Source organism: Panicum virgatum, chromosome 3K, assembly GCF_016808335.1.
Source record: "Panicum virgatum strain AP13 chromosome 3K, P.virgatum_v5, whole genome shotgun sequence".
Taxonomy (NCBI): domain Eukaryota; kingdom Viridiplantae; phylum Streptophyta; class Magnoliopsida; order Poales; family Poaceae; genus Panicum; species Panicum virgatum.
In genome coordinates, this window is record NC_053138.1 from 60,278,019 (window position 1) to 60,346,812 (window position 68,794).

General features: G+C 46.9%; 9 protein-coding genes and 2 pseudogenes across 12 annotated transcripts in view; 6 read left to right on the forward strand and 5 right to left on the reverse strand.

The window, feature by feature from the left end:
• Positions 1-15,906: 15,906 nt before the first annotated feature.
• LOC120700025 (ureidoglycolate hydrolase) lies at positions 15,907-20,825 on the reverse strand. Its single transcript, XM_039984178.1, has 12 exons — positions 20,540-20,825; positions 20,368-20,453; positions 19,898-19,972; positions 19,619-19,747; positions 18,888-18,974; positions 18,588-18,790; positions 18,417-18,519; positions 18,247-18,338; positions 17,696-17,758; positions 17,364-17,604; positions 16,644-16,684; positions 15,907-16,412 (listed from the first exon to the last, which is right to left on the reverse strand). Exons 1-12 carry the CDS (start codon positions 20,735-20,737, stop codon positions 16,315-16,317), a joined length of 1,416 nt encoding a protein of 471 aa, XP_039840112.1. The 5' UTR covers positions 20,738-20,825; the 3' UTR covers positions 15,907-16,314.
• Positions 20,826-22,802: 1,977 nt separating this feature from the next.
• On the forward strand, positions 22,803-28,536 carry LOC120700026 (annotated as a pseudogene). Its single transcript, XR_005685762.1, has 7 exons — positions 22,803-22,946; positions 23,417-23,904; positions 26,302-26,542; positions 26,754-26,902; positions 26,985-27,269; positions 27,373-27,561; positions 28,078-28,536. The product of XR_005685762.1 is annotated as a flowering locus K homology domain-like (transcript).
• A 2,072-nt stretch (positions 28,537-30,608) lies between these two features.
• On the reverse strand, positions 30,609-33,625 carry LOC120700027 (protein WRKY1-like). Of its 3 annotated transcripts, none has more exons than XM_039984179.1 (4): positions 33,465-33,625; positions 32,207-33,136; positions 31,988-32,116; positions 30,609-31,424 (listed from the first exon to the last, which is right to left on the reverse strand). In XM_039984179.1, exons 2-4 carry the CDS (start codon positions 33,007-33,009, stop codon positions 31,280-31,282), a joined length of 1,077 nt encoding a protein of 358 aa, XP_039840113.1. In that variant the 5' UTR covers positions 33,010-33,136; positions 33,465-33,625; the 3' UTR covers positions 30,609-31,279. The 3 variants fall into 3 exon arrangements, with proteins under 3 accessions (XP_039840113.1, XP_039840114.1, XP_039840115.1); XM_039984180.1 differs by lacking the exon at positions 33,465-33,625 and adding an exon at positions 33,304-33,458; XM_039984181.1 differs by having other exon boundaries at positions 30,663-31,424; positions 31,988-32,113; positions 33,465-33,612.
• Positions 33,626-35,958: 2,333 nt separating this feature from the next.
• Positions 35,959-39,117, forward strand: LOC120700029 (protein prenyltransferase alpha subunit repeat-containing protein 1-B-like). The gene is made up of 10 exons (XM_039984182.1): positions 35,959-36,169; positions 36,309-36,587; positions 36,683-36,793; positions 37,055-37,145; positions 37,322-37,390; positions 37,582-37,659; positions 37,950-38,036; positions 38,253-38,303; positions 38,407-38,622; positions 38,741-39,117. The coding sequence occupies exons 1-10, from the start codon at positions 36,048-36,050 to the stop codon at positions 38,885-38,887; spliced, it is 1,251 nt and encodes a 416-aa protein (XP_039840116.1). The 5' UTR covers positions 35,959-36,047; the 3' UTR covers positions 38,888-39,117.
• Positions 39,118-42,941: 3,824 nt separating this feature from the next.
• On the forward strand, positions 42,942-46,190 carry LOC120701120 (transcription factor bHLH127-like). The gene is made up of 4 exons (XM_039985276.1): positions 42,942-43,084; positions 43,257-43,578; positions 45,384-45,452; positions 45,702-46,190. Exons 1-4 carry the CDS (start codon positions 42,942-42,944, stop codon positions 46,188-46,190), a joined length of 1,023 nt encoding a protein of 340 aa, XP_039841210.1.
• Positions 46,191-57,216: 11,026 nt separating this feature from the next.
• On the reverse strand, positions 57,217-58,329 carry LOC120700030. The gene has a single exon (XM_039984183.1). It carries the CDS (start codon positions 58,149-58,151, stop codon positions 57,534-57,536), a length of 618 nt encoding a protein of 205 aa, XP_039840117.1. The 5' UTR covers positions 58,152-58,329; the 3' UTR covers positions 57,217-57,533.
• Positions 58,330-58,501: 172 nt separating this feature from the next.
• LOC120700031 lies at positions 58,502-59,581 on the reverse strand. The gene has a single exon (XM_039984185.1). The coding sequence runs from the start codon at positions 59,371-59,373 to the stop codon at positions 58,816-58,818; it is 558 nt and encodes a 185-aa protein (XP_039840119.1). The 5' UTR covers positions 59,374-59,581; the 3' UTR covers positions 58,502-58,815.
• Positions 59,582-60,130: 549 nt separating this feature from the next.
• Positions 60,131-61,270, reverse strand: LOC120701590 (antifreeze protein Maxi-like). The gene has a single exon (XM_039985577.1). The coding sequence runs from the start codon at positions 61,075-61,077 to the stop codon at positions 60,466-60,468; it is 612 nt and encodes a 203-aa protein (XP_039841511.1). The 5' UTR covers positions 61,078-61,270; the 3' UTR covers positions 60,131-60,465.
• Positions 61,271-63,062: 1,792 nt separating this feature from the next.
• LOC120701592 lies at positions 63,063-63,981 on the forward strand. Its single transcript, XM_039985578.1, has one exon. It carries the CDS (start codon positions 63,249-63,251, stop codon positions 63,792-63,794), a length of 546 nt encoding a protein of 181 aa, XP_039841512.1. The 5' UTR covers positions 63,063-63,248; the 3' UTR covers positions 63,795-63,981.
• A 995-nt stretch (positions 63,982-64,976) lies between these two features.
• On the forward strand, positions 64,977-65,479 carry LOC120701121 (annotated as a pseudogene).
• A 2,598-nt stretch (positions 65,480-68,077) lies between these two features.
• Positions 68,078-68,794, forward strand: part of LOC120700032 (serine/threonine-protein phosphatase 6 regulatory ankyrin repeat subunit B-like) — a 6,915-nt gene continuing 6,198 nt past the window's right edge. The window contains exons 1-2 of the mRNA XM_039984186.1: positions 68,078-68,373; positions 68,535-68,714. Of these exons, the coding sequence (XP_039840120.1) occupies positions 68,193-68,373; positions 68,535-68,714 (361 nt within the window). The 5' untranslated portion in view covers positions 68,078-68,192. The remainder of the gene's footprint in view (positions 68,374-68,534; positions 68,715-68,794) is intronic.

Below are 68,794 nucleotides of genomic sequence, written 5' to 3' on the forward strand. Positions count from 1 at the left end.
GCTAATTTTCCATTTCTTGAGCACCTCATTCTTCATCAAGCCGGTGCATTTCATGTTTGCTACTCTTGAAGCTTCAAGCTCCTAGCCGGCTAGACGTTGCCTGTCGGGCACCCAAGCTTGTGGTGTGCTCAGGATGTTTGTACAACCTCGACATTGAGTAGGTGACCTTTGTGACCTTGGGGTAGCTACGGTGAGGCTACATAGCTTAAGAAGTAGGTGTTCTTCTTGGGTACCTCAACAGAGATGTAGGTTCCTTGGGAACTGAACTTCGGTAAACAAATCGTTGAGTACTTATATTTGTTTCTTGTGATTTGTTGAAGTTATTGGTTCAAACTAGTTTTCTAGGGTTTGCTCTCGATCTACTTGTTGGAAAGACTTTGGCTACAGGTACTTGGAGAGAAGTAGTAGAAAAGGCCTCATAAACCTTAGAAATTTGCTTGACCTACTTTTGGTTGAGGTTTGATAGTCGTAGTTCATTACAACAGTTTTGTTCAGAGTCTTCAGATATTTCTTTGGAATCGCCGAAAGTTCCGGACAAATATCCGGACATTCCGAAGGTTACTGATAAAATTGTTTCAAGTGTTATAAATTTTTCAGTTTTGACTATTCACCCACTCTAGTCGACATCAGGGACCTTTCATATGACTGTGGGTACCACCCCCAGAGCTTGCACCTGGGGTGCTTTGCCTCGGGTGGCCGAGGGGCCTTGGCTGTGCCACCGCCTTGGGGGTCCGTGGACCTGCCGCCACCCACCTTGAAGTGTTGTGCCCCTGGTGCTGGGGTGGCCGCGGCACCGCACTCGGGTGGCTGGGGACCCGTGGTTGCGCCGCCGCTCGCCCAGGGCGGGCCTTCGTCTTTCACCGTCCTCATGGGGGTTGGTTGCCGACCGCGGACCTTCGGCTTGCTAGGCGGGGTGCAGGCCAGTTTGCTCTCCTGCGATGTGGAGGTGTTTGTCGGCCTTCGGCTCCGAGATGGGAACAGGGTGGAGGCGAAAACCTATGGTCTGCTTGCGGTCCAATTACAGCGAGGCACGCCGTTTACCTTTTTGAAGGCATTATTCTTTCCCCCTGTTCCCTCCTCTCTGATGATCGAGCTTTCTGGGTGAAAACCTAGACCACGGTGATCGGACGACTATAGCGCCTGTGGCGTCGTTTCGGCGTCGTCTTGGAAGCTTTTGTTGGTGGTGGTCTTATGCGCCTGCCTTCACTTAGTTTCATCTGCATCATTTGGGTTGCATTGGTCGTCGGTTCGCGGGCGCTTTGCTGCCCCTCTCTTCGCTAGCGGATACTACTTTTCCGCCATTCTGCTCTGGCGGATGCTTTTCCGCCATTCTGCTCTGGCGGATGCTTTTCCGCCACCGTTGTGTTGGTTTGGGGATTGCTTCGGGCGGATACTTTGCCGTCGTGGTTGGTTGGTCGGGTGGATGCTTTGCTACCTTTATTGTATTGTAGACCTTCGCATCCTTGACGTTGTAGTATCCTTTAGCAGGTTCTTTGTATGGTTTTGGCTAGATTTGTGGGTTCGGGTGAGTCTCCTCTGTTGTTCTTGCTTCTCTTGTTTGTTGTTGAGGTCGTCCGCCACTTGCTTGGTGGTGCTCTGTATCCGTTTAATAGCCTCTGGCTATTAAGATTTATAATGGTCACATTTTTTTTCTCTTAATAAAATACGTGCTCACATACGTTCGCGAGAAAAATTACTAAACTACTAACCCAAACATTCGTGAAAAAAAAGTACTAAACTACTAACCCACTAGACTAGTGCTATGGGCTATGGCTTTTACTAGCTCATAGTACTCCACTAATGAATGGACGATCAACTTCTTTGACTTCTGTTTCTAAATCTGATTCTTACGTACTTCAACACAGGACGAATCACAAGACTGAACTTGCCATTTTAAATTCGCTCCTCCGAGAGGAGAGTCCACATCCAGGTGCTCCTCCTAGCCCCTTTAGGGCAGTCCCAACCCAGACTTTACTAAAGAGTCTAAACCTTCTATTTATTGTGTTTTGTTGATGTGACAGTATATTTATGGAAGAGAGAGGGAGAGAAATCAAGACTCCAAGTCTTATTTAGACTCCAAGTCTTCACGCAAATCAAGAATGAATGTGAGAGAGACAAGCGGGCCATATAAACTAAAGTAACACACTTTGCATTGGGAAGTATAGTTTCTTGTGATGGAGTCTTTGAGACTTAGACTCTATGAGTGGAGTCTGCATTAGGACTGCCCTTAGTAATGCGGCATGAAACGAGTGAGACAATCACCACGGAGGCTCACCCTTCCCTCTTGACTCTCCAGCAACTCCAACCGTCCATGCCTTCACACTCTAATTTTTCATGAGCAAGCTTTCACGACGGTGTTGGCAGTGCACGACATCATTTATTATATTTTTTTTAACGATTACATAGTACAACTCAGATACTCACAATGCACGCACACTCACCCGGCATGAAATGAGTGAGACAATGACCGCGGAGGCTCACCCTTCCCTCTTGACCCTCCAGCAACTCCAACAGTCCATGCCTTCACACCCTAATTTTTCATGAGCAAGCTTTCATGACGGTGTTGGCAGTGCGCGACATCTTTTATTATATTTTTTTAACGGTTACACAGTACAACTCAGACACTTACAACGCACGTACCTAAACTCTACCCCTATGAGCACCTTCGAAGACTGAACTGACAAATCCTCGAGATTGATGAAGTCACCACAAGCATCTCGCTGTTGATGGTAATGTCACATACCACCGAAAGCGCAACACCATTAAATTCTAGAATATTCGCTCTCAGAGGGAATTGAACTTAGGACCTAAGGTGATACCAAGGCTTCTGTAACCATTAGACCAGAGACCCTTTTGCCATTCTTTACTATACTAGTAGGTGAATTTTGATCCCCCAGCCCATGTGACATTAATCTTAATTATGAGTGACAGATGGCTATGCGTAGTGCAAGGTTTTTAAGTCGTCGTATAGGCGTCGCCTCGTCGTCCAGGCAGAAATTAAATCGTGGCGTTGCAATCGCCAGGAATTTCATGGGTACGGCGTCCGGAGGCGTCGCCTAGGCGGATTTGGTGTCCGTTTTGCACTTGGCGGGCACCCCGCGAGCGATTTTGAGGGCACGCGGGGGAAAAGAGGGGCAGCGCGGGAGAGTTGCGCGCGTGGGGGAAAGAGCAGCAGCTGTGCGTGCCTACACCTCCTATCACAACATATCTGAGGAGCAAGATTCAGTACGAAAGGGAAAGAGAGAGGGCGGCGGGCCGACGGCACCTGGATTTGGGGCCGTGGAGCTGCGCACGCACGGGAATCGAAGGAGAGCTGCGGGCGGGGGGAACCTGAAACTGGAGTCCTCGACAGCGGCGCGCGCCTCATCCAGCTACGTCCGTCCCTTTCTCCAGTCAAGTGGCTCCTGCCCTATTCCCGCTCAGATACACGTACAGAGACTTACCTCCATGAATACATGTACGCAACCCCTACAAGCATCTAGAGATGGAATTGGCAAATCTCGAGATTGATGAGTCCCGTATACTTCTATAAACATATAACACATGTCTTATCACTATGAGTGCTTGTTATATCTTTACTAGCAAATATGCTCATGCGTTGCCACGGTCGAATGCCCAGTATGCGTCACGACTGATATGTTTTTTCTATAATGAATTTTCTTCAATAGTGTTCTCATTGTATTCGAGCCATTTAGGTTACATTATATTCGGCCCGATTAGATTACAATATAGTATAATTTATTGTTCGATTCTTATTATATATGCCTCGAGTCCACCAGTTGGTGATGCATGTTGGACCAAACAAAAATTTCTAGTGAAAATGTTACGTGCTTTAGAAATATAAAGCTATTAAGCGTATCGTTGTCGATAGCTATGTTGCCTACCATAGCCAGAATATTTAGCCATAAATACAAGCACCCATAATGCGTTGAAGACTTGAATCCAAGTGGGTAAATTAACTACAAGTAGGACCCAACCGATTGGACTACACTAAATAAAACTAAAAGTAACTAAATATTTAAATATTTATTTTTTACATGAATATGTTGTCAAAATTTTTATTGGCAATATATGATTTTTTCATGAGTTTTTTTAGTTAAGTGCATGATAAAATATCCTAGACTTTTAGGAAAAAGATTTAGATGTGCTATTCAATATATACCGCTAGTAGTAGTAACATACTTTATCTTCTTTGTCCTTCAATTATCCATTGATATAGCCCCGTATATGCATGCTCTCATATATTATCAGCTCAAAACAAACAGTCCCTTAGCAGCATACATAGACCATTTTCTTCATCACACCAATTTGATCATAGATCCTGTGAGTGGCAGTCTCAAGCTTCTTAAACTTTTCTGAGGAATAAGTTAATAACCCACACGGCAATAGTGTTAATTCCATATCAAATTTGGATCAGCGAGCCCCCGTGCTTCGACACGGCCATCAGCCACCAAGATGAATGAGAGAAGCATTTGACGGGAAGAGAAAGGTGCGGATGGAGGACTTACATACAGGAAATGAATGGACAGGAGTTCGTATATATGTGGAGCTTGGATGAATATTTGCTCTTAGACCATCTCCAACAGGCTAGGTACAATCCTAGCTAAATTTAGAATTTTATTTACAAGCTTTGTAAAAAAAATAAAAGACTTCCTATAGGGTGGGGAAACCAACAACTCTTCAAATCTTGACTCTATTTTACAAGTGACAGCTTTTGAAAACAAAAGTTGACTCGAGTTCTTGGAGATAGGTCCCTGGATCTAGCAGAAAGCATCCTAGAAGTTTTGCAATCAAACCAACTGGGTCTCTAGTTGCTGTTCACGGTGGGGGAGGGTATGTCCGGCCGAAATCCGGCGAGGCCAAGGTAGGGGAGGAGCAAGAAGAGGCCGAGAACTACCTTTTGGTGGGTTTTGTAGGGCTGGGGATGGTCGGGGTAGGGGCGCAACGGTGGCTGGAGCTCCTGTGACGGCACCGCCAAATTAAAACTCTAAATTAAGCGTAATGACCGTCATTTGAACACATCGGGCGCATTAGCTTAATGGTTTAATTTGGCGATCATTTCTCAACCCACGGCCCGATCGAAACAACACCGGTAGTCCCACGCGAAGGTGGGCGCAGATGGTACAAGCACGACATAATACTTGAAAATATAGGAACGAAAACAATATGAAACACTTATTTTACAAGCCGAGTTCCAAATATACATAAAGGGTACAAAAACGAAATAACTTTTACAAAACATTACAAGGGTAGCCAATGTTCAAAGGAACAGTTTCTACACCTAACTTTACTACACCCTATCCTGCCTGCACCCAACCGGTCAAATCGGTTCCTTCAACCGGTCAGACCGGTTGCCATGACCTGATCCACACCACCGGTCCGACCAGTCACACTGACCGGTCAGACCGGTCCTCGCAAAACAGAGGGGTTGCACATACATCCCTCAAGGGTGCAACCCGACTACTTCCAAGCCTAGGGGTCTCGCTCCACCACTTCCCACCCCTCTGCATCTCGGCGGATGAACTTGACACAGCAGGGGCAGAAGTCAACATTCGGATGGCCTGAAATGATTGTGGCAACAAACCCAGATTATACTAATACTTAGCAAGACTTACCCGACCAGTGGGTATAACTTAGCCCACCTACCTAGACATGCAAGGCTTTTGGCTAGTGGCTTATTTTGCAGAAAACAGCGACTAAAGTAATTCCTTAAATTCCATATTTTAGCTCCAGGTTCTATATAAATTTACTCTAATCTAATATTTGCACGAATAAACTATATCAAACATGGTGGTGCAATCAATCATAATTCAATGTTTTTATCATCATAGATATATAAATATACTCATTATCCCATCATAATACTACGATGCGACGCAGTGATCAAGGTGCTCATATCCGGGAGCGACTGACGGCGAATCGATCCGATTTAACCTTGCAAGGTGGACCTAACCAACACGGCACGTATTTGCCCCGTCGGACTATACATGCCAACAATTCCCCTTCCCGCCTCGAACTACAGGAACCAGCCCAACGACATATGGTCAGCCGAGCTCAACGTGAGACCACCAAAAGTAAACAATGCATCCCCATTTCTCCGCAACTACTCGACTACCCCAGGAGTTGTGTGCGGGTTCCTGTACTTTCGAATCAAGGCAGTACTCGGCTTACCGGTTTCGACTACCTCCTACTCCCGGTATGCGGTTAGTACAAATTCAAACATGATCAGCAGGGCCAACAACGGTACGGTCCTTAACCGACTCGGACGGGACTAAGACACCCAGGAACCCTGTCCTGCTGCCATACCTACATATCCTCATCATTCCCGTCCGGTCTCAATTCTCCATTTCATTACATATCAAATTCAACAACTCATATACTGAAATATTAATATATCTTGTATCTCGCGAGTAACCGGAAATTACTCGACTTTTAACCATCCTATATCTCGTGAGTGACAAGAATTCACTCGACTCCTACCGAGAACTCTTAAGCATAGCATTCCTATCGTCCTAACATACTAGTATAAACTCAAGAAAACCTAGGGATCATGCAACTAGGGTTTCAACCAATTTCTATACGTAATGCACAAGTAATAGATATATATAGGTGTCATAATTTAATTTAATAGGGTGTGCACCGGGGCTTGCCTTGTGTCTGCTGCTCAACACTAGGGTTAGTTGGGCCTTGGGCCAACTCCTCCCGAACCTCCTGCTGCTGGGCCTGCTGTAGCGGCTCCTGTGGCTCCGCAACCACCTCATACACAACCTCCTCCGCCGCGGCTGCTACCCGTGTGCATATGCATATGATATGAGAGAATGCATGCATGACTTGCAAAAATTACAAGTAATCAACAGCCAAATTAATTTCTAACCAATTGTGCCAACTAACCCTAATTGAACCCTCTCAGCCTTGCTAGCACCGGTCAGACCGGTATACCAAACCGGTCAGACCGGTCTCGCTTGTGTGCGACTCGAGACCAAAATCTGGAGTATCCGGACATATACTCGGAGTATCCGGACTCCCAAGTCCGGAGTTTTCGGGCCTAAACCCGGAATGTCTAAACCACCACAAAAACCCGGAGTATCCGAACCAATGGCCGGACTGTCCGGCCCCTACCGGTTAGACCGGTCCCTCCGACCGGTCAGACCGGTCCTACCCAGACCACAAACTAGAATCTAAGTCGTGGCTACACTAGCCCTCAAATTTCAAATCCCTTCTAGGTCCTAATTCAGAAATGCATATAGGTGATCTTGACCCAAGGAAATCGACTAAAACCTCCTAAAAAGGTCGATTCACCCAACCCTAGGTGAATCACTTTGAATGAGTTATCTAGCCCACCAAATCTAAACCCCTTCCAGGCTTTAGTTCCTGGGTTCAATTAGAGGTGTTTGACCAAAGAGATTCACTTATAATCACCTAGAAAAGGAGATCGAACCAACCCTAGCTTGTTTATCTTGAAAGGGGCCTCTCCCCCACGAGAACTGGAGATTCCACGTCACCCCGGGGAGGAGGACATGGAGAGGATGATCCTTGACTCCAATTTGAAGCTCCCCAAGCCTTGGAATGGGTTTGGGGTGAGGGATTTGGGAGTGAGGGTTTGGGGGTACGGGAGCTCGGCAGAGGGAGGGAGCTGGCGTGGTGAGGAGTGAACTGAGTTGGTGAGAGTGAGAGAGAGAGTGTGTGTGTGATTTCAATATTGTGGGCCCAAAACGGTTGACCCAGATCCGACCGGTCAGACCGGTCTGACCCAGCTAACTAGAACAAATTTCGGTTTAGTGATTTGTCGCGTGATTTCTAGAACTAATGACCGTGATTAATTTAATTATAGGTGATTAACACCTGTGGTGTTACAATCCTACCCCCTAAAAGAAATCTCGTCCCGAGATTTAACGGAGGTTTTAAATTGCAAAGAAACATGGGAATACATGGAAGGTTAGGTACCTTGGTGAGTTTGGAGCAAATCCGGACATTTTGACTGAACAAACTCCTCCGTTTCCCAAGTAGCTTCCCGCTCGGAGTGATTACTCCATTGCACCTTATAGAATTTGCTAGTTTGATTTCGAGTAACTCGGGTCTTGAAATCGACAATTTTCACCGGGTGCTCAGGATACATAAGATCGGGCTCTAATTGTAGCTCCTCTATATCCACGATCTTGGTGGGAACACGGAGGCACTTTCTGAGCTGAGAGACATGCAATATATTATGAACCGTGGATAAGTGGGCAGGGAGTTCCAGACAGTATGCCACTGGCCCACACCGCTCAATGATAGGAAAAGGCCCGACATAGCGAGGGGCGAGCTTTCCCTTCACACCGAACCGTTGGATCCCTTTCATTGGATATACCCGCAAATAGACATGATCTCTCGCTTGGAACGAGACTGATTGATGTTTCTTGTCCGCGTAGCTTTTCTGCAGGGATTGAGCTATTTTTAAATTCTCCTGTATAAACCGGATTTGTTCTTCTGCCTCACTGACCATATCAGGGCCGAACACATTCCTTTCCCCGGCTTCTGACCAATTCACTGGAGTTCTACACCTCCATCCATATAGTGCCTCAAACGGGGTCATTCTGATGCTTTTTTGATAACTGTTATTATAAGAAAATTCCGCTAACGGCAGGCATTCATCCCATTTCCTGTCGTAAGAGAGCACACAAACTCTAAGCATATCCTCCAGAATTTGATTGATTCGCTCAGTTTGGCCATCGGTCTGTGGGTGATAGGTTGAGATGCGAATAAGCTGTGTACCCAGAGATGCCTGCAAGTGTTCCCAGAAACGCGCAATGAACTGTGAGCCTCTGTCTGATATGATTGTCTTGGGTACACCATGAAGACTCACAATCCGAGCCATATATATCTCAGCATATTGGTGAGATGAATAACGGGTCTTCACTGGAAGAAAATGAGCGGATTTAGTGAGGCGGTCAACGATAACCCAAATAGAGTCATATCCCTTTGACGTGAGAGGCAAACCAACAATGAAGTCCATACTAATATTCTCCCATTTCCACGAAGGAATATCCAAAGGCTGCAGTATGCCAGCAGTTCTGAGATGACTTGCTTTGACCCATTGACAGATATCGCACTCAGACACATATTTGGCGACCTCACGTTTCATCCTTGTCCTCCAAAATCGCTGCCTGAGATCTTGATACATTTTATTGCTGCCCAGGTGAATTGAGTACCTAGAGAGATGAGCCTCATTGAGAATCTGCTTTCAAAGCTCTAGATCTTTAGGTACCACTAGTCGGTTCTTAAACCATAAAACACCCTCGTCATCTAGATGGAAACATGCCACTCCAGGGTCATTTTCTCCAAGCCTTTGCCTAATCTTTCCCATGCCAACATTATTTTTCTGAGCCGTGATAATATGATCTCGAAGTATTGGAGTGAGGGTAAGATTAGCAAGAGTACCCTCAGACACCATTGTCAAGTTCATCTTCTTCATTTCTTGGCACAACGTGTCATGTACTGCTGTGGCTGAGATGCAACTGCAACTGGTTTTACGACTCAATGCATCGGCTACAACATTAGCCTTGCCCGGGTGATAATGAATCTCTAGATCATAGTCCTTAATCAATTCCAACCACCGTCTCCGGCGCAAGTTCAGCTTATTCTGAGTAAAGATATACTTGAGACTCTTGTAGTCTGAGTATATATACACTGGATTGCCCAGAAGACAATGGCGTAAGATCTTTAATGCATGCACCACTGCTGCCAGTTCCAAATCATGGGTGGCATAATTTTTCTCATGCCGGCGAAGTGCTCGGGAGGCATAAGCAATCACCCGCTGGTCTTGCACAAGGACACAGCCGAGGCCCGTACCTGATGCATCGCAATAATCATCGAAGGGTTGAGTGATATCTGGCTGAGCCAGAACAGGGGCCGACGTTAAAAGCTTTCTCAACGTCTGGAAAGCCTGGTCACATTTGTCATCCCAAACAAATTTCACCAGTTTCTTAAGTAATTATGTCATGGGCCTAGCAATTTTGGAGAAATCCGGTACAAACCGGCGATAATATCCTGCTAGCCCAAGAAAACTTCGAATTTCCGGAACTGTCTCAGGGGTCTTCCAATCTAGCAAATCTCGGATTTTGCTGGGGTCGACAGAAATACCGTCCTCCGAGATGACATGGCCTTGGAATTGCACCTGTTTGAGCCAAAATTCGCACTTGCTAAATTTGGCATATAACTTATGCTCCCTGAGATGCTGAAGGACAATGCGAAGATGCTCTGCATGCTCTTCTTCGTTCTTGGAAAATATAAGAATATCATCGATGAAAACCACGACAAACTTATCCAGCTCGGGCATAAATACTGAGTTCATGAGATACATAAAATGAGCAGGGGCATTTGTTAGCCCAAAAGACATGACCAGGTACTCATAAAGCCCCTATCTAGTGGAGAAAGTCGTCTTGGAAATATCCTCAGCTCTAATTTTTATCTGATGATAACCAGAGCGGAGGTCAATTTTTGAAAATATCTTGGCCCCGAATAGTTGGTCAAACAGGATGTCAATCCGGGGGAGTGGGTATTTATTCTTGATTGTGACAGTATTCAAAAGTCTGTAGTCCACACACAACCTGAGGCTTTGATCTTTCTTTTTAACAAAGAGTGCTGGACAGCCCCAGGGCGAAGTACTAGGACGGATATAGCCTTTGTCGAGCAGCTCTTGCAATTGCTTCTTTAATTCTGCCAACTCATTGGGTGGCATCCGGTAAGGCCTTCTAGAAATGGGTGCCGTGCCCGGTTGCAACTCAATGGCAAACTCCACATCACGATCAGGAGGCATTCCAGGCAAATCATCCGGAAAGACATCCGGATACTCACACATCATAGGTATGTCCGCTAGCTTTTTATCCTCAATCTGATTCACCGTAGGTGTCAAAGACATATGATCTTTCAAATGTAAGGTCATATACCCATGAATAGAAGATTTGATGTGCACAGATTATGAGGTCGTGTCCAGACTAACTCCCTGACCCTCCATCCAGTTCATGCCCAATATCATATCTATCCTTTGGGTTGGTAACATTATCAGGGCCGTAGGAAAAAAATTTCCTTGCAACTGTAGGGGTACTTGCTTGACAAATTAATTGGTGATTGACTTTCCCCCAGGTGAGTGAATATGGTACGGCTTGGGCATATTCTCTATCTTCAGCCCCAGTCTAATAGCACACTCCTTGCTAATAAAAGTATGAGATGCTCCATAATCAAACAGGACAGTAACATGATAATCATTTACTGAAAACGTACCCGACATCACCGGAGCGCCCTCAGGAATACCCTCGAGGGTGGTGTAGTGCACTTGCCCCGGCTTGAAGTGGGCCACACTCTGCTTCTGACTTTGCTGGCTCGATTGCTGGCCTTGCTTGGGTGGCATTGGGTAGTTCTATGCAAAGTGACCAGGCTGCCCACAGTTCTAACACGGAAACAAATTGGGGCGCACCCCCGGCTGCTGCACCCAGACTTTCTGCTCATTCTGCTGAGGGGCAGGAGGCCTGACTATCCCCTGTGGCTGAGTGTACTGAGGGGGCCTGTACCCCCACTGCTGCGGTGGCTGGTGCTGAAAGGGAGCACGCTGTGGGCCCGACTGCACCAAACAAAACCTCTAGGGAGTGCTGCTCGAAGATCCCGCCGCCGGCGCCTTTCTTTTCTTCTCTGCCTTGTGAGCCAAGTGGGCATCCTCCTGAATGATAGCACCATTGACTAGTTCACTGAATGTGTCAAACTTGACCATAGCCAGGCGATCTTGGAGCTTACTGCTAAGCCCCTGCCTGAAGCAAGCCTGCTTCTTCTCATCTGTGTCCACGTGGTAGCCCGCATACTGCGATAATTTGTTGAAGGCCTGTGCATACTGTAGGACACTGTTGTTACCCTGTTTCAGGGCCAAGAACTCTGTGAGCTTCCTGCGAATGATCTCTGCAGGAATATGATGTGCCCTGAAAGCTTCCTTGAACTGTGCCCAGGTGAACTGAGTGCCCTCGGGAAACATGGCCACGTGATTGTCCCACCAAGTGCGTGCGGGACCCCTGAGCTGCTGGGCTGCAAATCCTGCTTTATCCCCATCATTGTACGGGTGCAGGGTGAATTTGGACTTGATGGTCCGAAGCCAACTGTCCGCTTCTAGTGGTTCATCCGTCTTATGGAAGAGCGGTGGCTATGTGCCCAAAAACTCCGGGTATCCAGGAGCAGCAGGTGGCTGGTGGTGATATTCAGGCCGCTGCACTCTGCCCTGCTCCACAATCTCCCGTAGGTGTGCCGTCTGCTCGTCACGTCCAGTGAGCATGGCCGCAATAGCCTGAGCCAAATCAGGAGGGTTCGGGGGTGCTGCCATTCTGCATTCAACTATGATTGTATTAGTTATATTTTTTTGATTATATAAAAATAATCATGACCGCAACTAATATCCGAATCATGGAAGAAATCTCAGTAAACAAATCATTTGAACACAACTGAGAGGTCTCTGTCAGCGCTCAACCGGTTAGACCAGTGCAATGGACCGGTCAGACTGGTCTGCATGGCCTGCATGGCACTGTGATCACTTGACGTAGTTTGACCGGTCAGACCGGTATCCCAAACTGGTCAAATCGGTCACTACCCAGAACAAACTTTAGAGCTAAGTTGTGCACCAACCCCCTTAACCAAAACCCCAAATGCAAATTTGAAAACAATAGATGCCATGATGCATGATACGATGCATGATTCCAATAATCACCTCACATATGCAACTAGAGAAAATATAAATAGCATGATGCATGGACGTCCTGCGTTAATCTCTCAACCAAAACTGAACCTCTAACTACGACCCTAACATAATCTATATGGGGCTTACTACGAATAATCCTTCCCATACTAGTAAACTAGTTTCATTCTAAGTCAGAAATTTATTTTTAATTTGTAATATTTTAAAATTAGCCATGCTCGTACCACCCCCGATGCGTTTCGGCTCTGATAACAACTGTGACGGAACCGCCAAATTAAAACTCCAAATTAAGCGTAATGGCCATCATTTGAACACATCGGGTGCATTAGCTTAATTGTTTGATTTGGCGATCCTTTCTCAACCCACGGCCCGATCGAAACAACACCGGTAGTCCCACGCGAAGGTGGGCGCAGATGGTACAAGCACGACATAAAACTTGAAAAATATAGGAACGAAAACAATATGAAACACTTATTTTACAAGCCGAGTTCCAAATATACATAAAGGGTACAAAAACGAAATAACTTTTACAAAACATTACAAGGGTAGCCAATGTTCAAAGGAACAGTTTCTACACCTAACTTTACTCCACCCTATCCTGCCTGTACCCAACCGGTCAGACCGGTTACCACGACCTGTTCCACACCACCGGTCAGACCAGTCACACTGACCGGTCAGACCGGTGCTCGCAAAATAGAGGGGTTGCACATACAGCCCTCAAGGGTGCAACCCGACAACTTCCTAGCCTAGGGGTCTCGCTCCACCACTTCCCACCCCTCTGCATCTCAGCGGATGAACTTGACACAGCAGGGGCAGAAGTCAACATCCGGATGCCCTGAAATGATTGTGGCAACAAACCCTGAGTATACTAATACTCAGCAAGATTTACCCGACCAGTGGGTATAACTTAGCCCACCTACCTAGACATGCAAGGCCTTTGGCTAGTGGCTTATTTTGCAGAAAACAGCGACTAAAGTAATTCCTTAAATGCCGGGGCCCGAAATTGAGCGCGACTAGGCCGGGGAGCAAACGCGCGGGGCGGGAAAGTGATCTAGGGCAGCGGCGCGGGCTCTCATGGCCGGAGTGGAGCTCGCGATGGCTCATGGCGGGGCGGCGGCGACGGTGAGCAGGACCGGGCGGAAACAAGCGCAAGGGAGGGAAACGGGCCAGCGAGTTTCTCTACCTCGACGCGAAGCTCCGAGATGGTTCGAAGACGGAGGGGGCGCGGCAGAATGGCCACGCGGCGGCGGCTCCGAGCTCCAATTGGCGCGGCGGCGGAGGATAGGGTTTTGCGCACGGTAGGAGGCGGCTCTGTGGCGAGCGGCGGCGGAGCAGAGCCGGCGAGCGCGGGCGCGCGCTGGAGCGAGAAGGGGAGGGAAAGAAAAAAAAAGGTCGGAGAGCTCCCTTGCTACCTTGCGAAACTCTGGGGCGGTGAACTTGTCGAGGAGAAGGCACGGGGTCGACGGCGAAATGGCGACGACTCGCGAGAAGGAAGACACCACGACGGAGAGGACGACGAGCTGAGCACTAGGGTGGTGTCGGATTTCACCGGAGATGCACGGATGCGGAGGATGGTGGGATTCTGGGGAAAATATTATTTTAGAGATTCCCAAATAAGGAGCCTCCCTATGGGTAGTCTATATTTTTGTGTGGAGTTGCCATGAGATGTTGGTTTAATATATAGGGAGAAAAGTCTCACCATCCCACATCAACTAGCAATGTGGTACTAAATCTCCCTCCCATGCTAATGGGTTTTACGTGCCTTTAGTCCATTAGGGAACACACGAATGAGCCCTTGAGGTCCATTAGAGATTTATGTACTTTTGATAGACTTAGCCCATTTAAAATTCGGAATTAATTATTTTCGAAATTAAAATAATTCTAGAAAAATCTAGAATTCATATTTAAAGTCCGAAAAATATTCCAAATGGCCCAAAAATTCTAGGAAAAATCCTAGAAACATATTGGGACCTAACGAACTCAAATAAAATATTTGGAGCTCATGAGAAGATTTGTAAGAGCCTCTAAAAATTAGAGTTTGCTCTAGGGAAAATGGGAAAAGAATCCAGTAAAATCCGGAAAATTCCCGAGAAGAACTTTTGATGATAGAACACATTTTGAAAGGTTTTCACACTCAACAACACTATGCATGTGACATGAATGCATCACCAGAAGAACAACATCATTTAATTTGAAAAACAACCAATATTTATTTTCTTTTACACTAAATTCTCTGTGAAGAAAAATAAATGTTGAGAAAATTTTAAAATTGTGAGAAAATTGTTGTTTTATTTTTAATTTTAATTACATCCTGAAATTCAAAAATTTCGTGACATTTTATATGCGTCTAGGTGGTTGGTGGGGGTCGAGAGGGGCTCGAAGGGGGAGCTCGGCATGCGGGGGCGGGCTGGCAGCAATGGTGGCCACCTAGACAAGACGGCAGGAGGGGCGCGGCGGCGGGAACACGCCAAAATGGGTGCGTGGAAGGGCGATGGGCGAGTGGAAAGAAGAGATGGCAAACGGGGAAGTATCGGTAAAGAAAGCTAGCGGGGGGATAGGATGGCGAGCGAGAAAGCGAAGCAAGAGAGATAGCATTCTGGTGGATGACGATTTTGCCGGCTCTTTTCCCGCCTCCCACCGCAGTCGGCCCACCCCCGCTCCTCTCCTATGTATCCCGACGCGTAGAGTGGAGGCGCGCGCGCGATTCTCGACTGGTCGAGCCTCGAGGGATTCGTCGGGAACATGGAGCGGCTGCGGACGAGGCCTGGCGAGCGGCACCGGGACCGACTCTGACAGCTGCTTCGACCTCGGCATTCCCTGCTCCTCCCCTGCCTGACGCCAAAAACTTTCAAGAATCAAGGTCATGTCACCATCAAAGATTCCAAGGCAGTACAGTGAATGCAAAAACGGCTTTGACAATGGCCTTCAGGCAGCCATGGCGGCAGAGAAGTAGCTCAGCGACAGGCGTTGGGCAGCGGAAACGGCGTTACACCAAACACTCAGTGACTGGCTCTTGGGTCCCCTCTGCGGGGAAGCAATTTATAATGTGATTTTGAGAGAAACAGACTTGCACAAAATACAACCGATTGTTGGTTTATATTGATCTCAAAAATCTTCAAAAACCATAAGATGACATCATGCCATCCGCTGAATCCGATTTCTGAAACTGAATGCGCCAACGACCCATGCAACTAATGTTAATAAGACTCTTTTTTGAAGTATAAAGCACTGTGAATATTTGAGAATGTTGGACTGCAAAAAGCTGAAAGAGGACCCGGCTGCTTATTGTTTCAGAATTTTCGGAGTACGCTACCAGCAGACGGTACATTCATTCAGATCCAGTGATCCTTACATATCTATGCACATTTTCAGTGAATTGTTCACCTATCAAGCATCTAGGGGAGGTGCCACACTAGGATGAAGCTCACCAGATTGCAGGCCTGGTGTATCCAGCTGACAGCTCTATCCCTAAATCCTATAAATGATGGTGTACATGCAGGCCTGGTGCGGGGAAGATGACGTCACTGTTGTGCAGCTTATTATTGGCAAGAACACAGGTGTTTGTTGTTTGGCGGTGCTACTTGATTTCTCCGCATGCTCACTTGTCACTCCAGGGATAGCTTAGCCATTGTCAAGGCTAGGACCTTCACCCCATTCGTCATGTCCTCTGGCGATGCATACTCCTCGGGCTTGTGGCTGTAACCTGCAACAGGAAAGATGCTGCTTTCAGTAGCCATTCATTTTGCAACAGCTTATTCATTTGCAAGCAGGTTGTGTGGTAAAACTGAATGTTACTCCTACGTCACTAGCTATAATGACTTAAACAAACACATTTCTTGGATATTAGTCTATTTAACATAACACATGTACTTCTGTATATCTATGAAAAATCAAGTTATTATTTTGACTCATTAAAAAGTGATGGAGTACAAACCTTTGTAACAGGGGATGAAGATCATACCCATTGGTGATACTCTGCAGATCAAAGGCATAATTAGACGTGTTAGTTGATAATAAATATGCTAGTATGGTGATGCAAGCCAGAAAGATATGTAACCTAGATTGCAAAAAAAGTTGTCAAACAATTGTATGGACATTCTCAAACAAAAAGGAACAATTGCAAGAAAGATGGGTTTTGGCTTTCCTGAGCTAATGCAAACTGTTACCACTGAGGATATAAATTGAAATTTCAGTTCCAGAATGAAATAGCCTAAATGGGACGATAGATGGTTCAAAGAAATATGTCATGTATTTACTTTATGAATGAAAGTTATGGAATTTTTTTATCCGGTAGTCTGAATCTTTTGTAATTATTCAGTTCCGTCGTGCCTATTAGTTTGTTCTGTATAAACAGATACTCTAATTTTATCTCCTATGCATCCACATCTTCCAACAATTCGTGAGCGGATTTCTGCTGGAAACATGGAGGCCCTGCCTCAGTTGGACAGTTGAGGGATCAATAGAATCAGAAAATGGAGCCACGACACATTCTGTGGTAGTTTGTTTTCTAAAAACTTATCTTGCCTTTTTATTTGCAGGTCAGAAATTTTAGTATTTTATTTTCCTATTTATTTTATGCTAACATGGGGACTTAAAGCAATGAACAAGAAAAATTCAGAAATGGAAAACATCACAGTTGGGGCTAGTAATTCACCTGGCCATGAAGAGAGAATCGTGGTAAGCTCTGCTAATCATCTTTTTGTACTCCAGGTTCAACTGTTTTGCAGCAAATTCCATTGCCTCAACAACTGATTGGTCAGATAGAGCAGGCGGATCCTGGTTGACGATCTTGAATTCTGAAAGCACCACTCCACGGTTCTTTGATATCTCTGTTGCAGAACGGCGAATCTTCTCAATGACATCATTCCTTCTTTTCTCATCAATATCTCTTACATCTGTAACAAGGATACCACGACTTTGATAGTTGGAAAATCATCATATTTTCCTGAACAGTCATATTTTGTTTGAAAGGGAATAGGCTCCTACCAATTTCTAGGTGCGATTTACTTGGGATGCTATTGATTGCTCCTGGATGTAGCTGCAGAATACCTGGAGAAGAATAATTTAGTCAAATTAATACAAGGTTAAGCATTTCGTGACAGTTTGTTTCAAATGTTCAACCTTTTCTTTTCGAAAGAAATCCTGTTGGTATGTTGGTTAACCATTACAATCATTAATATACTTCAAAAATTAAAATAGAACTCAAATTGTCTAATTAAGCTTCTAGCCTACAATGGGATAAAACATTAGAAAATTACGCTTGCAGAAACGTCATAATTTCAAGGCCAGAATATCTAAGTCGCATGCCTATTTCTTTAGCTAAATATGATATATTTTGTTTGATATGCAGAGAAGATATAATCCGAGAAGGATGGGCGCACATAAAGTGCAGTGAGAAAACCACAAACTTCATGCAGAAAACAATGTGCTGAGCAATACATATTTAGTCCAAATGTACTACAGGATATCATCATGCCACAAGCATGAAGGAATGATAGATTTTATGTCGAAAGTTATATATGATTTATAAAACGTACCAACAGTGCCAACAGTATCAATTGATCCTGATTCCAGGACATGTTTCTCAACTGCTAATGCCAGCTCAGCTGCTGCCAGTCCAGCATCATTTCTGCAAAAGACCCTTTTTACATATATATATGGGGAGATCCTTCCATACTAATGTAATCAAATGAACGCAAATGCAAACCTTGCAGGCATGAGCACTGCCCCTGCATGACCCCCATTCCCTTCAAATTCCACCGTAGTGCTTGCAGGAGCAGCAATAGCAGTAACAATGCCAATGGGGATACCTGTTATAAGAATAGATATGAGTAAGAGCAATTTTAAATCTCACAAATACTAATTACTTGGAATATACCTTCCTTCTCCAAGATGGGACCCTGTTCAATGTGCAATTCTATAAAAGCAGAGTAACTGTCTTTCTTTAAGAACACACTTTGCAGGTCTTTTGGGTCCATCTTATACCCAGCAGATTCTGCAGCATCTAAAAATGACACATTCTGATTGTCAACTACTTTTCTGAGGGATTGTGCTAGTTCTTCAATACCTGCCATTAAGCGGCTGCACAGTTTAAAGGAGTGAAAAGATAAGAACCAACAAATTAGAGGCATGCATTGATTGACACAAGCAAATTTAATCTTGTTAGATAACAGTCCACCTTCCCAAGCAGCTAATTCCAAATCGTGTAGGCTCCTCTGATGTAAACATAATGACCTCCAAAGATCTTTTTGGCTGGAAACCAGATCTGTAGGACACATGCAGGCCAAACGGGTAAGGTTCATTTCAAGATGAAAACAAAGCTAATCCAATGTTTACATAGCCCAGAGTCATGACCTCAAAATATTGACAACCTAGACAGAAAAATGCAAGGGTTATGCCAATGTGAGTACTCTGCTTTTTGGACAAAATGGCAGAAGCTTTGTCAGTTCTATTGATAAGGTAAAAAAAATGTGAAGCATCAATTTCTTGAAATCCAAAGAAGCGTAATACCACCGATGTTCAATAACAATGTAGCACAAAGGTTCTGGATTATGTTAAGAACCTAATATCTTAAGTCTACAGCACATTTCTAGTGCATGTGAGAATGCGATGCGGTAAATATCAGATGCATGCTTGAAAATACTTGGTTACATCCCACGACAAACAGAGGTGGATCTTCAGTGGTCTATCAGACAGTTGCAGCACAGAACTAATCAATATGCAGCTCAGGTGTTTGATCAAATTAACAACTCAACAATAGTTGATCAAGCACATTACAACAACAGAATAATTTCACTCATGCAAGCGCTAAAAACATCCTTGTATAAGAACCATCCATGTTACAGATGGGAAACAGTAAACAAATTGGAAGCCAAAGAACCATCTTTGTTTTAAAGAAACATCTGCTACCTTTTTAGAAGACTAATTGCCTCAAGAGCACCAAGAACACCAAGAACACCGTCATATTTTCCTGAGAATGGAATGGCATCAACATGAGAACCAGTTCCAACTGCTCCTAGTCCAGCTTCGGAACCTTCCCTGTAGAAGTTCACCATGTTAAAATCGAAATGTGAATTCCAGTACATATCAAGTTTCAATGAAAACAAGAGATTTTCCAATCGTAGGTACTATATTACAGCAGGATCCTCACATGCTTTCAACTGAATACGAGAGCCGTCACCAACTTACCAGCTCCCAAATATGTTACCAACAGCATCTTCCCTAACTGCAAGGCCAAGCTGATTCATTATCCCTTTGATATACCTAAACATAAAAAGAAAAAACAGAGGACGACAATCAGGCATCAGCAAAGGTGGCCGTGGATGCTTATTATTGCCGCACAATGGTAACTTTAAATATCACATTTGAAACGGGATGGGATGGCCACTTTGTTAAATTTGCCATCCGAATCCGCAATGCAAACTAATGTAAGTCACTAAGTCGACCGATCAGTGTTATAATGATCGATTTTCTAAGCGTGGAACATTCCAGGACTAATTTCCCCCTGAACAATCACGGCCATGATTGATCCCAAGTAAATTCGGCACAGTCGGCAGAGAGTAATGTCGAGTCGTTCTTGCTTCTGTTAGCGAGCTAGCTAGCTCTGACGACTACAGATAATCAGAATTTTATACTGATGATGGTGGCACCAGTGTTACCTTCGAGCCTGCACATCCTTGTCGCTGTACAGAACGCGGGTCACTGACGGCGCGGGCGAGTCGGAGAACGACGCCAGTTCATCAATCTGAGAAGGGGGGAAAAAACACATCGTGAGTTCGCAGTGACAGCCTGCAGCCCCGCACAGCACGAGCGTGCGGTCCCGGGGCGCACCTGACGCTGCAGGCCCTCGGAGTCGACGCGGAACGCGGTGGACGGGCCCTCGCCGCCATCGGAGGCGGGGAACCCGGCGAACTCCTCCATCGTCCGCCGCGCCACCGCGTCGTCGTGGCCCCCCGCGGCGGCCGCGGCTCCGACGAGGAGGACTGCAAGGAGGAGGCGCGATGCTTTCGGCTCCGACATCATCGTCATGCTACGTTTCTGTCCGGCTTCTCTGCTGAAGAGATTTGAACGGTGGGTGGGGGAGGTGGGAGTGGGAGACGACGCGACGGCACTGCCGCTGTTGCTGTTGGTGGCAGCGTTAACCATTTCGTTTTCGTTGCAAATCCCGGTGTTTAGCGGAAATGAAATTTCGTTTCGAAATTTCGATAAATTTCGGCGAATTTTGGTGACTTTTGGCCGAAATTTTTTGAATTTTGAATTTTCAAACGAAATTTTCTGAAAAATACCGAAATTTTTTTCCCCGGTAAATAGCGAAAACGAAATTTTTCGCCGAATTTCGGCGAAATTTCGAACCCTGGTTGGTGGTGGCGACTGATGGCTGGCTGCGTGCTGACGAGGAAGACGACACGGCGGCGGTGGCTGCTTCCTCACGATCACGAGTGGAGCTGCGGCGCGGGCCCTCCCGGATTCTCTGCGCACGATCGCTCTCACCTGTCACGCTGTGGCTGTGCGTTCGGGTGTTCGTGTACTTTCTAACTCCTGCGGAATCTGATGGAGCAGAGGATCCTTGCCCAGGAACAGGGGCTTGTTGGCTTTGGGACCCACGTGTGTGGTAGGAGGGCGTCTTTTTTATTTTTGTATTTTAAAAAAAAATTACAAAAATATATTTTTGGTTTTAGATTTTACAGTTTTATACCCTACCGCCCGGCAGGGGGCGGTAGGGATCTATATATAAATAAAAATAATTTTTTTTTGCGCAGAGGTCTTTGGAGGGAGCCTGTCGCCTTTTTGCCGGGCGGCAGGCTCCCACCACAAATATAAAACTCCGCCACTTCCCTCTGCGCCCTCATTTTCTGCCCACGAGATCCAGAGAGGGGAGAGGGAGGGTGAGGGAGGTAATTCCACCGGCGAAGCCCTGCCGAATTTTGGATCCAAACAACAGGTAACCAATATTTCTCAACTATTATAGATTTATTTCTAAAATAATTATGAATTAGAATAGATTTAGTTTTTGGATAGTGAAATATAGAATAGTAAACTTAGAATGATAGTACCTTACTGTTATTGCAGCATAAGGCAATGGCTGCCTCCAATTCTGTTGCATTTTCATGGACCGAAGAAAAATCTAGTATATTTCATGCATTATATTGAAGGTTTCATTCGTTACAACCAAATTCGAGACAAATACATAATATACTTAGTTTCGTACACACAAATACATTGCAAGCTGTTACGTGCACAACTAGATGCGGCGAATTCTTGTAGGTGGAGCCGATCCATCCGTCGGATTCCCGGAAGGTCCAGCCTCGGCAGCAGTAGTGGGTACTGAAAGCTGTGGGCACTTTTTGTAAGTGTGACCGTCCGCTCCACACAAGTTGCAATGTTTTTTCTTCTTTCCAGCCTCGGACTCGTCCATTCCGTTCCGGATCCGACGTGTCTGTCGTCGGCCTATGCCCCGCTTCGTAGCTGCATCAGGGATGAGCATTGGATGGGGATTTTTTTTGAGTGAATAGGCCTAGAATACCGATGCCGTATATCTCATGACACCAAGTCTGTGCTGCGGCTTCTTTTGTGAAATATTGAGAAATATAGACGCATCATCTAACCCAGATACAGAACAAGCCGCGATGACATGGGAGCATGGTAAGTGATGCACCTTTGACTTCTGACATCGGCAGAACACCCTCCCGTCAATGGTTATCAAAACTTCTTGAATTACCCTTTGTCTGTGGACACCATGTCCGGTCCTGTCCCTGCATGATGTTGTGGGCAGAAAATGAGGACGCAGAGGGAAGGGACGGAGTTTTATATTTGGGGCGGGAGCCTGCCGCCCCCTGCCGGGCCGCAGGCTCCTCCCGCCAAGGACCTCTGCGCAAAAAAATTTATTTTTATTTACATATAGGTCCCTACCGCCCCCCTGCCGGGCGATAGGGTATAGAACTGTAAAATCTAAAACCCAAAATATATTTCTATAATTTTTTTTGAAAAATACAAAAATAAAAAAGACGCGGTGGGAGGAGGAGTGGACACAAACTAGGGGCCCAAGCCAGCCCGGCCCATGGGCCGCGCGCACAGCTGGACAAGCAAACGCAAGCCCGGCTTAAATCCACGAGCACACTCCCCATCCCGAATTCGCACGAGCCCCGTGCTCACCGCTCAAAACCCTCCCCCTTCCCCTCCGGGCTCCGGCGGCGGCGGCGCCTCTCCTCCGGCGAGGTTTCCTCCTCTACACCACAGGGTACGCTCCCGCTCTTATCTCCTCTACTCCCGCCCCCTTTTTGCATCCGTACGCCGTCGCGTGCTCGCGCGGCAGCCCTAGCGAGCGCAGGCGAAGAGCTTCGAGGGCGGCGGATAGGGTTCCGGTGCGCGGGGTGCCCCCTTGCGCTTCTGTACATAGGCCGACCTGCTTCGATAGGCGCGACTGCGTCCGTACGGCGGGCTCGATATGTGGGGCCGGGTTGGGTCCTCGTCGTGTGAGCTCACAGCTCTGCTGTTTGATTAGGGTTTTAGTGTCTGAGCTTTTTCCCGTATGCCACATGCCGAGGCGTTAGGGGTTCGTGGCGTTCCGAGTTTTGGATTTGGTGGATCTGCGGGGGGGGGGGGTGTACGCACTGCCTTAGTTTCTGTTTCCACCTTGTTCCTGCAGACTGCATGCATGTTTCAGAGTTATGCCTCTTGAATTGAACTGAGCTTGTTGCTTGTTTCCAGAAAACATGGATGTGCCTGTTGAGGACCCTGTGGAGAATAACCTGGCTGGAACTTCTCCTACCCTTGGCAATGAGGAACAAGCCAATCCTTATGCTAATGTGCAAGAGAAGATCGGTGAAGAGCCTGAAAAGCCGTATGATGGGGAATCCAAAGACCCAACACCTCATGAGTTGGGGAACTCTGAGCATGCGGACGTGAACAATGAAGTTGCGGGGGATCTAAGCAAAGAGGGCCGAGCTACCCCCATGCAGCAGGAGCCTGCAAATGTCTCTGTTGGGGAAGCTGGGACAAAGCAGCAGGGTATTGTGGTGCCTGATGAACAGAAATGGCCTGGGTGGCCTGGAGAAAGCGTGTTCCGTATACTGGTTCCTGTCACAAAGGTGGGTGCTGTCATCGGGCGAAAAGGAGAATTCATCAAGAAAATGTGCGAGGAATCCAAAGCTCGCATTAAGGTCCTTGAGGGCCCACAAGGCGTGCCAGAAAGAGCTGTAAGTCTTTCTCTGTCTTCTTTAGCATGCTGAATTGCTATTCTTAGTTATTTCTCAGTCAGTATGTCCAATAATATTCTAGCAGAGGCATGCTGAGTCTATGGTCTATGTGTGAAGACAAGTTTCGCTTGTTTCCTACACCAATAAAAATGTCATGCCGTTACTTCAATGGCCTAGACATGTAGATAAGATAAGCTGCATACTGGTGATTTTTTTTCTTTTTTATGGATACTTGCAATTGTAAGGCTTCCATACTGACATATTTTAAAGGCCTAGACATGTAGATGATTTGTTGTATGCTGCTTGTAGTTGCTATGGAAGCCTTACAATTGCAAGCAGCCACGTGTACTGTGTAACCTGTTGTTGACATGCAAGTCTTGTTGAATCTGAAAACTTGCTGGAAATTATTGACATTAACAGGAATTAGTTATTGAAACTTTATGCTGTACAATGTTGTTTGGCATACATCTGCAGATTACTCAGTCTTTTTATTGAGTTGGGTCCTTTCTTTTTCCTTCTGAACAGGACGCTCTTTTAAACATTTTTTAAAAAGTTCAAACAGCTGAGGTTAGTGATCAGGTGCATATATTGCTCCTGAAAATTGTGATTCCTTTATGACTTCTAACTCTAATGAAATTTTGTATTTCTATGAGATCTGATCATCTAAGTTATTACCGTGAAATTTGTATACTGTTAATAAAAAACATTAATTTAACAGAAACCTGCCTAGAAAATATGCATGATGCAAATAGTTAAAAAACGTTGAACATATATTTCGAGTGGAAAAGCGAAATCTCCAACTCCAATTTGAAGTTTGCAGTGGAAACAATTATGGTTTTTTGGAATTTTTACAATGCTGTACCAAGAAATGTTTGCATTCAAAAAGATCAAGAGGGGGGGGGGGGCTCTCTTCTACAAGATGTATCACTAGAATTGAATATAGATGGAACAGTGGTTTGCCAAATGTGTCCATTAGTGAATATTAATAATGTTTGATGTGTGCATGTATCAAATGGGATTATGGGTAGGATACATGATTGTCCATCATAAAAAGAAGATCCCATCAGTCATTAAATGGGTATACTGATCTTGACCAGTCGAGTAGTTGTATATGTGAATGCAGATTATAATAGAATATTATGGCATGGTTCCTTTCTTTAGTTAACTGTATATTATGAGACCAGTTAAACACATATTATGCTACTAGCCCTATAAGTTTGTGCACAAGTAAAGGAACTCTAAAACAAACAAGGAGCAGATTATCAGCAAAATGGCATTCAAGCACAGAACGTAATAGTGTCAATAACAATAATAAACTAATCTTTGCAGGTTCTCACTGCTGTCTAAGGCCTCAAGTTGAGTCATTTGTGTATCCAAATTCCAAAATAGATGTACAGTCATGGTTACCCAAGTACAGTGTTGTGCTCCTCTTCTGCACAAATGATTTAATTCTTTTGGGTATTGGATGAAGATCCCAGTCAAGGAGCTGCATATATTGTCGGGTAATTCCATGACCTGTTTGACTTTTTGACCAAAAGGGCATCAGTTGGTTAAGCAATGGAAGACTAAAATAGTGTAAAGAATATAAAAGAATAATCCTAAACCCTAATCACTTTCAAAATAATGCTTTAATAGTTTGAGAAAATAACATATAACTGCAAAAAATAATATAAAAGTTCATACACTTTTTATATATTAAATTAAAATATAATTCCTCGCTTGACATTTCCTGTTATCTTTTGGTCAAATTGGCTTTTTTGCTAAACTAGTGTTTTAACACAATATATTATTTATGAAACGTTAAACAAAGTATATATATACGGCAAATGTTTAAAACAGTTCCATCGTTTTTGCTCTTGGGATTAAGAATCACATATGATATAGTTAAATATTCAGGTTTGAATCAGTATATAGCTTTATAGGTCATCTGTATCCCAAATTCCAGTATACCCTTAAAAGACATCTCTATCCCACCCTTAAAAGCAAGTCTTATGTACAATAGTATAAGGAAACTTATTGCTGCAGTAAGGTTGTTTCAGATGTTTAAAATGCATTGATCGTGATGCTGTTCAGTTGGTATAGGAGCATGATATTTATTGTTATAGCCGTGGGGCAGCAGGGATATTGCCTCAGTTGTCTTGATGAACTGAGTGTATATGCAGTGTTCCATTGTTACTTCATGCAAAAATGTATGTCTAGGAAAATTTAGTTGAAACCCAGCTATACGGATATGAGTATAACCACTATCATTTCGTCTAGCTACCACAGGATGGAAAGACTCCTTGTATCTTCATTTCCTTTCATGAGTCCCTGTGCATGTTTCTACTAACAAATGTTTCTGTGTTACATTTTTGTACCTATTTGCTGACATTTTGATTCTGTTTTCCTGTTTAAAAGGTAATGATTTCAGCAAAGGATGAACCAGATGCGGAGCTACCTCCAGCTGTTGATGGGTTGCTTAGAGTTCATAAAAGGATAGCTGATGGTTTAGATGTTGAAACCGATCAGCCTCAACGAGTCACCGCTGGGCCCACAAGGCTACTGGTTCCAGCTTCCCAAGCTGGAAGCCTGATTGGCAAGCAAGGAGGAACTATTAAATCCATACAAGTCGCTTCAAATTGTGCTCTCCGAATTGTTGGTAACGTTTTACTTTTTGGCCCGTTATCAGTTATCCTTTTGTTATGGGAAGGTTTTACCATATCATGTTCTGCTTATATAATACAGATTTATGTTGTTCTTTTCAATTGTTTTAGTTAGTCAAGGACATATCCATAGTCTGCAATTAATTTCACTTGAAGTCTCCATGGCACATCAGCCATTTCACTAATATAGTATTTTTTTAATCACAGAGAATGTTCCTCCTGTGGCATTAAATGATGATAGAGTTGTTGAGATACAGGGTGAACCTCTTGATGTTCACAAAGCCGTGGAGCTGATTGCAAGTCATTTGAGAAAATTTCTTGTTGACCGCAGTGTTCTCCCTTTGTTTGAATCCCAGGCAAGTTGTATTCTGCTATGCAGCCTATTGATTCTGCGATGAAGTATTTGGTATCATAAAACATAAATTGCCTTCTTGACAGATGAAAGCGTATTATGTGCACAGAGAGCAACCTATGCCACCTCCGCAGCCATGGGGTCCCCCTCCACCCTCACCCTGGGGTCATCCACCAAACCTTCCTCCTGGTGTCCCAGGTTATATTGGGAATCCACAATACATGCCTCCACGACCACAAGACAACTATTATCCTCCTCCTGATATGCCCCCTGTAGAAAAGCAACCACACTATGGAATTTCTTCATATGGACGTGATGCACCTCCAAGTGCTCCCTCAGGAAATCAGCACCATGCACATGGGTCTTCTCAGGTTAGTTTCTACATATTGACCATTCTTGACATGATGAATTATTTGCATCCCTTTCTCGTGTTAAGTTGTAACTTTTTTCGGTAATTGTGATTTTACTCAGCAGGTGACACACAGCATGCAAGTTCCTCTTTCCTATGCAGATGCTGTGATTGGAGCAGCTGGTGCCAGCATCAGCTACATCCGCAGGCATAGTGGCGCAACCATAAGTATCCAAGAAGGTGCTCCTGGGGAGATGACAGTGGAGATAACAGGAAGTGCCTCACAAGTACAAACTGCACAGCAGCTGATCAAGGTATTTTTCTGTCTTAAATTGCATCAGTAATTTAGCTCACATGTGATATGACAATCAATTTCCTAACTTCTGATATTGTTGGCATTCACTCATCGATGCAACCTCACGAACCGGTCCTAGGTTGCTGGTCATTGATAATTTGATTTATACTGTCCGTACAGTTTCTGGGGTACACACACGACTGTTCCTTGAATACCTTTCATGAAGACTTCTATGAATAGGACCATATGTACCAGATGGTACACATAATTCAATGAGAAAAACTGATATCATGTCATGATATTTTGACTAATGTAGATGTCATTTTCCAAGTTAACCTTTGCTAATCTACGATCACATGCCACTGGCTGTCATTGTTGTCTAGTGTGGGTGTAGAGGCCGGAACATTTTTCCTTTATCTAAAAGAACAAAATATACAAGAACTATAGATGACCTTTTAATTTGGTTGACTTGTTCTCTGTCCATCGCACTCTGCAACTCATCTTTTCTGTGTAACTGAACAAGATACTCTTGCAGAATTTCATAGCTGAAGCTTCTCCCCAGGGGCCGCCAGCTCCTGCTGCACCCGCTCAATCAGTTGACACAGGCTACAGCTCTTCTTACCCACCATACCGCGGAGCATCATACGGATCTCCCCCAGGCAGCGCGGCTCCAGGCCCACACAATGGAGGAAGCTATGGCGCTGCACCGTATCCGCCGAGCTACGGATACTAGTCGGAGGGAAAACCTGGTTTCCTAGTTGCAGATCTTGGGGAAAGGGGGGCATTCTGGTTTTGTTTGCTAGTCGCCTAGTCTGTTCATCTGTTGAGAACTTGAGAGGTCGTTAGGGTTTCTGAACTAGCTTGTGGTGTTGTAAGCTGCTTTCTGTTCCAAAGCCGATTGTGTTATGCGCGCACGCTCTTTCTTTCCTCTGTGGTTGCGTGAACTTACCATTCCATATTCGCAAAAGGTAGCGGTCGTAGTATTCCAATGATATATTTCTTTCCTAGCTGTGGCATTGAAAGAAACACCTCATGTTGCTGGTGGTGTCACTACCTATCACAAGGACGGATATGCTCTGAACCTGACCGATTCGAGCACCCATGATGGCATATTGCCCTGGGAAGAGGAACAGAGAAGGATAAATCACAAGACCTCGTTGTCGAATCAACAAGAGCATCTTTGAACGGCAAAGGTAAAGCCAGCCCCAGCCCTACCTTTCCGTCATTTGGTCCGGAGACCTGACACCAAAATTAAGGATAGTCTGATTGAGGCTGCAGCTGGGGACTAGGGAAGAACAAGACGGAGATAGCCTAAGAAGCTCTCATGGTATCTAGTAGTTGATGTCAACTTAGAAATCTAGTTGGCATGCTCAGCTTGGAGACTAGCTACCGTAACTCAGATTGCAAATCTAGGGTCTCATTCAAAGGCCGTTTCGATTGAAATTTGGCTATCCAACGCGCAAGCAGATTTCGGTCATTTTTTATCCAGATTTTCTACAAGTTTGCACGCAAGGCTTGACTTGCGGGGAACTGCTACCGACCCCAATTGACTTTCTTCCAGTGGACTGTGGACCCGAAGTTTAGACTTAGGCGGCACGTTATGCGAAAACTTAAACCCAAAGGAGTAGGACTGCTAAGGACAAACGATAATTCTTTTTATGATCACTGCCCACTCCTCACTTAACTTGATGCATGCAAGACACAATAGAAATTATAGCGCGCCCTGGGTATTTGTTTCCTGCTTATACCCATTTTGTTTAAAGGTCACAGCAGGATATGCCAGACCTTGATCATTTTGTTTCCTGAAGAAATTATATATATGTGATGAAAGTACAGACACATACTTGAGTAGGTGTAGAAAAAAATACTTTATGCCAGACATCAAATGTTCTGTCAGACATATTTTGTTGAAAGGTCACAGCAGGATATGCAACCCTTGATCATTTTGTTTCCTGAATAAATCATGTATGTGATGAAAAGTACAGACAAATAGTGAAATAGGTGTAAAAGAAGACTTTATGCCAGACATCAAATGTTTTGTCAGACATAAGTAGCTGTCAATGGATCCCATTTCTCGACTGTGCATGCTGCTAGGATGTTCCAATCGACTAATCTTTTTTTTTTCCTTCGTTTTTCCTTGTCAGTGTCTTCATCATTAGCAAGCTAATGGCGACAGCCGACACATGGCTAGGTAGCCTGTTCGGTCCCTCAACAAGATCTATGATAAGAAAGGAATCAAAGTAAAACGAAGAAGAAGAAGCTGTATAGCTTGGACAATAAGATAGGAATTTCTAAGGATTTAAAAGCGTATAGAAAACATGGGATGGCCATAGACATGTTAAAAAAAATAGAAGGAAAACAAGATAAAGATGGTGTTATGTCTAGCTTGGACATCAGAATACTACAAAGCTGATGCCGGGCCATTGCTTGAAGCTAAATCTCCTTGACCTCAAAACACCAGCAGTACTATGTAACTTTAATTGCAGGTCTTGACACAAATCTCTCACCAAGATCCCACCTTAAATTCCTTGTACGAAATTGTTAGATCTCCCGGATTAAATCTGTACGGATGGGCCAGGAATTTGAGTGTGGTTGACCATGCAATAAATCATCGGTTGGTGACGCATTTTTGTCCAGTGAGCTGCTCCAATAATGGAGTGTGACTAGTTTGCCCCCTCAAGACAGCCAGGGGCTTTGCGCTCTATGATTATGTCCGGATGACTCCACCGTAGGCGTCAGCTAACGTGTTCAATTGTCAACCTCTTGTTGAGAGGTACCAAGCGAGGAACAAATATGGGACTGGAAAATTCTAATAATAAAATGTTTCATAAATACTTTTGCTATCATGGGCCCACAATTTTCTTGACAAAAATATGACCATGACTTCCACAAAACTGACAAACTTCTTCATGAAAAGGCTCCAGAAAAAAAAACATTTCTTTTTGTGTAAACCATGAAAGAGGTTTTAGTTAGAATCTCTGATATAATAATTTTATCTTTTTGACTCTAAAAAAAGATAAAATTGTTCGACTTTCAATCACCGTCTAGACCTGTCAAGAATGCAGATGGCACAAATCGATGCCGAAATCATTGACATAGAATGCTTTACACAAGGGCAACAGTACCAAGATGGCAAATCACACCAATAACTTGCACCTTTCATTCTCGAATGGTTACACCTGGAAAACTCATATGGTCCTAACTTGTCAGCAGTCAGTACAGACCACCTTTCATACTGGAATGTTACTTTTGTCAACAAAAGAGGTGATGATCTTTCGATAAAGCAAAAGCAACATACACAGGCAAGTCATCGCAAGTGAACTTGTGCACGCTAAAAGCCGATCCGGCCATCTTAATCCATCATTGCATAATGCTCAGTCGTTCACTTCTTTTCCTCAATCTTTGCTTTCAACCCCTTCAAACTCACTCGCAAAGCTCTCCGGTCGTTATCAAATGCCAGATTTCCCTTTCTTTCCTGCATCATCTTTCAATTATATGTGCCACAACTCACAAGATAGGTGAACAGCTTGAATGTCCCCACTATAGCATCTCTAACAACATGTAGCTCAGGAGGGGCCAAGCAGCTCATCAGATTCCCAAATAGCTCTATGTCGGTCACTGTGCATTCAAAGATCAGTAGATCAATGGACCGAGTTTCTACATGATGAACAGCTTGGCCATCCAAGCAAAGGCATGGCCTGCGCTTCATGTGTGGAGTGCTGAGTTTTACTGATTCTCTAGGTTTGGACAGACTGTGCTGGCGGTCGAGTATGGTTGTGCTCGCCTTCATAAGTCACAATTAGCATAGCTGGGTCATCTACGCAGCGCTCAACATGCTTCCTTGCCGGGCAGCCCCTGACACTGCTGCATTTGTAGTAACCCCTGCATTGGATTAATGTCATCAGCACGGAGAGTCTCATGCTGAGACAAAGAGAATATGTGAAATGGGTAAACAATCAGCACCATGTGCTTGCTTTCATGGTATAGCTACATTTTCCTATCATCTAGGGCAGACATTAAAGCTTGACATGGGGTAGGGGAATGAGCGCAATCAAGAGAATGATGTAGATAGGCTAACATGGCATTCAAATGCAAGTAGCAACTACTTTAGGTCCCCCGTGATAGATCCTTGCTTTGTCACAAAATGGGTACAAGAAAGAGCAGAACCCTGAGATAATCCACTAAGCTATATTTAATTGTGCTAGCGACTAAGTTATCAACAAGCATTGGTTGCAGAAGCACTTGGGAGTAAGGAAAAGGTAAAGTGGAGGGGATGATCCACCAAGCACCAACGATATTCTACAGAAAAAAGGAGCACCCTGAGAGCTTGATACAGATATGCCATCTCTCATGGTCCAAGGAGGAATGATGCATCAATCATTCTGACTGAAAACGATTTCATACACATTTTAATGTTAGTTGAATATTTCTTGTTCAGTTCCTACCTTGGGTGAGGGGAACCCTTAATCGGCTTCTGCCCATACTTCCGCCAAGAGTATTCATCTGGAGGTATATCAGCAATTTTATTGCTAATGGCTGGCACTTTTATCGATCTCTTAATTCGCAATTTCCTGCTGAAACGAGCGGTGTAATCAGATTGAGTTATACCCCACCCAACAAAAGATAAAGATAAGCGTAAAAATCATTAAATGAACACAACTTACCTCCTCTTTGAGCAATGGCACCTGCCGGTAGTGGCACACTTGCCTGTGCCATCCTGCCCCCTACCTGTGCACCTTCGCTTGGGCACACGGTTTGCATCAGCCGAGTCACTTGCTACTGGCGCACCAACCAAATGGAATGGCCGCTTTCCATCCAAGCTAGCCACACTCCCCTCCATACTCAAGGATGACATGAATGACCTCGCAGACGACATCGTCCCAGCACCACCACTGGGGCTAGGGCTATCAAACTTCAGACTGATCCCGCTATTGCTCCTCCTGAACATCTCAGCCTGCAGCTTCTGCCGCGAAGGCTGCTGGTGGAATGGGTACCGATGCGCGACGTTCCCAATCTGGAACTGCACCGACAATGGCTGGACCATCTTTGGAGCTCCAAACGGATGAGTGCCGCTCTTGCCGCTCGAACTAGCCAAATCCAGCCCTCGTGGGTCTGGCGCGCCACTAATCCGAGCACGCAATTGCGCATAGCTAGAAGACGGAGATGGAGCAGCAGCAGTGCTCGGCATAAGCTCCGACCGGGTATCGCTGCTGCTCCCCAAGAGGCTCTTCAGGGTGAAGAGCCCCGCAGGCCTGCCTCTCCTGGAGAATCTACCCCTAGCATGCCCGGTGCTACCGCCATTGCCGAGGAGGGCGGTCACCTTCCTAAACTTGGCGCAGGCTTCACCCATCACCGAAGCTACGCTCTTGAGCAGGGCCGGATCCTGCTGCTGGGACTGGGAGAGCAGGGTCAGCACCCGGTGGCAGCTCTCCACCGCGGCCCTGTTGGCCACCTCCACCTCCTCCATGGCTGAAGTGGAGAAGCAGCCGGAGAGGGGGTGAAAAGAAGCAATCCGTTCCCTGAACTCCAAGCTCCTCTCTTCCACCACCTCGGATGGAACCTCAGCTCCTTCCAATTCTCACGGACAGCAGCACCTGCACATCGGAATCAGGTAAAGGGCGCAAGATAAGCAGATCTCCTGGAATCTCACGGAACTGGGAACTTGTACAGGAAATCGCGGGTGGCCAAGAAGCCACCCATTTCAGGCGGATATAAGTGAGAAACGAAACAAAATCTCCGCCACATGGAAACAGTAGAGGACCCGGTTGCGCCAAGAACTAGATGCGCCAAAACATGGGCGCCCGGCCGAGGTTCCAGTTCCACCACGCACCGGCCGACAGGCGGCGGCTCAAGAACGCGCGGAGCAAATCCGGCTGCTCCAGGAATCACAGGCAGCGCGAAAGGCTCAGGCGGCGAGCTCACCTGCGCGAGGGAGATGGGAAAGACCGGGCTGTCGTAGGCGGCGGCGCGGTACATCCCTGGCCGCAGCAGGCCTGGCGAGGAGGGATCGAAGGGGGAGGAGGAGGAGGAGAAGCGGCGGCAGCAGCAGCGGCAGCAGCAGAAGAGAGAGGAATGGGGAGAGCGGGGGGCGGAGGTATATGAGGGCGAATTTGCCGGATTCGGAGGGGTGTTTTGGGAAAGCGTCGCTTTCGGTTGGGACCTGGAGTCAACAATGTCAAAGACAGAGGTCAGTGGTGCGCTGGGACGGTCTGAATCGAAAAAAAAATAAAGAAATACACCAGCATTATACTACTCCGGAGTACATACATGTGCCTCGGTGGTGGATGCAGGATGAGAGACAAAGGAGACTAAAACAATGGAGATATTAATTTGTGGAAAGATTTAATGGTGATTTTAAAGTTTTGCTATAGTAATTTACGTGTGCTTAGGGGCTCTTGCGGGGGCTGGAGCCCCCCACCCCCTGCATCCGCCGCTGGTGCTTTCTAAATATGGGTATTGTTTTTTTTTTTGAGAAAACCATGTAGTTGGGATTGCAAGAACACCGAAGAGGAACTAGAGAAGAAGGGAGACTTGACACGTTTGGAAAGAGCGCAACCGACGTGTTTTCTAAAGTGGCACGCTAACATTTTCCACGTGTCTTCCTGAGTCAAGGAGGATGCTTATATCTTTTTTTTGCGGAAGGGAATAGGAATATTTATCTGATATTTTTTTTATTTGACAATGTTAGTTGTGCGAGATCATCAGAGTATTTTTAGTTTCTGTAACATAGTTTAGTGATTTTGCAGCCCATGTTGATTGATGTATTTCAAGAATCGGTGGGGTGCGCTACAATTTGGTTGATGAGTGATAACAGGTCAAGGAGGCAAATATTAGGAGTGATATATATGACTAACAGTCAAATCATCATATAAAGTAGAATATTTTTTTTATTTCAAAACAAATTTAGTTTATTGCTAGAAATAATTAAAAAATTATTTCGCAACAAAAATTATTTTAGAATAAATTTAATTGAATTTACAAGTGGACGGACTTGTTGGGACGGTTTAGAAAAAAGCTCTACGTGACAAGTCTGGGCCAGGTCACGGGGCCGTAGACTGTTCAGGAATGACCTGTTGAAGAAACGGCCTGGCCGATTTTTTTTTCTTTTTATCCAGCTCTGGTTTATCCAGCTCTGATGACGAACCTGCTTTGGAGGTTAATTTTGGAATCATCTCTCTCTGTCACAGCACAGGAGGGCTGGGAGCAGGGGCGGAGCCAGGAATTTATTTTTTTCATTATTAGAGGGAGTCAATCATACTAATTTATATAAAAATTTAATCAAATTTCAAATTTACAATATAAATTTGGGAGCATTGGGGGCCAGGCCCCTGCCCCTGCCCCCAGCTACGCCCCTGGCTGGGAGAGACCGCCGCATGCAGCAGGCTTGTCCCGGTTTACGTTTCCACGGCGGCAGTGAGCCCGGACGGGTGGCTCTGTTTGACTGGTGTAGAAGTGTGGGCTGATTCCTCGGCGGTCGCCTGCCGGTCGGACAGCCCACCAGCCTGTGACTGAGCGCGCGCTCTCTCTCTCTTTCCCGCGCCAGTGATTATTTTTTCCTCTTTCAAATGCAGAAACATTTTTCGCTCAAAGAAATGCAGAAAACATTCCTGGTCTTTTTAAAAAAAGCATTCCCGGGTGTTTCTACCCCTACTCACTTTGGTTTCAATTGAAAAAACACCAGGCATGCATGTTCTCGTCAATGTATAGCCATTACCCATGAACAGGCTAAACAAAGCCGAGCCGAGTTGGTTTGCGTGCTCGGATTTAAACTTATTTATCATGTTGCTGCAAAAAAAAAACATAGCACGGCAATGATCATTCAGATAAACCTCTGAACTGTGTCGCTTTTCGTAAGATATCCATAAATATTAGTATATACTTCTACTAGTAAAATATTACAATGTAATGGTTTTTAGTTTTACACCATGAGAAGGACGCTACCGTTGTTTTTTTTTTCTTCTTCCCCCAATATGACACTACTTACAATACAGGTGGTGTTTAGCACATTTTTTTTCCTGAAAAACCTGAGGTGAAGGTTGCCATCTAAAAATTTCACTAAACTGATAAAAAAAACGAGGGGTACATGCATGTCTATTAGAAAAAACCTATCGGAGTGACAAGGCAGAGAATGAGGAATAAGTGTGCAGAGAAGAAGAATTATCAAAATTCTTCTACGACTTGATCACAATTCACACCAGGATAGCAAAGCCGGCAACACTCGCGTGCACTATAGAATTATCTAATTGTTCCTCGCAAAGAAAAAAGAATTATCTAATTGTTATGTTTTTTTTAATTATTTTGGCTTCCGGAGGATATTGGACGAATGGGTCATTTCGCTGGCGCGTTCGCCTACGGCCCAGTTTGGAGCGCAGTTGTGTTGGGCCGACCTGGGCCACACGAAAAGGCACCTGGCCGCCGCCGCCGCACAGCTCCACAACTTCCGCCGCTTGCTCCAATCCTCCGAGCGGGCGTTTCCCGCCCCGACCCAGCGCTTTCCCGTCCCCGATGGAACAAGAAGACGGATCGGCAGCTGCTGCGGCGGAGCAACCGGCAGGCGGAGCAGAGGAGCAACTCGCCGGAGATCTCCTCCACCACTTCGAGCGAGTCCTCTACTCCGACCCCCTCATGTATGTATCTTAACCACCCACCCACCCGGACAGGGCACTCTCGTCCTGCATTCCGCGCCTCCTCCCCCTCCGTCCACTTCGCCACGCTGGATCTTGGATGACATCTCCTGCCCCGCTTGTGCTCGGGCCGTGTTCGCAGCGATGAGGTGGGGTTCTTGCATCCCACGCAGTTCAACTCACTAGGCTGCGGCCAGGACGGCGATTCCGCACCCCAAGATTCGGAATTGCAGCGCAGGTACTTCTGGTGCCGAGACCACAAGCTTGCCATCTCTGCCGAGATCCTGCCCGAGCTCTACCGCGCCGCCCGCGATGCCTACTACAGCTCCAGAAACGCTCCACTACCACCGACTCATCTCATGAGCCACACCAAGGCGCTTCTCGTACTTTGCCCTGACCTGCTTACCGCATGGAACTCCAGGTTTGCATTTCTCACGGTTCATTGAATTGACTGCAAGAAGATAAGTGGGGGACATGACTCCTTTGATCTACTAATGGCTGTCTTCTTTCCTTCAGAAAGAGGGTTCTCTCGAAAGAATATGATTTCACAAAGCTCAAGGATGAGCTGCAACTGTGTGCGCTGATCCTTTCTTACTCACCAAAGAACGAGAGCACATGGAGCCATAGGTACACCTCTTGCACTTGTAAAAGAATTAAACCAGCGTGCCTGTGAAACTCTATCAGATAAAGGGCTACCCATCTATTTGGAGCTTGATTTCATTTGGCACCAAGTTTTTTTTAGAAAAAGGACAAGCTGGCCTCTATATCCATAAACTGGATATATATAGCCAATTTGGCACCAAGTTATTGTTCTGGATAACAATAAAATAACAGAGTTTCAAGTTTTCTTCTAAAACATGTAGCGTTTAAATTTACTGTTTCACGCAGGAGGTGGGTGTTAAAACAACTTGCAGAGCATCATCAAGATATGGCAGAGCTTGTAGAGAAGGAATCTGTACTAGTGAAAGAGCTAGCAGAGGTTATAACTTACAAATACTTGCTTATTCAAAATTTCAAACTGCCAACGGTGTCACCTTGTCTGAGCTCATCGTATTGTAATAGTCCATGTTGTTTGTTATGTAAAAGGTAAAAAGCCTTTTCTACACAAGTAGCTGCAGACAGTATGCTGGAAGATAAATTTTATGCCTTTTCCAGAGGTCAAAGATGAACTACCGTGCATGGAGACATCGCTGCTGGCTTATTCCTTACATGACAAGGAAACAGGTGCAGATAAATGATTCAGACTGAGTAAACATTCCTTTTCTCTCATTCTTAATATTGTGACTTCTTAGCACTACCATGAAGACCAAAGCTGTAAGCTTGGCAATCAGTCAATCACTTTTATGATGTTAATGAAACCTACAGAATGTCTCCTTGCCAGTTACCATGAAGAACATTTAATTCTGTTTCTGAAGGTGCTGGATGAACTGAAGAAGTCAACAAGATGGAGTGAGTTACATGTTGCTGACAACTGCTGCTTTCACTACCGCAGGGTTAGTAGGTTCCTTATCTGTGTGTTTAGTACTACACAATACTTAAAAAGAAAATTTGTTTGTTAGTTGATGGTTTTCATGTGGACCTGTAACATCTCTAGAGAGCCTGCACAATATGTTTGCAAATGAATCTGCAGAGCCTTTGAATGCACACCATGCTTTAGACTGGTTATTTTGAGCTTCGATTTGTTGACAACTTCCAATAGTATAGCACACATATCCTGTTTGCGAACCAGTCTGATTGATAGCATATGTATTTACACACATGCCTTTTTGTTGCATCCATGCAGTCCCTGCTTCTTGCACTACTAGACAGTCGCCTAGAGAACAGAGAGGATTCCCTGTGTTGGGAGTCAGAAACGTACCTGCTCTGGAAGGTATGATGAATTCCGTCAAAGCTAATTACTTTTTTGCTACAGTTATTTGTATTAGTTTCGGCTATCTTATCCTCGCATGTTATACAAAACAAAAAACTAAGGATGCACACGCACATTATTGTACTTTTACAACACCGGTTTCTCTTTAGGCCATGGTTAGTTGATACATGACCTATGACCATCTTGGTGCAATGTTAATTGTATATAATCTGACAGGAGGAGCTGAGGTGGAATGAGATGCTGATCAGACGCTACCAAGGGAGAGAGGTTTGGAAATTCTAACTTAACCTGCAGCTGTTCTTTCAATTGGTGATTGCAGTCGGTCTAGTGTGTCTTTTCTTATGCTAGTTGTGGTGCTGTATTGCTGCAGTCACTGTGGAACCACCGCCGGTTCCTTTCACTATGGTGGATACAGCAATTGCTTGCTGTTGAAGAAACCTGCTCCTCAATGACATCCCAGGTGGATCTGTTCATCACCCAAGAGATATGCCTGCTGTCAGAATGCTTGAATGACCCTGCAGATGAGTTCGAAGAGTCACATGCCCAAGGAGAGCTTTCAGCGCTCTACATTCTGTGGATATCAAAGGCAGCCAACCACCCCCTTTACCCAGCCTGCTTCTATAGCAACCATGTATTTGCTAGAATAGATTCATGTGCTGCGAAGGGTTTAACAGGGAAATTGTTGCGTGTTTTGTTGGATGCAGCAAGTTCCGGCTGTGAATGGGAAGCTGAAAGAGGGGCTACATTCCGTTTCCATTAGGGGGCTGAAGGACATGCTGGTAAGAGCCTGCCGACCGGAGAAGACGCGGCTGTGGATGAATGTGCTCAGCCTGGCTGATCCATCACAATGACGACATGACATTTCTTATTGACATTGAGGGTGTCTGCCTTGATTGTAGTTGTAACGAAACACATGAATTGTATTTTGTGACCAAACACACACGGCATGTGGATCTCCATTTGCCTCAGGTCCTCTGTAATTGCAAACCAGACTAAACAGGGGGTTGGGATTGCCGGCAACCCGTTACAGGCAAATAGGTAGTGTAATGTTAAGCTCAGAACAATGTTGCTTATCTCCCCCACCTTTGACTTCACTTTGGAGGAACAAAATGGGCATCGAACTGTGACATATAGCAAGGCAAAATTGGGCATTTAAAAAAACAAATAAAATTAACAATTAACAAACAAATTGCAGTGGGAACATGAGAAGCATGTCATGCTTCATATGGTACGTTTTAGACTTCATATGCCATGCTTCATATGCTTCAAACATAGTTCTCGATCACTTTTTGACAAACCATCTATCCTCCACAACAATGCCAGTAGTGCTACAAGAATTCACAAGTTTTTCTCTACGGCTTAAATTTGACAGAAAAGAGAGATTGCTCTATTGTTTTTCTGAGAAACCCCGCAGGCTTTTGAATGGTAGGAAATTTTGCTCACGTGGTAAGTCTATCCTACATGGAAAGCCAAGGGAACTTTTTTTTTCACAATTTTCTCTAAGCATTATTAAGAATTACTTTCCACCAAATATTAAATTTTATTATTTTGTTACTCTCACCATTAATCAAATACATTGCAATTCATTGAATGAAGAACCAATCTTCTCCCTATTAGCATTTACAACACTTGCTTATACGGTAGCTAAATAAGTGAACAAATCTCCCTATCATGAACAGATCTCTACCAATCATTTTAGCAGAAACGTAGCCTAACAGTTATATCCCTCTGTGCGTCAACACCATTGCGTTTGGTTCTTGTGCATACGATGTGCTGATTTTGCATGGGCGCCACCTGTGCCCTCGGTCCGTGGGCATTCGGCTCTTTGGTTCGTTTCTCGATTTTTAAAGAAATTCGGTACCTAAAAAATAGAAACTGATCGGTTCCAAAAAAATTTTGAGAACTGAGTATTTCGGTTCTAACCGAACTAACTGAACTTTTTTTTACCAGGAGCTAAGATAATAAGGAAAATATACATGTTATATATATAGAAAATTTAGACAATACTTCATCTGCTTTAGAGCATAATAATTGAGAAGGGAACAATAACGATATAGTAACAAAAATACATAGCAATTGAAGTATGATACATCACATATAAACTAAATATATTTATGTAATTCAGTTCTTTCGGTTAATTAAGTTACTTGAGAGTAGGAACCAAACTTTTTTTCGGTTATTTCGGTTCCATGTTTTCTGGAACCGAATAGGGAACTGATTTTTTCGGTTTTGGTTATTTCGGTAAGGAGAACATGACATTTATTCAGGCAGCTTGGTAGCACGTAGCACTAGATGTAGCTGCCGGTCAGGAGAATGTGACGTTTATTCAAGCAGCTTGGTAGCACTAGATGTAGATGCCGGTCAGTTTGGTTGTCCAAAGCATCAACTTGTGTTCTGATCGGATAGCTAGGATCGTCCTGCTCATCACAGAACCCGTGTGGACGGTTGCTGGTATATGGTATGCAGAAAAGATACCTGGGGCGGCACCTCTCCATCCAGTTTCTTGCTCACTACACCTGTGTATCCGGTATGGGGAGCAAAGACAGATTGGAGAGAAAAGAAAGAGGTCATTAAGAAAATTAGAGCACAATGTTAGGAAATTATAGTCTTTCAAAAATTATGCATAAAAAGGACTGAAAATTTATTCACAAGTTTTTGCATAAAAAGTAATTGATATATTAAAATTCACAGTTTGGAGAATTTGACTCCGTTCGCCAAACACAATACGCTCTTGATTAATTATGTACTCCCTCCATCCCAAAATCACAATTCATTTTGATTTTTTAAAATTTTTAATTTAGATATATAGTTTTTGCTATATATCTCTGTATATCTTGATACATATATGCTTCTAGAAAAGTGAAAATAAATGGTAATTTGGACGGAATTAGTATTATATTTGCACATCCTCTCTGATGCGCTGGTTTGGGATCGGATGGAGATGGCCATGCATGCATGTTCATTACACACGAAGCCGTGTGGACGGCCCCCGGTATTACAAGGTAGCCAACCAGCATGGTACGTGCTCACAAAATAAGCTAAGATACCTGGGGCGCGATACCTCTCTCCCATCCCAGTTTCTGTCTCTCCTCACAGAAATACCTGGACAGACGATACCTCTCCCAGTTTCCGGTATGAAAGAAGCAGCAGCTGTATACAAAATGGTAGCTAGAGCAGCTAGCTACCAGCCTAGTACTAGCTAGATAGCAGGGGCAAATTTTGGCTAGCTAGGACGATGACGACAAAACCCCTGGAAAGGAGGCATGTACATGATTTGTGTGCGGACTCGAGAGATGTGGAGGCATCGTCGTCGTCTTCTTCACTCTGTTGATGGATGTATGCAGCGTGGAAACTTCAAACTGCTGCTATACAATGCAAGTGCCGGGGCACAACCCCGCACAGGGGCGGCCGTGCTTATCTCCGCATGCACCGTCGCTGAATATTCTCTCTCTCTCTCTCTCTCTCTCTCTCTCTCTCTCTCTCTCTCTCTCTCTCTCTCTCTCTCTCTCTCTCTCTCTGCTGCGGCAAACGTGTCATCTGGTCTGGTTATCATCATCCGGTAAATTAGGACTGATTTATTTCAATGGTTTCTGAATGACGCGCTCATGCATGTAGAAGGTCCATGAGAGACTTCGATCTCTACCGTCTACCCCATGAATAAGTAGGAACTCCTCCCGATCCCTAGTTTATATAGAACATCTATCAGTACAGTAGTCTCCAATATTTCATTTTTTACTAAGGACGACGATAACTATGACAATATTTTTATTTTAAAACGAAAGAGTTGCATATTATAAAAGTCTTTCATGGTATATCTGGTACGGTACTGTCAAACTCATATAATCAATTAATATAACTAGTCTATCAACCCGTATTCCCGCGCGAAAGGGCCTGTAGTTAGTGGTTACAAGAGCCTCGGTAGCACCTGAGGTGGCGACATTCCCGTTGACAGCGAGGCGCCTGTGGTGACTTCGTCAATCTCAAGGATTTGCCGGTGCCGACTCAGTCTTCGAAGATGCTCATAGGGGTAGCATTTGCGTACGTGTGTTCATAGGGATGTGAGTGTGCATGTGTTGTGAGTGTCGAAGTTGTACTGTGTGATCTAAAAAAAACTCGTGTACCCGCACAGGCCAATTAGAAATAATATAAAAATAAGACTTATAGCTAATAATTATAATTATCTATCTCACATCATCTTTCATCTATTGAATATTCTAACACATATTCTAAAACATATATTTATCATATTAAGTTGCAATAGATTTCTTTCCATCACACCTCCATGTATGTTTGAGATATGTTTAATTGAACCATTTGTTTGTGAATGGTTATTCTTATTTATTTCATCACATATCGTGGTTAGTATTTTTTACACAAATAATAACATAAATAATATATTAATAATGATAGAAATAGTAATTTATATTTGGTGTACTTTTATATTTTTTATAATTATATAATTTAGATTCAGATTTAGGGGTTACTTTAAATTTTAATAATGATATAATTGGATAATTTATATGCAAATTTATGGGGTTATTTGCATTAATTTTATAATAGCATAGGTAGGTAATTTACACAATAATTAGGGGATTACTTTATAGAGGTGGGTAATTTAGATATACATTTATGAGTTATTTTAGTCTATTTTCATAATAGCGGAGATGGTAATTTATTAAAAAATATAACAGATCCAATGAGTATTATGATTAGAGTTGTCGTATTAATGGCTAGATATTTCTGATTTTTGTTCTCTTTTCTTTTAGAGTAACCACCTAGGATCCTACATATAAAGAGAGGTACGCAGCTGTGTACGACCTCGCTGTGCGAATTGCACAAGCTGCCCAAATCTAAGAACCAAACAAGTGAGTGCTCTCACAGCAGCTTGCTAGCTAATAAGTAAGGATGAGGGATATGAGGAACTACCCATCAGCAGGAGGCCATGCTGCAGATCCATGGTGCTACGGCCCCGGCGACGCCGACGCTGCCGCCGCCGCCGGCCGCGACACCACGGGCTTCCCCCTCGACATGATCGCGGACTACTCCACGTACGTCGTCGTCGCAGGCCGTGACGACTGATCATCTTCGATCGTCACTCATGTAGCTAGATTATACACGCTCTTGCGTCGACGTACGTGAGTGCATGCATGTATTTCCATGCACGTACGGCATGATGATGTATCATCGTATGTTTTTCACTGACTCGATGATCGCGTACAGGGATGATCTCTTCGAGCTGGTGCGGGAACAAGAACAAGGAGGAGGAGACGGCGGCGCACCGGGGTTGAGGTCGACGACGATGCGGCCAGTCGCCGCCGAGTCCTGCCTCTGGTCGCCGCCGCCGCCCGAGGTGCGGTTCGAACCGCCGTCGGAGGCCCAGATGGCGGCGTGGCTCCGCACGATCGTCAGGGGCGAGGAGCTCGCCGTCAACGACGACGGCGGTGGCCGGGATGTGCCGGCGGAGAAGGGGTCCAGCGATAATGCGTCGACGTCGACGACGGACTCGAAAGAAAAGCATCCGGCGGTGACGGAAGGGATGCAGGTACCTGCGTGTGCATCTGTATATATATATACATGCATGCTGTTCTTGTTGATATTAAATTAGTTGCTTGCAATTGTGTGATCTCTTTTGGCAACTATATATGGTTTTCAAGAAATCAAATTAAAAAAACACTATTTTTTTGTTGGCTTGGGTGGTTTTCGAAAGTTTCCCTTATTATAAACGCCACGCCGAATTAAAACATGTGCAAGGTTTCAAATTCAAATTTTTTGAATCGTTCCTTCCAATATTATATTCTATATCGTTCTAGCGCTTGAGCGACCCTAGCTCTGCCACACGGCTTGCTGGGGGCAAGCTAGACATCTACCATGCCATGCCCGATCGAGGCTTGAAAAAAAAAGACACATCTATCATGTAAAATAGCATTTTAATCTTGTTATAATATATGTAACTAACATCGATAATGATGAAGATTCAGTTCGTGTCAACATATACATGCCCCGGTTGGCTGGCGGGCTGTCAGCGCCGGCTGGCTGGTTGGCTCGCAGGGCAGCGGTCACAGTTGGTCCGATAAAATCGGCAGCGGTCACGGCTGGTCACTGCTAGGAGTGGTAAAAGGCCGTCAAATTTAGTCTAGATAATCTAAAGGTCGGATCTTAAAAGGGTTAGGCTCTAATTCTATACAATTTTAACCTAAAAATTTAATGACTAAGTTGGAATATGAAGTGACCACTAAACTCGTAGCCCATTACCACCCCTAGTCACTGCGGGCTGACTAGCTGACCAGCCAGCCGAACAGACCAATAGAGGTCAGGCTCTCGAAAATTGTACTATATCTATGCAGGCCGGGCCGTCAAAATGGGTTGATATTTTCTGGTACCTCACATGATCTGTTCGCCATCACTAGAACTTTCCTCTATTCATTGCATTGTTTAATCACTACTATAATCCATACCTTTAGCTAGATTATATATATTCAGTTCCCCGGTGTTTGGAGGGTGATCATTCATTCAGACTGAGGACACGACAAATGTGTCCACGTGACCACACCAGGAATAAGGATAATACATCCCATGCATGAGCACAGATAAATATCTACATGTATATGCCCATATATATGGGAGAGTTCAGGCCCGGCCATGCATGTACTCTGATCACCCGGGCCGACCGGCCCGGCCCAAATCTGTGTGTGGGGGGGAGGGGGGGGTATACATGTAAATATGTAATGCATATGCTAAGGGCTAAACCAGGTATTAAAATCAACCCAACTACTATATACAACCTGACTCGACTTCAGGTAATTGTTCAAAAAATTTATAAAAAAGAAAGTCAAGCTTGAGAAATTAAAGTGTTTGTCGTTAATAGTTTAATTTGTATATATGGTATAATTTTTATTGGTATGTATACCACTGTTTTCGCTGGCGATGAACCGTCTTTGGATTTATGTAAGTGTTTAGCAGTAACATCTTTTTATAATAAACTAGAATTGTTTTGTAATTGAAGATAACTAGCTTAATTATGTTTATGTTAGTAGAGCCCTTCGACTCAGGGCCGGCCGTCGTGGGAGAGTTGAGAGAGAAAGAGAAAACAATTAGCAACTTCAATTGAGTGTTTACCCCTTTTTTTTGCCTTGGCCTCGGATTATAGGAGATGAGACAGCCGTCGGCAGGAGGATCTTCAAGGAGGTCTCACTATGGAGAAGCGCACAACCTGACAGAGAAGGCACGCGCAACCTCTTGCTTAATTACATGATTAATAATTAAGGGGCTTATTATTACAGTGTTAGCCGTCTTTAATTATGCTAGCTAATTAGTTGCGGTAATAAAGTCATAATAATCTGCTTGCAGAGACGAAGGCACAAGATAAACGAGCGGCTCAAGACCCTGCAGCAACTCGTCCCCGGATGCGACGACAAGGTGAGATCATCAAACCTGAGTTTGCAACCGATATGATGTGCATCTGGATAAATTTACTGAACTGAAGAATTTGTCGTCCCCTCGTTGGCGTGCATGGCATCATGTGCAGGCGATGCATATCTCATCGTTCTGTTTCGATTTTTATATTCATCTCGTGATCAAGAGATTGCAGAATATACATGCATATTCATATATAAAACATTCTCATGTATAATCCGCCTGACTAGTGACTACACATGCATTGTTCAGTGTTGTCTTCTGAGTTCTGACATCATGGAGATCGTCGGCTTCTTTTCTGTGTGCAATTTTCAGTCCAACCAGGCCTCGACGCTGGACCAGACCATCCAGTACCTGAAATCGCTGCAGCACCATGTCCAGGCGATGTCCATCGGCCCTGCCCGTCCGGCGGCGGCGGCGGTCCCTGTCGTGCCACCGCAGTACGCGCCTCCGGGGGCGCCGCCGGTGATGCCAGCAGCTCCGGTGGTCCTCGCCGCCTCCGCTCAGACGACGATGGTTCCCTTCGGTGCCATGCTTCAGACGATGCCACACTACCCTGCTGCCGTGCCGGTGATGATGCCTGCACCCGCGGCGCCCCTGTCGTACTCGTACCCGGCGGCGCCTCCTCCGAGGGCGGCGGCGGTAGCGCCGGGAGGTGCCGGGTCGTCGTCTGCCAGCCATCGACATGGCTCAAGCAGCAGAAAGGGAAAGGGCGGTAGGAGCCTGCGCCATAAACACTGAACTTGACCGCGTACCAGGTTTCTTCTGCTGAGAAAGTAACAAAAATTGCTGTGATTTTGGACACAGGGAAATTCACAGAATTTAGACGGGAGCACTAGAATCTAGATGGAATTGTGAAGAGAATATCACAGAAAGTAACAAGCTAGCTTGCGGCTGTTCTTGGCAATATTCCACCTTGAACTTGGAACCACAAAAAATATCTCGGCACCGGCCTTTGGATATCTTTTATATAACTAGAGGTTTCTAGCTAGCCCCAGTAGCAGCTTGCGATAGCCTAGTATGTTGCTTTACTTGATTTGTGAATAATTTTCAACTTGTTCTGAAACAACTTCGAATTAAACTTTGAAATCAATTAGATCAAGAAAAACATCCCGGCTAGTGCTATCCAGATTGATTGGAAAAGTTTTCAGTTGGCAAACATTAAGATTTGTGGCAATTGGACAAAGCGGAATAAAGGTTTGCTTCACTACTATGCCCCTACACTAGAATTTGTACTCCATATTATATTCCCAAAGCATCGGAACTTCGGAAGTCCATATCTGACTGACTCGGCGTACCCATATTCCCCTGTTGGATTGTGTCATCTTATCACAAAATTCACAATACCCTCCTACAATTACTTGAGTTTTGGGGTATATGAAATTGAACTCAGCTTCAATTTGACTAGAAATCTCTCTATAGTATTTTCAAAAAAAAATCTCTCTATATATCAACCAATGCAAATTCCTTACTCGGTGACCATCAAGAATTATCGATAGATCTTGTGGTTTGCTTTTCAGATCATTTATTTCCATATTATAAAACTTCAAATTTCGTAGTGCCGGTTGCGGTAACTAAGGCTCTTATCACCTGGTATCGAAGGTCCTTTCTCTAGTAGCGTAGATTGTGTCCAGTGGTGATGAGAATTGATTAACCCTAATTTTCTAGTTAGCAAAAGGTAAAAAAAGGCTAAGAAACTCGGGTCACTAACTTAATACCCTAGCATTGTTAGACTAAAACAAATCTAACCATATTGGAGAACAAAACAATCAAAACCCAAAACCAGACATGCAAATAATAAGAAGAACGAAGTGATGGAACGAGATTGCCAACATAACACTAAGTCTTATTCTCACTAAATAAAATGTATTTACACGATGCCAATAGAAACATCTATACCAAGATTTTTCACTGCAGAACCGGGGGCTTCCTATCTATTTTGGGGAAGATAGATAAGTCATCCATATTTAAACCTCAATTTCGTCCAATTATCCTGTCTAAACTTTTGTGAGCATGTTCAACATTTTAATACAATTAATCCAACATTTTTATTAAATTGGTTCAACATTTGATAGTTATAATGTTGAAATTGCGTACAGACGGAATCTTGAAATTGAAAGCAAATATTAAAAAGTTGAATTCGAAATGTTGAACGACGACCCGACAACTTCTTCTACGACGAGGTGGTGGCGTGGGGCGTGGGCGATGGTGGCACGGGCAGCAGAGCCAGGGGCGCGCCGGCGTGGCGTAGGCAGGGGTGCGGGCGATGGAGCAGGAGCGGCGCAAGGAGCGTGCGACGGCGCGGCGCAGGCAGGGGTGCATGCGGGCGACGAAGCCAACAGCGATGGCGGCAACAGCACGGTGGCGCAGCGGTGGAGCGGGTGGCGGCAGCACAGGGCATGGACGGCCGGCGGCAGCAGCCAGAACTGTGATTGTTTGCACAAATTTTAAACACTGGAAGATGTGGAAGCTAAAATCTACCAAAAATATGATGATAATCGAGTAAATTTTGTATCTGTAACACTCGAATTTTGAACCAATAGAAAATTGCCATGTAGCATGGATATGATATGAAAATTGGGTGACAACACAAAGAAAATCAATCGATTTTCCAAGCAACAAGGAACATACAAAATCAATTGAAAATATACTATATGGCAACAATTTAGCGCCGGACAGCACCACATAAAATTCCGAGTGAGACCTCTAAAAACACAATCAGCACAGACACAACAACAGTTATACGAGGAGGCAGCGGTTGTGACGTAAAATGGGTCTACGTTGTTGCGTCGGTCAGACAGGTGCTGATCTCTTTGGAATTTGCTGCCAAAATCGCATGCCCCGGCGGTGCTGCATACAGACTTGATCATGTGTGGGGTCGATCCTCGCGACTGATCGCTAGAGGAATCCATCAAACCATGCTTATGGCTCGGGTAAAACGGCCCAAAAGCTAACAGAAAAAAAAAACACTCGAGTTATCAAATACGAATACCGTCTTACATTTATTCTACTCTTTCACGCTTTTGAATGAATAAATTGATACCTAGGCAAATTCTATGATGTGATGTGTGCCTAGCACGAGCGGATCCAGGGTCAAGCTTGAACACCCATCAAAACAAATTACAGACTAAAAGACAAAAGAAGCGCATATATGCTATTGGGCTGTATTGACTAATGGGCCGGAAATAACTAGAAGAAACGGGCTCAAGCTGCTCATGCATACATCGTCTCCGGACAGCGGTCGAGTGACGAGCTGGACTGTAAAACGAGTGAGAGACAAAATAGAAAATTATTCCGGCGAAGAACCGGCCAGCTTGGTCCCTCCTTTTTAGTTCCACATCGAAAAAAGTTTTTTTTGCCTTCTTGAATTTTGGGCGAGTCCGCTTTTCCTCCCTGAATTTTGAAACTGGCCGACCAACCTCCTCGGACTCCTGAAACCGGTCACAGGACCTCCTTGAGCAGGTTTAAGGGCGGTTTTACTATTTTTCTTTTATGTTTATTTTAACTAAATCTTTAAAAAATTATAAAATAGAAAATCTAATTTTATTAGACTCCACATGAGTAAATATACACAGTGAGCATATTATATGGTATACTTTAGTATAAATTTTTTGCTATATATTTAGATATATACTTTTATGTAATTAATTTATAGCTATAGTTTTCATCGTATAATTATGATGAAATTTTTATGGCAGACTAATCATTATATGATTGAGCTGTAGTAAAAATTTTATAATTATTGGGTAATGTTTGACTGATCTATAGATTTATCTATATAAACTAGATAAATCTATAGAAAAATCTAGACGAATCTATAGATAAACCTAGATAAATCTATAACTCAGTCATACATGATCCAATAATCATAAAATTTTTACTGCAGCTCAATCATATAATGATTAGCCCACTATAAAAATTTCACAATAATTGGATGACGGAAACTGTAGCTATAAATTAATTATAGAAAAGTATATATCTAAAGATATAGTAAAAAATTATATTAAAGTATATCATATAATATGTTCACTGCATATATCTACTCATGTGGAGTTCAACAAAATTGGATTTTCTATTTTATGATTTTTTGTTATTTACTATGATTTTCAAAGATTTAGTTAAAATAAACATAAAATAAAAATAGTAAAACCGCCCTTAAACCCGCTCAAGGAGGTCGTGTGACTGGTTTCGGGAGTTCGAGGAGGCTGGTCAGTCGGTTTTAAAGTCCAGAGAGAAAAAGCGGACTCGGCCCAAAGTTCAGAGATGCAAAATGGACTTTTTCCTTCCACATCTGCCTGTCGGGCCTCACGTCCTGACCTCCTGGGCCACACGCCAGGACGCCACCTGGGCCGCAGCCCACCGCAGTTGTACGGCTCCTCGTGCATGCACCATGCACGTGCATGAGGCCACGAACAAACCTAAAACCACTACGGCAGTGGAAGTCTGTACGCTGCTGAATTGCTAATCGCCTGCACCCACATTCGGTGGTTTTACATTATATTTTACGGATAGCGTTTATTATACACTCATCAGTAAAATTATTGACCGAAGATTACCAAACGGAAGTTGCCGTAGTACTGAATCACGTCTGGTGTAAAAGTGGTGTTCATGATCAGTAATCGCGCGCAGTTATTACCGAAAATTTGTTGGATGTAGCTGCAACTAGTGTCTGTGTGTATATATGCGCATATGGCGAGATTTAAATTTAATCGGCTACTCCGTCTGCTGGCTGATCCTGTTGCTGCTGCTGCATGATGCCCTTACCCCAAGTCCCCAACGCAGGTGGTGCTGCTACCGCTGCCGCGGATCCTGCGCCACGGCCCACAGGCACCCACCGGCGAGTGCGCCATGACTGCAGTGTGAGGTGAGAGCGGCGTGGCCGCGAACGCCCAAGAACTTGGCGTACCCTCTCACCACAGAACCCCCGGAGCGAAGGCGGCGGGCGGCGGAAGAGGAAGCGCCCCGGCGAGACGGCTGGCGGTGGCGGCGGCGGCAGGTAGTACGGCGGCGGCATGACGAAGGGGTAAAGTGCAGCTGATGCCGGCTTGATTCTGCACCAGAAGGACATTGCCTGCATGCACGCGCGCATCAGTTTTTAGCTGCGTCCCGTGACTGACGAAAAGTATAGATCGACCTGGATTTGCTGCTGCAGCGACTTCATGTACCTGATGGTCTGTTCCAGAGTTGAGGGTCTGGTTGCTCTGAAATGCCACGTCATCCTTATGTCAGATAGACAATAATGAAAATTAATCTCATGGTTAAGTTACAAAATTAGCTGAAAATTAAGAATGAATAGACTCGAGCAATTGTGTTGGGAGTTAGTGTTGAAGTGTCCATTATTTAATTTTCATGGTAGATGTAAAGCCCGGGGTGTTTTTTGACCTTATTGTCGCATCCTGGAACGAGCTGCTGCAGGGTCTTGAACTTCTCATTGATCTTCCGCCTTCGTCTCTGCAAACGGAACATATACATACATATGCATGGTAACAGTATACACAGAAAACATGGGTGCCGCAATTATCTCAGGAACTCATTTATACATGTAGTATATATGCATAAGTACTCCAGCATCTATCATATGATATGCTATCCAGCACTACCTTCCCTGTGAGTCTGTGTTTCTGGGTGGTGAGACTTCCTACCTCCTCTTTGTTTCCCCCTCTCACTGCAGTTGCTTATTACTGTGTCCTGCCAGATTAAATTACAAGAAAATGTCAATAATATTGTGCATGCCTTGGGGTTCTTTATTACCACTTTCTTAGGTAGGTGTGCATGCCCAGGTGAGGCAAGAAAATATTGTGTGATTTTTAGTGCCTCCCGCACATGAATTTCCATTCTTAATTTTATATCTCTTGCCGTATTATTTATGTTTAAATTGAATTGAAGCGATTTATCAATAGTTTGAAATCCTAAATATGTTTTGGCTCCAGGATTCAGATAGATTTTCACGTTAACTTAATTTTCAAATGGATGGTGAATATATCTCCATGCCATCTGGCGCTACCTGTGTATTTATATTTTGACAGCACGTCAAATAAATGAAATATCTTATATTAATCAATAGTATCATAACTACAAAATATTTTCTGCTATATATATACTTGTGCTTTATAGCATCAGCGAAAGTTTTGTATGTTTAATTTTTGGACCTTTTTATCTGCGAAATTAAATTTAGCTAACTGGAGAAGTGATGATACGCGTACGTGTACACAGACGACTGAGCAAAAGTTAGCAAGAGAAGTAGAAGTGATCCATTGCAGGTTGGCATAGTAGTATAGTACATACCTCGGTGCACTTCACTTGCGTTATCTTTGTCGCCGCCTCCTTCGCCGTCGGCACTAGCTGATGATCATCCTCCGCACGGCCGGCGGCCACGTCGTCGCCACTACCTGCAGGCTGCTTGTCGTCGTCCAGGCGGCCGGCGACAGCAGGTTCGACGTCGCCGCGGACAATTGCGAAGAGTCACGCCGCCATCTCGTCCTCGCATGGTGGCTGACCAGCAGGAGGCGACGGCGTCGACGACGAGGAGGGGAGGCTGCTTCCGGCAGCGGCCTGCGTCGTCTCCGTCCTGCAGCTGCGGCCGGCAGGTCCGCCGCCTTGCCACACCAACTCAAAGAGATCGCCACTGCCACTGCAACAACGACGTACGCGCCCAGTGATAATGAATGCTAGTTATACTCTTTTGCATTGATCTCGTGCTCTTAGCTTATTCCATGCATATGCATGAACATGCACGTTGATGGGAGCTACATTCAGGCAAGAACATTCAGCTAGGTCACGTACGAGGAGTGGAGATCCCCGAAGAACATCTCGAGGAATCCTGCACCGCCGCCGCCGCCATCATCTGCAGCAGCACCAGCGGCTTCGCCGCCGTTGTACGCCAAGCTGGACCTGCATCTTGGCTGCTCGTTATCATCTCCATGTGCGTGGACTCAACACATTCTTATCTCACTTTCCCCTTCCTAATCTACCAGCATGTGTACGACGCTGTGCAGTGCCTGCGTGCGCACTGATTATATATATAGTGAGTGTGAGTGAGTGAGTGAGTGAGTGATGAGCATGCATGGCGTGTCGTAGGAGGAGGAAGTCGGCCACGCGCACATGATTATTTGATGCATCCATAAAGTAGCAGCAGCAGATTGTTGAAAGGTCGTCGACGCCACGGGCGTCCACTCGATCCATGGAGGGGATCGTCAGCTAGTTGGAATAGCATTGGAAATACTCCTAGTCCTAGAAAGCTAGATGCCATGGAGAACAGTAGCTAGCTAGGTACGCAACAGAGAAGACGGCGGCGGCATCGTATCGCAGCACACGCATACGATCTTGTCCGTTCGATCGACCCAAATTAAATCATATCCGATCCGATCCGCGTGTGTGTGACTGTACGGAGAAGCTGCATGTGGATCCAAAGCAGATGGGTCGATCGCGACAGGTGGCAGCGTGCATGCGTGTGTTCACTGGCCGACCACGACAGGTGTGGGCGCGGAGCTGGACAGAGCGCGAGCGAGGCAGCCCCCGGTATCCGCCGTGCTTGCTGCGAGCGAGCCCCAGCAACCGCCGGCGTCGCCCATCCTCTCGCTCGCAGCAGATCGATCCGCCGCCTCAGGATTTCCTCTCTCCGGCCGGCGGATCCCAACAAACAGAGCGACGGCGGCGCGGCCGGATGCGTGTTTGCTAGCTCCTAGCTAGAATGAATTAACCAGCAGAGACGCTAGCTGGCTAGTTCAAGGGGAAAAAAAGAGCAATGATGATGTCTAGGCGTACGTAGCCTCAGTATTTTTGGGCTGGCAAGTTTTCGGCATCACACATCTAGGGTGCTCGCTTCGGCCGACCTGAAGAAAAGATGTGTAAATTCCAAAAGTCAAAAAAACAAAGCTTTTCAAAAAATTCAGAAAAACAAATCTGATCAAGGCAGCTGAGCAATGTTTCGACGCAATAACCACAGTTAATGTGTAGTTTACTGGTTTACAGTTAAAATTTCTATGTCACGTACTAGATCTCTGTAAAAAAAACTTTGCCACTAGAAAGAATATTGAGGTCATGAGACATGTGTATTAGGCCAGTCTCAGTGGGGGTTTCATAGAGAGTTTCATGACATTAAATATCATCAATTTTGCTGACGTGGTAAGGAGAGAGAAGGTAGGAGTTTCATGGGATATGAGGAGAGTTTCGTCACCATGAAACTCATCTGGCATGGTTACCTAGTTCCTAATCTAGGTATCTGTGCCCATAAAACTCCCACCGAGACCGGCCTTATTGCATTTTAGGGATGGGTGGATTTTCAAGATGAGAGGCCGATGAGATAATGCTATAGCAAGTGTAATATATTATAAAAATATTTTTTTGGTGAATTTAAAATTGCAGATCTTCCTATAAATACGAGCCTTTAGATATTGATGATCAAAGCTACTCGTAGGGTTCAGTTAAGCTCTGTTTGGCATAAACATTTGTTAAGCTCTGTTTGTATGAGATGCCATTTTTCAATGAAAAATAATAGGTGATGAGCCGGAGTCATCTTGGAGGAGCCACACGAGCTTTTATTTTGAAGCCCCTCATGAGGAGTCCTGCCAAACACCAGATATTATTGCTCTTAATGTACATACTTGTCAGTGTCCTGACCGGGGGTCCGGATCCCAACTAGTAAATGTTGTGTGTTTCCTCGTCTCAGATGTTGATGCAAGAGGCAACACAGTAATGTACGGGTTTATCCTGGTTCCGGCCATGGGGCCGTACGTCCAGCAAAAGGGTGTGCGAGGGCACTGTATTATCTTGCACCGGAGGTGCCTGTAGTAGGGGGATACAGGCGCGGCGAGAGAGGGAGGGAAGCTCCCAGGTCTCTGCTAGAGGTGAAGTCGATTGAGGCGAGTGCCAATATCGAGTGCTGAGAGTTGTGCTCGTGTGAGGATGATTGCGAACGTCCCTCTTTAAGGGAGTCCGTCTCCTCCTTTTATAGTCTCAAGGAGGGACGGTGTACATGCGCAGGGGATCGCGGAAGTCGTCGTTCTCCCCCGAATAGCGGGGGTGCAGTGGTCGAATACTGTAGGAAGTACACTGTGGGGCATGGCGTCGGACGTGACACTCGTCCTGGGTATCGTCCTTGGTCTTGGCATGATCTAGGTGTTATCTGAATGAAATAATTGTTGTGATTAATTGGCTACATGTCTTGGCATGAGTTTTGCAGGATAGCTTAGTCTGTTCATGTTCTGTTTAGGGTAATTTTTGCTAAATTTATTGATGTTTGTGATCTGAGTTGTTGTTTTAGTTAGCAAACCTTGAGTTAAATGCTATAGGATTCAAACACCACTCATTTTATGAAGTTAGTATATCTTGCTTGTGTTGTTGATCATGATGCCTTGTGTAGTTAAATTTGGTATTTAACTACTCTATAAACGATTGCCCATGTCTGTTTTTAATGTTGTTCTTGCATTACATATAGACACGACGACTGCCTTATCGGACGGGACGTACGAGCTGATCCCGGAATCTGACGGAGGTGATCTCGAAGCTCAAGCGAACACTGCGGAACTAACTGAAGCCCCGGACCAAAGTTCGGAAGAGCTTAGGGCTGAAATAGTTAGCAACTATCGAGAAGGCAAGCCCCGGGCATAACCTATATTTCAAATTAATATCATTTACTGTATTACTTACTTGCGCATTTACAGTTCTTAGGATTTGAATTGAAACCCTAGATGCATGATCCTAGGAACCTATGTACTGAACACTAGACTTGAGTTCGACTAATTGCTAAGCTTATAGGACCGGTAAAAGTCGAGTGATTGCCTGTCACTCGCGAGCCTTATAGGAATTGCCTGTTTACTTTCTGTTAACAATATAAGGACGACGGACGGGGTTGTGATCGATATCATAACTTCATGTGAGACCCCGTCTGTGTTAATGAACTTGCTAAGGTCGCGGTGTGTGGTAGCGTTGATTAAGTTTTTGAAAGTACTAGCCACATGCCGTAAATATGGTACGCGGCAAGCCTAGTAGCCGATTGGACCGGGGAGTGGATATACCTGACACTCTCTCTTAGGGATAGGTTTTATTTTTATGTTGCGTAACACAGCGACTTCAAGGGACAAGGGTGGACCTCGTAGAAGGGTGGACCTTGGAGCCCTGTAGTCGGGGAGAGTGTTCCTATCCACAAGCCGGAAAGAAAGGTCAACGGTTGTTTGGGAATGACCCGACGGTGTTCCAGACGTGTGTGCTAGGTTATCCTTGCAAGGTTGAATTTCGATTCAGAATCGTCCGCCTCTCACGATGAAATGAGACTGCTTGATCTCTTTGCCACACAGAGTAATAAGAGCAACAATATTATTTATCAATCTTGATGTTTGCTTAGTTTTCTACCATGATTGAATAGTAGTTGCTTACATAGAATGGTTAATCAACTAGAATCTTGAAAGCTAAAACTTGAAAGTAAGGACATACTCTTTATTGTTTTTTTAGCAAAATGAAAACCAGAGCCTCACAAAACCTTGCATAGTCTAGCTAAAGTGGAATACTTATACCCGTTGACGGTTAAGTCTTGCTGAGTTTTAGAATACTCAGTCTTGCTGTTGAAACCCTTTTTCAGATATGAGTTTTGAGGATCAGATCGCTAGCTTAACCTACCCTTGCTCGTTGCCTCCTGGCTGGTTCGTAGAGTGGGATACGTCTGCGATCGGCAATAACTATGACGAGTGATACCCTGCTTGGGCTAGCCTGGTGTCCTTTTGCGACGTGTTGTAGCCGTCATGTTTTATCTTCCGCTGTTTTAAACTCTGAACTTAAGTTATGGCTTGTATAACTATTTTACAAGTTGTCTTTGTAAATAATGGTTTTCACTGGTTTGTAATCATTACTATGCCTGTGTTGTAAAATTATGGTTGTAATATCTCTGGACTCGCCTTTGTGCGGGGTATGCTTGTTCGATCCGAGAATCGGTGGTTGTATCGGGACGTTACCCGACAGACCAAGAATTGTTCCGTTTGAAGTGCGTTTAAGCTAATGTTGCCTTTATGGTGATGGCCTGTGCACTTGAGCCGGGATAATTTAGGCGGTTCTGCCACAGAGTCCTCCTGCTACTGACTACCCCTGCTCCATCTCTAGCGGCTTGCCGACGCCCGGCGGCCACGACAGTGCCAACGTCAGGTCGCTTGTGTTCCTCCTTTCCATGAATCAAGCTGCTGCCGTGCCACGCGCACGTCACACCTATAAACCTATTTAGCTGCTCCTATTCAGCCGATTCGGCTGCCGATGATCTAGCTCCGCGCGCTCGAGACCGCTGTCGCTAGCCCGCGTGCTAGAACCTGCGCTGGGAGAATTGATTGTTCTCGGCAGTTGGATCTTTTACGCATTGACTGCTGTTGGATAGGTTGGGTAACATGAGGCACAACAGCTTCTTCTTGCGCTCATCTTTTATCGCTAATTACCATGGTGGCCAATGATCAAGTCGAATTAAAATTTTATTACGGTTCTATTAGCTATTTCCATATATAAAACAATAGAGTTGTACTTGTATACATCTAATATAGCAAAGCAGTATTAGAGAACTCTTTGGGATAGTCTAGACCGTCAGATCTTCATAAAATCCAACGGTGCAAATTTTTCTCTTTTATAGATTAACGTGGGAATTTCTAAACTCTCTCGACAAATGTGGTGGCTTCTTTTAACACTATTGTATTAAGATAATAGATAGATAGATTAGCACCAAAGAACTTGGCCTTCTACGTTCAATCTATCCGGCCTGATGAACCACTTGCTCCGGATTCGTGAAAGCACAAAAGGCCGAAACAGCAGACCTCCAAAGATTGCCAAAGATCAACCGTACAAATTTGTTGGTCAGAGGGCCCAGGTAAACTCTGATGCCGTGCAAGACATGAACGACAGGACGAACTCTTTTTTTTTTTTAGAGAGAGCCACGACAGGACAGGACGAACTCGATCTGAAGCTTGTCGCCAGATGCAAGCTGTGCCATCCATCAATCAATTTCCATGGCAACATCATGCACGGAGTGATTGTTACAGTCCCAGCGTCTTAATTATTATTACAACGAAATTATCATGACGTACAACGCCATGGACGATGCACAGGCAGAGATGGTCAGTAGCCCTTGGACAGGGAGGCGAGCACGGCGTGCGCGACGGTGGCCATCGCGTCGAAGCCGCCGTTCTCCGCGGGCACAGCCGCCCCGGCGGCCACGCCGTCGCACCCGGCGGGCACGTACTGCGCCGCCTGCAGCACCTCCCGGGCGCCCGGGTACCGCCCCGCGGCCGCGGACCCCGCCGCCCACTCCAGCGCCGCCGCGGCGCCGGTGTACAGCTGCAGGCACGCCCGCAGGCCCGCGGGCTCCGCGGCCGACGCCGCCGCGGCCGCGACGCTGTCCCTGGCCGCGGTGGCGTTCGCCGCCGCGAGCCTGGCCGCGAGCGCCGCCACCGCGGCCTTGTCGCGCGCGGCGCGGCACGGCGACGCGGGGTCGTGGCAGAGCGCCGACGCGCAGGCCTCCGGCGTCACGTAGTACCCGCCCAGGACCCCGCACACCTCGTCCAGCGCCGTGCTCGCCCCGCCGGCGCCGCAGACGGCGGCGGCCGCGAAGAGGAGGGAGACCATCAGGCTTGTGGCAGCCATGGCGTGGTGTGGTGTGGTGTGGTGGTCTCTGTTCTGCTCACCAGCCCCCGGATTCTCTCTACTGCTAGTCTCTCTGCGTGACGGATCATGCATTGTATATTTGTATCTATATATATATCAGCCAAGAGGATTTTATATATACTTATAAATACTTGCTCTGATTCTGGTTTTGGTATACAATCACAAGGTCGCAGTGAGTTTGGGGTGAAATAAATGATTTTGATGTGGATGCAGGCAAAATTTGTTGATCCGGGGGAGTGGTTCTGCTCCGTTCTGCTTCCTCTCCATATATATAACAGCGGATTTCAGGACAATTAATGTTCAGAGATTTGTTGTGATCCAAATGATTTGGCGTGGCTCAACTCCAAAGCTGGAATCCGCTACCATCCATACTGCCTGACGAAGAAGTTGATGACCAACCTGAACAAGTAGTTGGGTTCGGCTTTGAGAAAACCTGGAGCGTGTTCAACCAAATCAACGTACGGAGCAAATGAACTACGACAAACAATGCCATGCCATGGAGGGCGAGCCCCAACACCGGCAGGGTCCAATGTACTACGATGCAACAAGAAGTCAAGAACACAGTGAATTAGTGGTTGAGTACATCGATCCGTTCCTCCAAATCCAGCCAGCCATGTCACACGACACACCGGAAGAAGCAGCCGCCGGAATGCCGGGTCACCGCAGTGCGCATGCCATGCCAGGTGCCACGGCGCGGCGAGCCGCCGGCCGGCCGGCCACCTACCTAGCCTAGCGGCTAGCTGACCTTGTTGAGCAGCGCGGTGGCCATGGTTGAGAGCTGGTCGAACTCGCGGTTGGGTCCGGCCATCCGGGCCGCGGCCGCCGCGGATCCCGCGCCCGCGAGCGCGGCGTCGCACCCGATCCCGGCCTGCCCGGTCAGCGGCAGCAGCGCGCGCGCGGCGCCCCAGCTCCGCGCCGCCGCGTACCCGCGCATCAGCCGCAGCGCGGGCACCGACGCCGCCCCGTACAGGATCCCGCACGCCTCCAGCGCGTCCAACGCCGCCGGGCCGCCGGCGCCGCCGTCGGCGTCGCGCGACATCGCTGCCGCGGCGTCCCGCGCCGAGGCCCCGCTCGCGGCCGCCAGATCCGCGGCCATGACCAGGTGGCCGTGCCGGTCCGCGGCGGCCGCGCCCGGCACCGACCGCAGCCGCGACGCGCAGAAGGAGACGTCCACGAAGTCGCGGATCGCGTCGCACGACTCGGCCACCGCGTCCGCCGCCGCGCCGCCGTAGCAGCTGCTGCAGCAGAGGAGGAGCGCGGCGGCGACGGCGAGGAGCGGGCGGACCTTGCCCATGGCGGCTTGCTGCTTCTCTCGCGCCCGGGTGTCCTTTCCTGGTTGGACTTGGTGGCGGGTGGTTTACTGGCGCGGGGCCTTGGCCTGGCTGTGTCTGCGCCGCCGCTGGATCGAAGCGCTCCCCACTTGTCGCTTGCTGCTCTGGTGGTGAGTAGGTGAGCTAATCAATGGAGGCACGCGACGCCTGTGTGCGTCATCGGATTTGTGCTCTCGTCTGTCTTAACGGCCACCAGCTCACCGCCTGAAGGTTGAAGCGGCAATCAATGCCTCATCCTCTTCCTCGTTTGAACAATCCACAAACAGATCTCAGCCATCAATATTGATTATTGAATTAGGCACCATAATTAAGACAAGTAAAGTAGTTACTCCTTGAAGGGCATTCTTTCTTCGCACTAAGGACGTTTTGTCCCTTTCCGTTTCTTCTTTCACCAAAAAAACATCACTCTTTCACCATCTCTCTCATGCCATGCCATGATAGTTGATGCAAGAAATGGAAAGCTCTATACAAAACCATGATCACGGAGTTCAATTTAAATATGTCCATTACATTTCTTCTTTTATTTCTGCTTCTCTTAGTTACGCTTAGATTATAAGCGAGGCGAAGATTTTTCTTACTTATCGCTTCTCGTAGTTCAAATCTCTGAATCGGCTTACCATAGAAGCGAAAATAAACGAGACGTTTGGTAGATTTACCGCTTATTTACACAAATAAGCCGATTATAAATCGGAAACAAACAGAACCTTAGTATCTGGTTTATTTGCACCAATTTCCATAAGCCTTCCAATTATTCGATTTTGAATTTGAGGAAAGGATCATCATGTATCTGCAAATTCAGCCAGTGCATCGCACAGTTGGCCTTGCCTACGTGCAGGAGCAGATCAAGTGTGCGAATCGAATTTACACGGGATCAAAGAAACACCACAGCCTAGAGGTTCTGTTCATGCCTTCATGGATCTATATGGCAGGACACGATACAAGCTGTTGCTGCAACAGCGCATTGATTATTACAGCGAGCTTCTGCACTTGTACGGGCCGGAGCTTAGCCAAGGCGAGAGCCGAGGAGTCGACGTCGGCCGGCAGATCGATAGGGATCAGTCGGCGGGCATGGAGGCGACGACGGCGTGCGCGACGAAGGCCATGTCGCCGAACCCGGCGTTCTCGCGCGGCAGCGCGGCGGCGGCGTCCCCGGCCATGCCCTCGCAGCCGGCGGCCACGTACTGCGCCGCCTGCAGCACCTCCCGCGCGCCGCGGTACCGGCCGGCGGCCACGGCCCGCGCCGCCCACCGCAGCGACGGCACCGCGCCCGCGTACAGCTGCAGGCACGACCGCGCGGCCGCCGCCGCCGCGGACGCCGCAGCGCTGCTGTTGGTCGCGGAGGGCGGCGGCGGGGAGGAGGAGAGGGCAGCCTCGACGCTGTCCCTGGCAGCCGTGGCGTTGGCGGCCGCGAGGCGGGCGGCCAGCGCCGCCACCGCGGGCGCGTCGCGCGCGGCGCGGCAGGGCGCGGCGGGGTCGGCGCAGAGCGCGGACGCGCAGAGGGCCGGGGTCACGTAGTAGCTGCCCAGCCTCCCGCACACCTGGTCCAGCGCCGGCGCCGCCGACGCCGCAGCAGCAGCAGCCTCGCGTGCGCCGGCGGAGGAGGAGAGGAGGAGCACGAGCAAGGCGGCGGCGAGCGTGGGAGAGGAGGACGCGGACGCGGACGCCATGGCCCTGGCCTGTGTGTCGTTGCCTCCCGATCCGTTTCTTGGCCCGTTTGGGTCACGGTCGCGGGGTCGGGATGTTTTGGAGAGCGACAGGGGGACGGAGGTGATCCCGTGCCGGCGGCGTGCATTTAGTGTGCAAGCATGGGCTGCGGCGCTGGTTCCCTTGCCTTTGCCGCTGCAGTCCTGTCGTTCTACGTCCCTCCCGTTGCGTGTTTTTCTTTGACGGCATCTGCGGTTGCCAACTCCCATCGGAAATGTGCTCCATGGAGAGAGAGAGAGGGTCTCACACTGGCTGAAGCAGTAATGAGGTGTCGGAATTAATGGTGCAAGGAGGCGGCAGTGAGCCGGGCGCCGGCCGGCCGTCGTGCCTGCCGCTGCTGCGGCAGTCGGACCGAGCGATCCATGGAGGCATGCTGCAGCGACCGCCGGGTCAACCTCACCGGTGGCAGCGGTCAGTCACTGCGCTCATGAATTGGTCTGGCCGGTTTGGCAGCCGTGGCCCGTGGTCCATCACTCCATCTCCACATGGGCGACTGGGCGACCGACTTCTCTCGTCGGCGTCGTCGCCACGTACGGAAGCCTAGCTAGCAGCCCCGGCAGGCAACGGCAAGGACTCGTGATTGCCGCTTGCCGACTCCGTCCATCTCGTAGCTTGCCGCCGCCTCATCCTCGCAATCGCAACCAGTTCTCCTTCGTTCCGGTGGTTGGATGCGTCTCTGCATCGACGTCTCGTCTCGATCGCTCCAGCAGATAGATACCAGAACACCGATGGACGATCCATAAAGCTCTCTCAGTAATCAGTTCAGTTCCGTTCCGAGCCAGCGTGGGTGTCAGAACACTCGGTCGCTTTCGCTAAGAGCAAGTATTATATAATGGCCGCGTTTGGTAATCAGTCAAATCAAGATTACACAAAAAGACGAATGTCCGCATGGAGTACTAAATGAAGTCTATTTGCAAAACCTTTTCAGGGATGGGTGTAACTTTTTGAGATGGATCTAATGGTGGTAATTACTTGATGATTTACTACAGTGATGCTACAGTAACCACCCTCTAATCGCGCGGTCAAAGGCATCATTAGATTCGCCTCGCGATTTACACGGGGGTTGTGGAGATGATTTTGTAATTAGACTTCATTTGATACTCGAAATTAGCGGTCAAAGCGTGCTACAGTAATTCCACGAAATAAACCAAACACTAATAGTAGATTGTAAGTAGACTGAGTCTTACGTGGAGAAAAAAGAAAAGAAAAAAGAGAAAAACGAGCGTCTCGCTTACCGCCCGCCACATGAAACACTTCAGCCTCTGCTCGTGGGCCCGGAGCAACCCATCCGCCAGCATCCAGCCTGCTGCGGGCGCCAAAGCGGGCGGAAAGCTGCACACGCAGCCGGCCTGCAGGCTGGCTTATTAGCCATGCCCTAAGCTGGCCGAACAGCAAGGCGATAGGATCGAACTCTGGCTCGATTGTTCGTCAGCACGGAAAGTCTGTGCCTGCCGGATACCATTCATTCACGAATCACCAGCACGCCGCCGGAAGCAACGTCGACAACGACAGGGCCTGCCGGATCATCGCTTCCCTGTCGAGTCTGGTTGGTTAGCAGTTTGGCAGCAGGTCACCTAACCTCAACGGCGAGGAAGCCGGCGGCGCGCCGCGCCCGCCCGTATGCATGCGCCTGTGCGGGACATGGATATGGAGGAATCATGGAGAGCCTTTTTCGCCTTCCGATTCGATCTGCTCCATGTGCTCATTTCTGATTTCTGAGGGGTTTTTTATGGTCATTCATTTCTGAAGAGCTAATGGCCATGAGCCTGCCCATGAGGCCATGACACCAAGGCAAGACATTCTTTCTTTGCGTCATCCATTGGCATGATGATGAAACCTTGTAACTGGAATCCTAGACGCAGCAATTGATCGACAGCATTGATTAGTTGATACTCCGTAGGATATAAAGGATCTTGATGCGTTCTTTATTTGGAAGCTTAGCGTAAAATTTGACCAAATATTTGAGGCTGTGGGGTATGATCTTCATCCCCTGCCTAAAACAGAGAGATCTCAGCCTAATCCAGCTGCCTATATAACGCCAAGGCCAAGACGACGAGCTATCGATTTATTAGGTCAAGCTACCCACACCAAATTCAATCACCCAGGCACGCAACTAGCAGCAATCCGCGCCAGAATGAGGAGGACCTCGCTTCTCGCCCTCGCCATCGCCATCGCCTTCGCCGCCGGCGCGCTCGGCTGCTGCGGCGGCGTCGCGGCCGCCGACGCCGTCGCCGAGTCGTGCAACTCCATCCGCGACTTCGTCGACGTGTCCTTCTGCGAGGCGCGGCTGGGGTCCGTCCCGGGTGCCGCGGCGGCGGACCGGCACGGCCACCTCCTCATGGCCGCGGACCTGGCCACGGCGAGCGGCGCCTCGGCCGGGGACGCCGCCACGGCGGCCGCGGCGCGCGGCGCGACCGACCCGGCCGCGCGGGACGCCCTGCGGGCGTGCGGGTTCCTGTACGGCGCGGCGTCGGTGCCGGCGCTGCGGCTCCTGCGCGGGTACGCGGCGGCGCGGGCATGGGGCGCCGCGCGCGCGCTGCTGCTGCTCACGGGGACGGCCGGGATCGGGTGCGACGCCGCGCTCGCGGGCACCGCGGCCGCGGGCGGGATTGCCGCGGCCAACCGCGAGTTCGACCAGCTCTCCGCCATGGCCACCGCGCTGCTCAACGTCGTCGACTAGCTAGGTCGCCGGCCGGCCGGCCGGCCGGCGGCGCCGGGCGCCCTGCCGTTGCGTGCATGCACGCGCACGTACCCTGCTCAAGTGGCATTGCTGCTTGCGACATGGCCACATGTGTTGGGTTTTCAGTGATGGATCAATAATGTGACCGATTGTGTTGTAACTACTGATTCACTGCGGTCTTAATTCAGGCGCAGTAGATTGTGTGCACGACTTGAACGATAAAAGTGAAACGACGACGAGCCTGGCCGCGAGCACCGCCACCCCGCGCGCGTCGCGGCGCGGCAACGACGGGTCGTAGGCTCGTAGCAGAGCGCGGACTTGCAGAAGTCCGGCGTGATGTAGTGCCCGCCCAGAGATTTGCAGATGTCGTCCAGCGCCGTGTCCGCACCGGCGGTGCCAGAGCCGACGCAGAGGACGGCCACGAAGAGGAGGGAGAGCATGAGTTGAGGGCTTGAGGCAGCCATGGTGTGGCCTCTCTACTAGTCTTTTGTGTTAGGGACACTATCTATATCTGTATGTCTCTTCATTTTTTTTTTAAAAAAATACCTGTATACATATCGGCCAAGAAGATTTACTTATTAATACTTTACTTGATTTTGGTTTTGGTCTAAGGTCACAATGCAATTTGTTTGGATTCGAATAAATGATTTTGGCGTGCAGACATTAATATTTTTTTATACAAGCGTGGTATAGGATCATCTTTCTTCAGTTCTTCTCCGTATATAACATTGGATATCAGAACAGTTAAAGTTCAAATATTTGTTGAAAAGGTGTATGGTTGGGGGAGGTTCTTCCAAAGATTCAGTTTCCAAGCCTGTTCAAGATTTGTTATCTTTTCAATAATTTTGAATCTTGATGGATCACGGGATGCAATATTCAGGACAGTTGATATCAGTACAATTGGCTCAGCTCAAGATTTGCTCACAAGAATCTTTTTCGTCTTCCTTCACTTGCATGCATTTGCTGAATGCCTGAATTGCTGAAGCATTGTAATTGGACCTTTTATAGATATAATATATAATATAATATCTTTATTGATTGTTTGATACCAAAAAGGATCTTGATGCACAAAAAATAAGTGACCAAATTTTTGAGGCCGTGATAACAATTTTCTCCCCCTATCTAAAAATGAGACCAAGTGAAGGAAAGCTAGCACACAAGGTAGCATAGGAACCAACCAGAATGAGGACCTCACTTGTCGTCGCGCCTCTCGTCCTCGCCGCCGCGGCGCTGTGCTGCGCCGACACCGTCGCCGACTCGTGCAACGCGATCCGCGACTTCGCGGACGTGGCCTTCTGCGTGTCCCGGCTGCGGTCCGTCCCGGACTCCCGGGGGCCGCCTCCGCGGCCCGGCACGGCCACCTCGTCATGGCCGCGGACCTGGCCGCGGCGACGCTGGCGCGCGGCGAGCGCGGCCCCGCCGTGCGGGACGCGCTGCGGGCGTGCGCGTTCCTGTACGGCGCGGCGTCGGTGCCGGGCTGCCGGCGCTGCGGATCATGCGCGGGTACGCGGCGGCGCGGGGCTGAGGGCGCCGCGCACTCGCTGTTCATGCTCGCGCGGCAGGCCGGGGGCGACTGCGACGCCGCGCTCGGCGGCGCCGCGGGCAGGACGATGGCCGCGGCGAACCGCGAGTTCGACCAGCTCGCCATCGTGACCACCGCGCTGCTCAACACCTTCAGCTTGTAGGCTGGCCGCCGGCAGATGGCCGGCGCCACCGCGCCATGCTTAAGCTGGGCATGCTTGCGCGTACCCGTTTCTTCCGGTGCATGCCTCACGTGGCAATGGCATGGATGGAGATTCTGTAATAGATCAATCAATAATAAACGCAACCATCTGCTGATTCAATCTTTTATGTTGTTGTATCACACACTTGCACTAGTCTGTTCATGTTTTCTGAATCATGAGATCATCATGATTCACGAACAATATTTTCATTCCTGCGTTTTGCTTTGCTTCTTATTAGAAAAAAAAAGCTTCAGCCAAGGACCAATGACGGCGATGGTAAATCAAGCGACCAATCCTTGTTTTTTTTTCAAAAAAAAATACTCTCCAATAGTTCTCCATCCTAGCTCCTCATCTACTAATAATTGTCAAATTAGCATCCCATAGAGCATCTCCAACAGGTGAAATCACGATGCAACAGACTCGCTATCTCACCAGCTTCGCTATCTCGCTCGGAATCCCTCCGCCCTCGCGAGGCATACATAACGAGCCGTTCTGACTCGCCATTTGCTCCCCCCTTCCCGCGCACTCCGTCGTTCCCGCCCGCGCGCTCCAGTGCCCTCGCCGTCGTTGTCGCCGTGATGTCCCACGGCCAGCCTCCGCCGCTCCTCCCTGCCAGTGCGGCCAGCCCCTGCCGCTCCTCCCTGTCAGCCCGCCCCCACCGCAACTCCCCGCCGGAGCAGCCCGCCCCCGTTGCTCCTCCCATGCCGGCGAGGCCCGCCCCCGCCACTCCTCCCGGCCCTCGGGTCCTGCCCCTCCCCTCGCATCCCGCCCTCGCCGTCCCATCTCGCTGGTCGAGCGGCGCGGCCATGGCCGGGCGGGCCATGGCGGCGCGGCCACCGGCAGGCGCGCGCCTACGGCCCTCCTTCGCCCGAGAAGACCGCCGTGGAGGAGGCGCGAGAGGACGCCGAGGAGGAGGCCCGAGAGGACGCCATGGAGACGGACGCCGAGGATGAGGTGCCGATAAGGAGGCCCGAGAGGATGCAGTGGAGCCAGACACCGAGGATGAGGTGCGAGAGGACGCCGAGGGAGAGGCCAAATTGATTTGGAGAGTCAATTTGAAGAGTCCGTTGGTTCCTTTACTCATTGAATAGCTTTTTATTTTTTTACCTAGGCTTTTACCTCTTCATTTATCTAGAAGGTTTACCTAGTCCCTTGGACATGCCCTTATATGTAAATACTAGGTGATTCCCCGCGCGTTGCTGCGGGTATTTGAGAGAGTTATTCGATAGATTTTTGTGTGGGACATAATAATATATGAATGTCTTGTTAGTTGAGCACTTGAGTCTTATGCTAATGTTAATGCCACTACGGTGACTGTTTGCATCTGCGTTGGTGGAGATTGAAGGAAGATCAAGTGGGCCGCTGATATTGATTGTTGGTATTTGGTGGAAGATGATGTGTGCTGACGTGGATTGCTAAGGATTGAGAGAAATCAGAGCGTATGGCGGTTGGTATTCCTTGAATGGATGGCTAAGATATAGTTGTGCACCTGAGATCGAACAGCTGAAATAAAAAGGGTGACGTGGCTCAATGTGGTTTCAGAGAAATAGCAATCAATGATCGTGAGTGGGGATCATCTTTATAAGAGATATATGCACCCCTTCACCCCTCCTGATGGCCCCTTCCCGAGAGGTTTTTTTCGTCGTGGTCTTCTTTTTCCGTGCGCGCAGGTGCCGCTCACGCCGATCCCCTTGCAAACGTGAGCACCGATCCTCCAAGGCACCTTGCTGCTCCCCATCGCCATGCGCACCAACACCGCCCCCTGCCTTGCCCTTCCGCCCAGCACTGGCCGACGGAAGTACCAAGCACCAGCCACTCCTTGTTCGCCCATTTCGCCATGCCACCACGGTGCATCACCCGCGCAAGTAAAAGGTAAAATGAAACCTCTTTCTTTTCCCCTTTTCAAGTCCTCTCGTACCTAAACCGCCGGCCTCTTTCTTTTTTCCCAAATTCCAAGTCCATCTCCAAGAGTTTCTCATTTTTCTCCCCAAAAATGACAAAATTCTTAGCAGTCAGACCACCAAGGGCGATCAAGGATGGATTTTCAGAGCGATAGTGAGAATCTTTGTACACACTGTGTTTGGTTGACCAGTAACTCGAAATATATATAACTTGCATCCCTACATCTCTACATGCCAGCATTGGTGAAGCTGAAGGAGGAATTTGTTTCCTTTTTAGACGAGGAATATGGCTAGCACTGCCGTTTCGCACCAGGCATGTAATCTTTCAGAAAATAAAAGTTATCAGCAGCCAGGCAAATGAGACAAGTCAAAGTTCATTTGTTACTATTCAACTTATGAAAATTTTCCTTGCAAAAATAAAATTACGAAAATTCCATCAATCAAAAAATGCAAACAATTTTCGTGATGGGCCTCTGAATTCTAGAAACAACCGAGCCCCAACTAAATTGGTTTGCCTTGGCCCGCAAGTTTCATCGTCTCGGCCCACCTGGCTCTCGCACTGGCGGTGGAGAGGATCCAGCCTGGCATTAGTACGGGCGGCCACCCCACCACGGCAGCACCCCCCCACCCTTCCCGCTCGCTCGTTTCATTCTCCCCCCGCTCCTCTTCCTTTCGATCCCTCTCCGGCTCTCCGCCTCGCCTCGAACCAAACCGCCCTCCCCAATCCTAGCCTCTCGAACCTTCCAGAGCCCGCGTGCTCGACCTCGCCCGCAATGGCGTCCTCCTCCTCCTCCTCCTCAGGCGAGGGGCCCTCCACTTCGGGTTCGGGTGGTGGCCGCCGCGCGCAGTACTGGGACTTCGTGCACGCGGTCGTGATCTACAAGGAAGACAATGACCAGGTGCTCCAGAAGCTCCTCACCGCGGTGATGAATCTCGACATCGTCGCCGCGAAGAGTAAGTCCCTATCGACTCGTCTCGACTCCATCCCCCGTAGCTTCTCGATCGATCGCTCTGGGGTTACGCGGGTGCGGGGTCGTTCGTTCTTCGTTGCTTGCTGTGATCGATCGATATCATTAGCTCCGCCTTCTTGCTTGGTGTTGCTGGTTCATGTGCAGAGTCCGCGGAGAAGCTGAGGGAGATGGGGACGGGCCTGGACGCGGCGGTGCAGGCCGTCGCCGACCCCAAGAACAAGCGCCACGGGCCGCTCCACGTCGCCGCGGGGACCAAGTATCTGGAGATGTGCAAGATGCTAGTCAAGAAGTACAACTGCAACCCAAACGCGGCCGGTGCTGATGGTACGCTTCACTCTGTGTTCTGCTCCGATTTCTGCCTGGGTTTGCTTTTTTTTCTGGGTTGGAATTGGATCTCGGTTGCG

What these genes read in the sequence shown, in the direction of transcription:
- LOC120700025 (XM_039984178.1), bottom strand. Translation starts at nt 20,737, where the DNA reads ATGACGATGATGTCGGAGCCGAAAGCATCGCGCCTCCTCCTTGCAGTC. An exon ending in TAAATCGCACCTAGAAATTG is followed by an intron (nt 17,605 to 17,695) that starts GTAGGAGCCTAT and finishes TCCTTGTTACAG; the next exon opens with ATGTAAGAGATATTGATGAG. An exon ending in CTTCATCCCCTGTTACAAAG is followed by an intron (nt 16,413 to 16,643) that starts GTTTGTACTCCA and finishes TTCCTGTTGCAG; the next exon opens with GTTACAGCCACAAGCCCGAG.
- LOC120700027 (XM_039984179.1), bottom strand. Translation starts at nt 33,009, where the DNA reads ATGGAGGAGGTGGAGGTGGCCAACAGGGCCGCGGTGGAGAGCTGCCAC. An exon ending in TGCCATTGCTCAAAGAGGAG is followed by an intron (nt 32,117 to 32,206) that starts GTAAGTTGTGTT and finishes CGCTCGTTTCAG; the next exon opens with CAGGAAATTGCGAATTAAGA. An exon ending in AAGGGTTCCCCTCACCCAAG is followed by an intron (nt 31,425 to 31,987) that starts GTAGGAACTGAA and finishes AATCCAATGCAG; the next exon opens with GGGTTACTACAAATGCAGCA.
- LOC120700029 (XM_039984182.1), top strand. Translation starts at nt 36,048, where the DNA reads ATGGAACAAGAAGACGGATCGGCAGCTGCTGCGGCGGAGCAACCGGCA. An exon ending in GCTGCTTTCACTACCGCAGG is followed by an intron (nt 37,660 to 37,949) that starts GTTAGTAGGTTC and finishes GCATCCATGCAG; the next exon opens with TCCCTGCTTCTTGCACTACT. An exon ending in GACGCTACCAAGGGAGAGAG is followed by an intron (nt 38,304 to 38,406) that starts GTTTGGAAATTC and finishes GTATTGCTGCAG; the next exon opens with TCACTGTGGAACCACCGCCG.
- LOC120701120 (XM_039985276.1), top strand. Translation starts at nt 42,942, where the DNA reads ATGAGGGATATGAGGAACTACCCATCAGCAGGAGGCCATGCTGCAGAT. An exon ending in CGGTGACGGAAGGGATGCAG is followed by an intron (nt 43,579 to 45,383) that starts GTACCTGCGTGT and finishes ATCTGCTTGCAG; the next exon opens with AGACGAAGGCACAAGATAAA. An exon ending in TCCCCGGATGCGACGACAAG is followed by an intron (nt 45,453 to 45,701) that starts GTGAGATCATCA and finishes TGCATTGTTCAG; the next exon opens with TGTTGTCTTCTGAGTTCTGA.
- LOC120700030 (XM_039984183.1), bottom strand. Translation starts at nt 58,151, where the DNA reads ATGCATGATCCGTCACGCAGAGAGACTAGCAGTAGAGAGAATCCGGGG.
- LOC120700031 (XM_039984185.1), bottom strand. Translation starts at nt 59,373, where the DNA reads ATGGGCAAGGTCCGCCCGCTCCTCGCCGTCGCCGCCGCGCTCCTCCTC.
- LOC120701590 (XM_039985577.1), bottom strand. Translation starts at nt 61,077, where the DNA reads ATGGCGTCCGCGTCCGCGTCCTCCTCTCCCACGCTCGCCGCCGCCTTG.
- LOC120701592 (XM_039985578.1), top strand. Translation starts at nt 63,249, where the DNA reads ATGAGGAGGACCTCGCTTCTCGCCCTCGCCATCGCCATCGCCTTCGCC.